This window comes from Oncorhynchus gorbuscha, unplaced genomic scaffold (genome assembly GCF_021184085.1).
Source record: "Oncorhynchus gorbuscha isolate QuinsamMale2020 ecotype Even-year unplaced genomic scaffold, OgorEven_v1.0 Un_scaffold_2:::fragment_4:::debris, whole genome shotgun sequence".
Classification (NCBI taxonomy): domain Eukaryota; kingdom Metazoa; phylum Chordata; class Actinopteri; order Salmoniformes; family Salmonidae; genus Oncorhynchus; species Oncorhynchus gorbuscha.
Window position 1 is genome coordinate 22330 of NW_025745005.1, and position 72089 is coordinate 94418.

At 43.9% G+C, this 72089-nt stretch overlaps 2 protein-coding genes across 6 annotated transcripts; one reads left to right on the forward strand and one right to left on the reverse strand.

The window, feature by feature from the left end:
- The first annotated feature begins 20656 nt into the window (after positions 1–20656).
- LOC124017359 (AMP deaminase 3-like) lies at positions 20657–40975 on the forward strand. 4 transcript variants are annotated; one of them, XM_046332614.1, is made up of 15 exons: positions 20657–20857; positions 27340–27565; positions 27791–27983; positions 28181–28346; positions 28572–28791; positions 28881–29010; positions 29161–29355; positions 29681–29812; positions 29903–30066; positions 32174–32300; positions 34345–34508; positions 36214–36334; positions 38953–39126; positions 39392–39502; positions 39782–40975. In XM_046332614.1, the coding sequence occupies exons 2-15, from the start codon at positions 27345–27347 to the stop codon at positions 39956–39958; spliced, it is 2295 nt and encodes a 764-aa protein (XP_046188570.1). In that variant the 5' UTR covers positions 20657–20857; positions 27340–27344; the 3' UTR covers positions 39959–40975. The 4 variants fall into 4 exon arrangements, with proteins under 4 accessions (XP_046188570.1, XP_046188569.1, XP_046188567.1 ...); XM_046332613.1 differs by having other exon boundaries at positions 20658–20857; positions 27343–27565; XM_046332611.1 differs by lacking the exon at positions 20657–20857 and adding an exon at positions 21761–22301.
- Positions 40976–48663: 7688 nt separating this feature from the next.
- On the reverse strand, positions 48664–58955 carry LOC124017358 (RING finger protein 141). 2 transcript variants are annotated; one of them, XM_046332609.1, is made up of 6 exons: positions 58804–58955; positions 53794–53968; positions 53249–53357; positions 52883–53046; positions 52644–52751; positions 48664–49139 (listed from the first exon to the last, which is right to left on the reverse strand). In XM_046332609.1, exons 2-6 carry the CDS (start codon positions 53928–53930, stop codon positions 48989–48991), a joined length of 669 nt encoding a protein of 222 aa, XP_046188565.1. In that variant the 5' UTR covers positions 53931–53968; positions 58804–58955; the 3' UTR covers positions 48664–48988. The 2 variants fall into 2 exon arrangements, with proteins under 2 accessions (XP_046188565.1, XP_046188566.1); XM_046332610.1 differs by lacking the exon at positions 48664–49139 and adding an exon at positions 51862–52155.
- Between the last annotated feature and the right edge of the window lie 13134 nt (positions 58956–72089).

Below are 72089 nucleotides of genomic sequence, written 5' to 3' on the forward strand. Positions count from 1 at the left end.
TGAAAGTGGAACCTATATGCATGTATTTTGGAGATACATGTTGTGTAAGGTACTCTAAAACCTAAAAACAAATTATTGGCACGTCGTCTCAGCGAATGCTTGAAATAGCTGATAAGAACCTTGATAGTGCTGCTGCAAGTGTTATATGTTTTTTAATTTTTTAATTTTAATTTAGTTTTTGTGTGCGTATGTGTGTGGGTGTATGTATATGTGCGTATGTATGTACATATGTATGTATGTATTGTATGTATGTATATATGTACCAAGGAAAATATATAGATTAAGAAAAATAAATGCTTTTATTTGACTTTATCATTCATTTTAATTGTATTTTAATTTTTTCAAATGTATTATTATTTTCTGACTTTTTATTTTTTTAAAGCCTGTCACATCTGTGAATGTGGAATGTGTTTTGTTGGTTGATTGAAAAACAAGAAAACTTAATAAAACTTTAAATTGAAAAAAAAGATGTCTGCACCTAATAACTATACTTTTGTGACACTTAACATTAGGGGTACTAAATGCCCAGTCAAGCGCAAACGCATTCTGAATGATCGAAAGCAGCATAAGGTTGATATAGCTCTTCAGGAGACACACCTGACTGACGCTGAGCATGATAAACTGAAGAGCGTGGGTGAGCCAAGTGCATTATTCATCTTTCAAATCTCGGGCATGAGGGGTGGCCATACTCATTAATAAGCATTGCCCTTTTCAGATACAATCTCAGAATAAAGACAAAGGGGGAAGGTTTGTGATCATTCAAGGTTTCATTAATACTGAGCCCTTTACCATTGTGGTTGTGTATGGTCCTAACCATGATGATCCTACATTTTACCAAGACATCTTATTGAAGTTAATGTGCCCATCATCAGAGATAATAATGGCAGGGGATTTTAACTTGGTACTGGACCCTTCCAGTGATAGATCTTCCTCTAATAGTATCAACCTCACACAGGAAGCTAAAATGTTAAAAGCAGAAATGAAACACTTTGGACTCGTAGACTTATGGAGATTTCACAACCAAAAGGTTAAAGAATACTCATTTACATTTACATTTACATTTAAGTCATTTAGCAGACGCTCTTATCCAGAGCGACTTACAAATTGGTGCATTCACCTTATGACATCCAGTAGAACAGTCACTTTACAATAGTGCATCTAAATCTTAAAGGGGGGTGAGAAGGATTACTTATCCTATCCTAGGTATTCCTTAAAGAGGTGGGGTTTCAGGTGTCTCCGGAAGGTGGTGATTGACTCCGCTGTCCTGGCGTCGTGAGGGAGTTTGTTCCACCATTGGGGAGTCAGAGCAGCGAACAGTTTTGACTGGGCTGAGCGGGAACTGTACTTCCTCAGTGGTAGGGAGGCGAGCAGGCCAGAGGTGGATGAACGCAGTGCCCTTGTTTGGGTGTAGGGCCTGATCAGAGCCTGGAGGTACTGAGGTGCCGTTCCCCTCACAGCTCCGTAGGCAAGCACCATGGTCTTGTAGCGGATGCGAGCTTCAACTGGAAGCCAGTGGAGAGAGCGGAGGAGCGGGGTGACGTGAGAGAACTTGGGAAGGTTGAACACCAGACGGGCTGCGGCGTTCTGGATGAGTTGTAGGGGTTTAATGGCACAGGCAGGGAGCCCAGCCAACAGCGAGTTGCAGTAATCCAGACGGGAGATGACAAGTGCCTGGATTAGGACCTGCGCCGCTTCCTGTGTGAGGCAGGGTCAGACTCTGCGGATGTTGTAGAGCATGAACCTACAGGAACGGGCCACCGCCTTGATGTTAGTTGAGAACGACAGGGTGTTGTCCAGGATCACGCCAAGGTTCTTAGCACTCTGGGAGGAGGACACAAGGGAGTTGTCAACCGTGATGGCGAGATCATGGAACGGGCAGTCCTTCCCTGGGAGGAAGAGCAGCTCCGTCTTGCCGAGGTTCAGCTTGAGGTGGTGATCCGTCATCCACACGGATATGTCTGCCAGACATGCAGAGATGCGATTCGCCACCTGGTCATCAGAAGGGGGAAAGGAGAAGATTAATTGTGTGTCGTCTGCATAGCAATGATAGGAGAGACCATGTGAGGTTATGACAGAGCCAAGTGACTTGGTGCATAGCGAGAATAGGAGAGGGCCTAGAACACAGCCCTGGGGGACACCAGTGGTGAGAGCGCGTGGTGAGGAGACAGATTCTCGCCACGCCACCTGGTAGGAGCGACCTGTCAGGTAGGACGCAATACAAGCGTGGGCCGCGCCGGAGATGCCCAACTCGGAGAGGGTGGAGAGGAGGATCTGATGGTTCACAGTATCGAAGGCAGCCGATAGGTCTAGAAGGATGAGAGCAGAGGAGAGAGAGTTAGCTTTAGCAGTGCGGAGCGCCTCCGTGATACAGAGAAGAGCAGTCTCAGTTGAATGACTAGTCTTGAAACCTGACTGATTTGGATCAAGAAGGTCATTCAGAGAGAGATAGCGGGAGAGCTGGCCAAGGACGGCACGTTCAAGAGTTTTGGAGAGAAAAGAAAGAAGGGCTGCTGGTCTGTAGTTGTTGACATCGGAGGGATCGAGTGTAGGTTTTTTCAGAAGGGGTGCAACTCTCGCTCTCTTGAAGACGGAAGGGACGTAGCCAGCGGTCAGGGATGAGTTTATGAGCGAGGTGAGGTAAGGGAGAAGGTCTCCGGAAATGGTCTGGAGAAGAGAGGAGGGGATAGGGTCAAGCGGGCAGGTTGTTGGGCGGCCGGCCGTCACAAGACGCGAGATTTCATCTGGAGAGAGAGGGGAGAAAGAGGTCAGAGCACAGGGTAGGGCAGTGTGAGCAGAACCAGCGGTGCCGTTTGACTTAGCAAACGAGGATCGGATGTCGTCGACCTTCTTTTCAAAATGGTTGACGAAGTCATCTGCAGAGAGGGAGGGGGGGGGGGAAGGGGAGGGGGATTCAGGAGGGAGGAGAAGGTGGCAAAGAGCTTCCTAGGGTTAGCGGCAGATGCTTGGAATTTAGAGTGGTAGAAAATGGCTTTAGCAGCAGAGACAGAGGAGGAAAATGTAGAGAGGAGGGAGTGAAAGGATGCCAGGTCCGCAGGGAGGCGGGTTTTCCTCCATTTCCGCTCGGCTGCCCTGTTCTGTGAGCTCGCAATGAGTCGTCGAGCCACGGGGCGGGAGGGGAGGACCGAGCCGGCCTGGAGGATAGGGGACATAGAGAGTCAAAGGATGCAGAAAGGGAGGAGAGGAGGGTTGAGGAGGCAGAATCAGGAGATAGGTTGGAGAAGGTTTGAGCAGAGGGAAGAGATGATAGGATGGAAGAGGAGAGAGTAGCGGGGGAGAGAGAGCGAAGGTTGGGACGGCGCGATACCATCCGAGTAGGGGCAGTGTGGGAGGTGTTGGATGAGAGCAAGAGGGAGAAGGATACAAGGTAGTGGTTGGAGACTTGGAGGGGAGTTGCAATGAGGTTAGTGGAAGAACAGCATCTAGTAAAGATGAGGTCGAGCGTATTGCCTGCCTTGTGAGTAGGGGGGGAAGGTGAGAGGGTGAGGTCAAAAGAGGAGAGGAGTGGAAAGAAGGAGGCAGAGAGGAATGAGTCAAAGGTAGACGTGGGGAGGTTAAAGTCGACCAGCACTGTGAGAGGTGAGCCGTCCTCAGGAAAGGAGCTTATCAAGGCATCAAGCTCATTGATGAACTCTCCGAGGGAACCTGGAGGGCGATAAATGATAAGGATGTTAAGCTTGAAAGGGCTGGTAACTGTGACAGCATGGAATTCAAAGGAGGCGATAGACAGATGGGTAAGGGGAGAAAGAGAGAATGACCACTTGGGAGAGATGAGGATCCCGGTGCCACCACCCCGCTGACCAGAAGCTCTCGGGGTGTGCGAGAACAAGTGGGCGGACGAAGAGAGAGCAGTAGGAGTAGCAGTGTTGTCTGTGGTGATCCATGTTTCCGTCAGTGCCAAGAAGTCGAGGGACTGGAGGGAGGCATAGGCTGAGATGAACTCTGCCTTGTTGGCCGCAGATCGGCAGTTCCAGAGGCTACCGGAGACCTGGAACTCCACGTGGGTCGTGCGTGCTGGGACCACCAGATTAGGGTGGCCGCGGCCACGCGGTGTGGAGCGTTTGTATGGTCTATGCAGAGAGGAGAGAACAGGGATAGACAGACACATAGTTGGCAGGCTACGGAAGAGGCTACGCTAATGCAAAGGAGATTGGAATGACAAGTGGACTACACGTCTCGAATGTTCAGGAAGTTAAGCTTACGTAGCAAGAATCTTATTGACTAAAATGATTAAAATGATACAGTACTGCTGAAGTAGGCTAGCTGGCAGTGGCTGCGTTGTTGACACTACACTAATCAAGTCGTTCCGTTGAGTGTAATAGTTTCTGCAGTGCTGCTATTCGGGGGCTAGCTGGCTAGCTAGCAGTGTTGTTTACGTTACGTTGCGTTAAAAGAACGACAATAGCTGGCTAGCTAACCTAGAAAATCGCTCTAGACTACACAATTATCTTTGATACAAAGACGGTTATGTAGCTAGCTATGTAGCTAGCTACGATCAAACAAATCAAACCGTTGTACTGTAATGAAATGAAATGAAAATGTGATACTACCTGTGAATGCGACCGGGTTGTTGAGTCTATTCGGTAGACGTTGGCTAGCTGTTGGCTAGCTGTTGGCTAGCTGTTGGCTAGCTAGCAGAGTCTCCTACGTTAAGGACGACAAATAGGACGACAAATAGCTGGCTAGCTAACCTCGGTAAATTAAGATACACTCTAAGACTACACACTCTAAACTACACAATTATCTTGGATACGAAGACAGCAAAGACAGCTATGTAGCTAGCTAACACTACACTAATCAAGTCGTTCAGTTGAGTGTAATAGTTACTACAGTGCTGCTAATCGGTGGGCGTTTGCTAGCTGGCTAGCTGGCTAGCTGATGGGCAAATAGCAGTGTAGACTATGTTAGGACGACGAAATACGATAATTATGCAATTATCTTTGATACAAAGACGGCTATGTAGCTAGCTAAGAAGAAATTGCTAAGATTAGACAAATCAAACCGTTGTACTATAATGAAATGTGAGCTGGCTAGCTAACATTGCTAGCTGGCTAGCTGCTGGGCAAATAGCAGTGTAGACTACGTTAGGACGACGAAATACGATAATTATGCAATTATCTTTGATACAAAGACGGCTATGTAGCTAGCTAAGAAGAAATTGCTAAGATTAGACAAATCAAACCGTTGTGCTATAATGAAATGTAATGAAAAAGTTATACTACCTGCGGAGCGAAGTGCCGATGCGACCGCTCGCTCCTACCCGGAAGTAGGAGTGAGAGACTTATAACTTATTCCTGCAGCCTGGGGAAGTTTAACTACTGGGTGTAAGTACTTACCAAGATGTATATCAGATCATTCTGCCCTGCTGGCTTCAGTACCAGTTTGTAGAGCACAGCCACCCTCAAGAAGATGGAGGTTTGCTATATACTTACTAAATAATCCCACATTTGTAACATTTCATTTTTTTAGCACCAATAACAACTCTGCCTCCTCCCTAATTTTATGAGAAGCTCTCCTTGCATATATCTGAGGGGGCAAATCATATCCTTTAGTTCAGATGCTTGTCAGATGTATAAGGCTCAAGTAGATTTGTTGGAGAATGAAATTACAGATCTGGAAAATGAACATAGTGTAACATTTGACGACTCAACTCTACAACAATTAGGCTCAAAGCGATTGGAATATAACACCCTGACGATCCATGAAGTGGAAAATACTCTCAGGAGAACAAAACAAAACCACTACGAACATGGAGATAAAGCAGGAAAGTTGCTTCCTTGGCAGATAAGAGAGGATGCTAGTAGAGTTATTAGCTCTATTAAGCTACCCAGTAACACAGTTGTTCACAGTCCTGAGGAAATTAATCTAGACTTCAGGGAGTTTTATGAAACATTGAACAAGTCTGAAGGGGATGCCCCTGCCACAATGCATGAGTTTTTGAACAAACCCAATTTACAAACTTTAACTGATGAGGATAGAGAGCACTTGGAGAAAGAGATAACATCAGAGGAAATTAGGGAATCCATTTTCAACACTGCTGGGGGAAAATCACCAGGGTTAGACGGATTCCCTATTGAATTCTATCGATCCTTTTTACCCAAACTAATTGAGCCTCTTTGCAGTATGTTTAATTATGCCATAGAGACAGAAAAGCTCACAGACACACTTGAACAGGCACTGATCACAGTTTTGTTAAAACCTGGGAAAGGTCCTATACTTTGTGTGTCGTATTGACCAATTTCTATCTCTATTGAACACTTCATATAAGATTGTTGCGAAACTCATTGCTCTTAGACTGGATAAGGTTCTACCGGACATGGTTGATATGGACCAAACAGGCTTTGTAAGAAACCGCTCATCTCCTGATAATATCAGAAGATTATTTAATATTATGCATTATGTAGAGAATGACCAAGAATCTGTAGTGGCGGCATCATTAGATGCGGAATGAGCTTTTGACCGCATAGAATGGAACTACCTGTTAGAAGTTTAAAAGAGAATGAATATTGGACCTTAGTATGTAGGTCTGATTAGATTAATGTACAAATGTCCGGTAGCTCAGATCCTGACTAATGGAAACATTTCCTCACAGTTCTCCCTGTCATGTGGCATAAGACAGGGTTGTCCCACTAGTCTGCTCCTATTTTCTTTGGCTATAGAGCCACTGGCAGAAGCTTTTAGATCTCATCCATCCATGGTGTTTGTATAGGTGGACGTGAACATCTGGTCTCGCTATATGCCGATGACATTTTGCTTTACCTCACTAAACAAGAAATTTCACTCCGAACATTAGTTGACATCCTAAACGAATATAGGACCTTTTCAGGATATAAAATAAATCGAAGAACATAATTATGCTTTTTAACAGGGCAGCTATGCAGAACCCAATCTTAGACCAACCGTTTTCTTGGAAACCACAGAAAATGACATATCTTGGATTTCAAATTCCTTCTGAAATTATTAAGACATATCAACTGAACTATAATCCACTTCTCAAAAAGTTTGGGGAGGAATTGGATAGATGGCGGGATTTACCAATTTCTCTTATTGGGCGGGTCAATTTTGTAAAGATGAATATATTACCAAAATTCTTGTACCTTTTTCAAACCTTTCCCTTTCCTTTTCCCAAAGTATTTTCCCAACTTAATAGGAAGATTTCTTCATTTCTGTGGAAAGGGAAACCCTCCAGAGTGAAACTCACAACTTTATGCAAACCATACTCAGAAGGAGGACTCACTCTACCTGACTTCCAGTTGTATCAAATCAAATCTATTTATATAGCCCTTCGCACATCAGCTGATATCTCAAAGTGCTGTACAGAAACCCAGCCTAAAACCCCAAACAGCAAGCAATGCAGGTGTAGAAGCACGGTCGCTAGGAAAAACTCCCTAGAAAGGCCAAAACCTAGGAAGAAACCTAGAGAGGAACCAGGCTATGTGGGGTGGCCAGTCCTCTTCTGGCTGTGCCGGGTGGAGATTATAACAGAACATGGCCAAGGTGTTCAAATGTTCATAAATGACCAGCATGGTCGAATAATAATAAGGCAGAACAGTTGAAACTGAAGCAGCAGCACGGCCAGGTGGACTGGGGAGAAAGAGAGAAGGAGAGAATTAGAGAACGCACACTTAGATTCACACAGGACACCGAATAGGACAGGAGAAGTACTCCAGATATAACAAACTGACCCTAGCCCCCCGACACATAAACTACTGCAGCATAAATACTGGAGGCTGAGACAGGAGGGGTCAGGAGACACTGTGGCCCCATCCGAGGACACCCCCGGACAGGGCCAAACAGGAAGGATATAACCCCACCCACTTTGCCAAAGCACAGCCCCCACACCACTAGAGGGATATCTTCAACCACCAACTTACCATGCTGAGACAAGGCGGAGTATAGCCCACAAAGATCTCCGCCATGGCACAACCCAAGGGGGGGCGCCAACCCAGACAGGATGACCACATCAGTGAATCAACCCACTCAGGTGACGCACCCCTTCCAGCGACGGCATGAGAGAGCCCCAGTAAGCCAGTGACTCAGCCCCTGTAATAGGGTTAGAGGCAGAGAATCCCAGTGGAAAGAGGGGAACCGGCCAGGCAGAGACAGCAAGGGCGGTTCGTTGCTCCAGAGCCTTTCCGTTCACCTTCCCACTCCTGGGCCAGACTACACTCAATCATATGACCCACTGAAGAGATGAGTCTTCAGTAAAGACTTAAAGGATGAGACTGAGTTTGCGTCTCTGACATGGGTAGGCAGACCGTTCCATAAAAATGGAGCTCTATAGGAGAAAGCCCTGCCTCCAGCTGTTTGCTTAGAAATTCTAGGGACAATTAGGAGGCCTGCGTCTTGTGACCGTAGCGTACGTGTAGGTATGTACGGCAGGACCAAATCAGAGAGATAGGTAGGAGCAAGCCCATGTAATGCTTTGTAGGTTAGCAGTAAAACCTTGAAATCAGCCCTTGCTTTGACAGGAAGCCAGTGTAGAGAGGCTAGCACTGGAGTAATATGATAAATTTTTTTTTATTATATTCAGGATTCTAGCAGCCGTATTTAGCACTAACTGAAGTTTATTTAGTGCTTTATCCGGGTAGCCGGAAAGTAGAGCATTGCAGTAGTCTAACCTAGAAGTGCCAAAAGCATGGACTAATTTTTCTGCATCATTTTTGGACAGAATGTTTTGCCTTGTTACATAGCTGTCCTGGAAATGGTCTTGATATGTTCTTCAAAAGAGAGATCAGGGTCCAGAGTAACGCCGAGGTCCTTCACAGTTTTATTTGAGATGACTGTACAAACATTGAGATTAATTGTCAGATTCAACAGAAGATATCTTTGTTTCTTGGGACCTAGAACAAGCATCTCTGTTTTGTCCGAGTTTAAAAGTAGAACGTTTGCAGCCATCCACTTCCTTATGTCTGAAACACATGCTTCTAGCAAGGGCAATTTTGGAGCTTCGCCACATTTCATTGAAATGTACAGCTGTGTGTCATCCGCATAGCAGTGAAAGTTAACATTATGTTTTCGAATAACATCCCCAAGAGGTAAAATATATAGTGAAAACAATAGTGGTCCTAAAACGGAACCTTGAGGAACACCAAAATTTACAGTTGATTTGTCAGAGGACAAACCATTCACAGAGACAAACTGATATCTTTCCGACAGATAAGATCTAAACCAGGCCAGAACTTGTCCGTGTAGACCAATTTGGGTTTCCAATCTCTCCAAAAGAATGTGGTGATCGATGGTATCAAAAGCAGCACTAAGGTCTAGGAGCACGAGGACAGATGCAGAGCCTCGGTACGATGCCATTAAAATGTCATTTACCACCTTCACAAGTGCCGTCTCAGTGCTATGATGGGGTCTAAAACCAGACTGAAGCATTTCGTATACATTGTTTGTCTTCAGGAAGGCAGTGAGTTGCTGCGCAACAGCCTTTTCTAAAATTTTTGAGAGGAATGTAAGATTCTATATAGGCCGATAGTTTTTTATATTTTCTGGGTCACGGTTTGGCTTTTTCAAGAGAGGCTTTATTACTGCCACTTTTAGTGAGTTTGGTACACATCCGGTGGATAGAGAGCCGTTTATTATGTTCAACATAGGAGGGCGAAGCACAGGAAGCAGCTCTTTCAGTAGTTTAGTTGGAATAGGGTCCAGTATGCAGCTTGAAGGTTTAGAGGCCATGATTATTTTCATCATTGTGTCAAGAGATATAGTACTAAAACACTTGAGCGTCTCTCTTGATCCTAGGTCCTGGCAGAGTTGTGCAGACTCAGGACAACTGAGCTTTGAAGGAATACGCAGATTTCAAGAGGAGTCCGTAATTTGATTTCTAATAATCATAATCTTTTCCTCAAAAAAGTTCATGAATTTATCACTGCTAAAGTGAAAGTTATCCTCTCTTGGGGAATGCTGCTTTTTAGTTAGCTTTGCGACAGTATCAAAAAGGAATTTTGGATTGTTCTTATATTCCTCAATTAAGTTAGAAAAATAGGATGATCGAGCAGCAGTAAGGGCTCTTCGGTACTGCACGGTACTGTCTTTCCAAGCTAGTCGGAAGACTTCCAGTTTGGTGTGGCGCCATTTCCGTTCCAATTTTCTGGAAGTTTGCTTCAGAGCTCGGTTATTTTCTGTGTACCAGGGAGCTAGTTTCTTACGAGAAATGTTTTTAGTTTTTAGGGGTGCAACTGCATCTATGGTATTGCGCAAGGTTAAATTGAGTTCCTCAGTTAGGTGGTTAACTGATTTGTATACTCTGGCGTTCTTGGGTAGACAGAGGGAATCTGGAAGGACATCAAGGAATCTTTGTGTTGTCTGTGAATTTATAGCACGACTTTTGATGTGCCTTGGTTGGGGTCTGAGCAGTTTATTTGTTGCAATTGCAAACGTAATAAAATGGTGGTCCGATAGTCCATGATTATGAGGAAAAACATTAAGATCCACAACATTTATTCCATGGGAAAAAACTAGGTCCAGAGACATGTTGGACAAAACCCACTGAGTCGATGATGGCTCCGAAAGCCTTTTGGAGTGGGTCTGTGGAATTTTCCATGTGAATATTAAAGTCACCAAAGATTCGAATATTATCTGCTATGACTACAAGGTCCGATAGGAATTCAGGGAACTCAGTGAGGAACGCTGTATATGGCCCAGGAGGCCTGTAAACAGTAGCTATAAAAAGTGATTGAGTAGGCTGCATAGATCCGTCACTCCTCAGCAGGTCAGGCTTGGTCCTGTTTGAGGGTGAGTCCCAGAAAGAGGGCCAATTATCTACAAATTCTATCTTTTGGGAGGGGCAGAAAACAATTTTCAATCAGCGATTGAGTTGTGAGACTGCTGTAGAGCTCATCACTCCCCCTAACTGGGAGGGGGCCAGAGACAATTACTCGATGCGGACACATCTTTCTAGCTGATTTACACGCAGAAGCTATGTTGCGCTTGGTGATCTTTGACTGTTTCATCCTAACATCGTTGGTGCCGACGTGGATAACAATATCTCTATACTCTCTACACTCGCCAGTTTTAGCTTTAGCCAGCACCATCTTCAGATTAGCATTAACGTCGGTAGCCCTGCCCCCTGGTAAACCGTGTATGATCGCTGGATGATTCGTTTTAAGTCTAATACTGCGGGTAATGGAGTCGCCAATGACTACAGTTTTCAATTTGTCAGAGCTAATGGTGGGAAGCTTCGGCGTCTCAGACCCCGTAACGGGAGGAGTAGAGACCAGAGAAGACTCGGCCTCTGACTCCAACTCGCTGCTTAATGGGGAAAACCGGTTGAAAGTTTCTGTCGGCTGAATGAACGACACCGGTTGAGCGTTCCTACAGCATTTCCTTCCAGAAACCGTGAGAAAGTTGTCCGGCTGCGGGGACCGTGTGAGGGGATTTATACTACTATCTGTATGGTCCTTCTGTAGCTCAGTTGGTAGAGCATGGCGCTTGTAACGCCAGGGTAGTGGGTTCGATCCCCGGGACCACCCATACGTAGAATGTATGCACACATGACTGTAAGTCGCTTTGGATAAAAGTGTCTGCTAAATGGCATATATTATTATTATTATTATTACTTACTGATGGCACAGACGCTGTTTCATCCTTTCCTACACTGAAATTACCCTTGCCTAACGATTGCGTCTGAAGCTGGGCTTGTAGCACAGCTATCCTCACCCTAAGGCGATCATTCTCCTGTATATTATGAGTACAGGGACTGCAATTAGAAAGCATCATGTTAATGTTACTACTTAGCTTCGGCTGTTGGAGGTCCTGACGAATCGTGTCCAGATAAAGCGTCCGGAGTGAAAAAGTTGAGGAAAAAAAACAAAAATATAAACGGTAATTAAAAAGTTAAAAACCGTAAAGTTGTCAGGTAGCAAAATAGGTTGGCAACAAAACGCACAGCAACTCGAAAACAAGTCTGCAAGTTGTGACTGGAAATGACATCAGAGAATGTATTACTGAGCATCTCAGTTAAACTGTGTGGATATGGCCTCCCGGGTGGCGCAGTGGTTAAGTGGTTAAGCCATCAGAGTCCCTGGGTTCGCGCCCAGGCTCTGTCGTAACCAGCCGCGACCAGGAGGTCCGTGGGGCGATGCACAATTGGCCTAGCGTCGCCCGGGTTAGGGAGGGCTTGGTCGGTAGGGGTGTCCTTGTCTCATCGCGCACCAGCGACTCCTGTGGCGGGCTGGGCGCAGTGTGCGCTAGCCAAGGTGGCCAGGTGCACGGTGTTTCCTCCGGCGCATTGGTGCGGCTGGCTTCCGGGTTGGATGCGCACTGTGTTAAGAAGCAGTGCGGCTTGGTTGGGTTGTGTATCAGAGGACGCATGACTTTCAACCTTCGTCTCTCCCGAGCCCGTACGGGAGTTGCAGCGATGAGACAAGATAGTAGCTACTACAACAATTGGATACCACGAAATTGGGGAGAAAAAGGGGTAAAATTCAACAAAAAAATATATATATATATATAAACTGTGTGGATATGGCAAGATACAACAACAAGTTCACCCTCTGAGAGACAGATAGAGGAGGAGTGTCTAACCCCTGCTACATTGGCATCTATACCTTATATTAGCCCACCTAAAGCTTTGCTAGGTCTCATAAACAACCCTTTCATTAAAAACACTTTAAATCTATGGATTGAAGTCTGTAAACAAACAGAAGAGCTTAGATCTATATATTAACAAACACCTTTCTATAATAACCACATCTTACCCAACGCCCTGAGAGATAGTATTACATTTTCTTGGTTCAACAAAGGAATTAAAACATTTGGTAATCTCTATAGAGAAGGTGAACTGCTATCCTTTCAACAACTGGCATCTCATTTTAAGTTACCTCAAACTCTTTTCTTCAAGTACCTACAGGTTAGGCATTATATTGCCACTTAGCAGGGAGGTAGGATTCAGCCCATGAGTAAACCTAAAACTGATCAACTGTGGCTGGAGAGGAAAGGGGTAAACGGTTTCATTTGCTACATGAACTTGAGGCTTTAAGCTCTGTTGGGGAATGATGAAACTCTGAAAACATGCATGAAGTGGCATGATGACCTTGGTCTCATATTTGAGAATTAGAAGTGGGGAAAGCTCTTTTTAGATGCTCAGCGTCTTTCATTTAACACAAGGCACAAGTTGATGCAATTCAAAATTTTACATAGGGTCTACTTTACACCAGAGAGACTGTACAAGATCACTTCTAAATATTTGACATTTTGCCCAAGGTGTAAAACAAATCAAATCAAATTTTATTTGTCACATACACATGGTTAGCAGATGTTAATGCGAGTGTAGCGAAATGCTTGTGCTTCTAGTTCCGACAATGCAGTGATAACCAACAAGTAATCTAACTAACAATTCCAAAACTACTGTCTTATACTCAGTGTAAGGGGATAAAGAATATGTACATAAGGATATATGAATGAGTGATGGTACAGAGCAGCATACAGTAGATGGTATCGAGTAAGTCGCTCTGGATAAGAGCGTCTGCTAAATGACTTAAATGTAATGTTAAATGAGTACAGTATATACATATGAGATGAGTATGTAGACAAAGTAAACAAAGTGGCATAGTTAAAGTGGCTAGTGATACATGTATTACATAAGGATGCAGTCGATGATGTAGAGTACAGTATAAACGTATGCATATGAGATGAATAATGTAGGGTAAGTAACAATATATAAGATAGCATTGTTTAAAGTGGCTAGTGATATATTTACATCCTTTCCCATCAATTCCCATTATTAAAGTGGCTGGAGTTGGGTCAGTGTCAATGACAGTGTGTTGGCAGCAGCCACTCAATGTTAGTGGTGGCTGTTTAACAGTCTGATGGCCTTGAGATAGAAGCTGTTTTTCAGTCTCTCGGTCCCAGCTTTGATGCACCTGTACTGACCTCGCCTTCTGGATGATAGCGGGGTGAACAGGCAGTGGCTCGGGTGGTTGATGTCCTTGATGATCTTTATGGCCTTCCTGTAACATCGGGTGGTGTAGGTGTCCTGGAGGGCAGGTAGTTTGCCCCCGGTGATGCGTTGTGCAGACCTCACTACCCTCTGGAGAGCCTTACGGTTGAGGGCGGAGCAGTTGCCGTACCAGGCGGTGATACAGCCCGCCAGGATGCTCTCGATTGTGCATCTGTAGAAGTTTGTGAGTGCTTTTGGTGACAAGCCGAATTTCTTCAGCCTCCTGAGGTTAAAGAGGCGCTGCTGCGCCTTCTTCACGACGCTGTCAGTGTGAGTGGACCAATTCAGTTTGTCTGTGATGTGTATGGGAATTTGTAGTTTGTCAATTCAGTTTGTCAGTTTGTCAATTCAGTTTGTCTGTGATGTGTATGGGATGTGTTGTGGGAATCGCACCCACAACCCTGGCGACTAAACCACACTGTGCTTCAATCAAATAGCAAAACCAAATGACCTGGTTTGAAGTTGAGATGACATGGTGCAAGTGATCAGTGCCGTTCGAGATTCTACATTGACTACATCAATTGTGAATATCTCCACAGATCTCTACAACCTATAGTATGCATGCTATCTTGAACATGCACATTTTATATGATTAACTTGACATATGAATGAATACATGTATAGTTACAGTAACCTCAAAATGTGGCCATGGATCTGTTACTTATTTTAAGGTTGAATAAATACTGTTACATTTGTTTGTAAGAGAGCCTTAACTTTAGGCTATTTACTGTATTACAAAAGTAAAATTGAATTGTGTTTGGTTGACAAAACAACCAAGTATCAACATTTTAAAGGATATATTTACTGCTTGGATAGTTCAATCTAAGACACTGGCTTAATTCCATTCTTTCACTTTCATTTTTGGTTGAGTTGGAGACGTGAAGCCAACATATAATTTATTAACTTGTTTTGTCGACAAATTAACAGGCTATTTATTGTATTTCAAAAGTGAAATTGAAATGTGTTTGGTCGACAACATTAATTTAGCCATCAGGCATGTCACTTCCCCTATTGACGGTGCTAATACCAAATGGAACCAAAATATTGTGGGTTTAAGCGTTGACTCCAAACGAATGCACGACAGGAAAACACACACAACTGCTACTATTATAGTATAGAAGTCGAAATACCTGTAGCTATGTTCCTACTTGGACATAATCATAAACATTGACAGCACAGTGATTCTCGTTCTAAGAGGATGCTCTAATAAATAGATAATTGCGATTGTCAGATTTATTTCAGTACTGGGAATTTATTGGCAGTAATAAGTTGAATATGAAACTAAAATCGTGAATGTTTTTCAAAGGCGTCTGTGTGGCTTCAGCTGTGAACGTTCCACACAGATGTTCAATGAGCGATCGAGTTCCACGTAACTCACTAGGTCTACTCTCATTTTAATACATTCAAAACCACTACTGTAATGAAAATAAAAGACAATAAACGGAATAATTACTGTCAAACGATTATTGTTATTAAATTGTTGAATTAGGCCTATTGTATATAATTTGACATTTCATGCCTATTCAAGTGGTTTTGACAAACTTTTATGATGTGGACGGCTACTATGTCATAATGTACATGATGTCATAATGAAGCATTCTTTTGTTAAATTAAGAAATTCCATAGACAGGTCATTGATGCTCTTCCTGAACTGAGGTAGGACCTAATAATCTCAAATACACTACTTTTATTTTATGATAACTTTATTTGATCAATAACTGTAAGAAAAACTGTTATGTTTTGTGATTTGTGACAAAAAAATTATTTCTTTAAAGTAGGTATTGTGGTCTTGTGTTTCTGTTTTCAATAATATTTTGTTGAAACTGTATAGTCAAATCCTACGTGTGCAAATTATCTGGAAGTCCAAATTGAAGGTAGGCCTTAGTCTGTGAATCTTTCATTTTAAAGAATTTGTGAACATTTTGGCAGGAATTGGTATGTCCTTTGAAAGTGGAGAAACACTAGTTTATAATAACAACTTTGATCAAATTCAATTGTAATATATGTAATTTATTCTATATTCTTATTCTCAAACATGTTGTTTGCTCTTCCACTGTGACTCTCACAGCCATGAAAGACAGAAGGAAGTCAATGACTAGGACACAAGAGACCAGTCAGAACAGTTCTGAGAACAGCCTGACAGACATCCTCAGTGTCCGGTGTGCCAGTGATATTGTCCTACAGCCAATGCCGCCAGGGAGAAAGAATAGCCGATCCCACTTCCACAACATGGATGTGACTAAAGAGAGGGCTGACATGGGAAGGCTTCCATTGGCCACTCCACCCATCAGGCTCCCAATGCTCACTGTGACATCTCTCAATGCCCAAAGTAACAAAAACACCCTCAAAGTGCCTCGTCTGCAGCTGGAGGGACAGATGGGTAGCAAGCGTCTGGGTCCGGTTAAAACCAAAACCGGAGGGAGCACATTGACCTCCAGCCACAAGGAGCCAGAGGTTAAATCCAGCAGACCACAGACACCAGGAAGCATCCCTAGGTGCCCCAAAATATGCTCCACTGCAGCCAAGGCAGTAGCTCCTTTATCTGGGACTCCATGCAGGCAGTCTGAGATCAGGATCCAGGCCAATCCTCTCCAGAGGTCTAACATCCAGGACCAAAGGCCCCGCTCTCCTCCTGCTCAGGCCAGACGGTCTCTGTCCGACTGCAGCCTCTTGCAGCCGCCATGTTCTCCTGTGGATGTCCTCCAGCCGGAGGTCCAGGCCAGCAGAAGCCTGGCTCGACCCAAGACCGGGATAGCTAGGATAACAAGACATACTGATGGCAGCACTCTGAGGTTCCCTAATCAGACCTTAGAGCTTATAAACTCCATGGGTAGGAGGGAGAGCACCAATTCTTTCCCTGTGCTGCCAAACATTGCAGTGTCAGCCTCACCTGCCCAGATGGCCATCCCATTGCCTACCCCAATGGTCAGCCATGTGCCTGACCTTCTGGTGCCTATTCCATCTGCTTCTCCGGTTCCTTCCAGCCGAGTGCCTGCCCCACCTGCCTCCCCAGTGCCAGCCCGGCCTGCCAATGCCAGAACACGGCGTGTGTCGAAGAGGATCCAGCTCTTACAGATCCAGTCTGCTATGCTGGACCAGCAGCTACCAGAACAACTGGGTGACAAACAAATCATATTGCCCTCTGAGCCCCTGTCCTTCAGTAGCACTGAGAGGTTGTTCCTCTGTGGTCCACCTTTAGTCTGTGGAGATGATGGCTGTCACCCCCTGACCAGACCTACGCCCAGCCACACAGGTCGCACCGACCACTCCCCTTTACTGACCAATAGGAGAGCCGTGCAGGCGGGTGAGAAGTGCCCCTTTGATACCCGCGGGCACATGCCCGCCTCCCGTGCCAAGGACAAGCGGGAGAATAGCCAACGAGGGTGCAGGAAGAGAGTGAAGCCCATTCACTGGGACGTTAACTTTAAGTCTGGGCCTTTCTTCCCAGTGTGTGTCTCTCCATCACTGTCCTCGATCTTGGAGGTGGATGAAGAGTCTCTTTCTGAAGAGATGGAGCAAAGCCAGGTGTAAGGGGTCGCACACACACACACCTTCATTTTATTTTTTACCTTTATTTAAATTGTGAAGTTAGATAAGAACAAATTCTTATTTACAATGACGACCTACACCGGCCAAACCCTAACCCGGACGACACTGGGCCAATTTTGAGCCGCCCTATGGGACCAGTGCCTTATACCGCTGCGCCAATCGGGAGCCCTATTGAGACCTCATGGCCTCCCATGGACCAGAGAGGATCAACCAGCATCATCCCAGCTTCTGCCCTGCCTGCCATCCTAGTACCTCCACTGCCCTTTCAACCCCAAACAACAAAGGGCAGGTGACAGAAATGATGCAGAGCCCACCGATCCAGGCTGTTGTGCATGAGCAGCAGCAGCTACTGTCGGAAGTACTGTTGGAACAGACTTTTCCTATGAGACCCAACAGGAGTCACAAGCTGTCAAAGTACTTTCATCCCTGGGGTGTGGAGCTTCTCGAACAGTGTTCTCTTCCTGAAGATGGACTGCTTCAATCCCTTAGGAGTATCCAGAGTATCTAGTACGCTGGTGTGATGATAGAACATGTCCCTCAGTATCAACTAGAGATTAATATTAATCCACTTGTTATTCTAGTTAGGCAAATGTTAATAAACACAGTGTTTATTAAATGCGAGAATGCTGAACAACATTTTCTGACCAATAGGCTTGTTTGTTGTAATATTTGGCCAAAGGTTTCTTCGCTTGAGTGAAGGGAAGGGAAGCAGACAGCTGCAGATGAAATATAACTGCTGGGTTCTGTGGTAACCAGGTGTCTCTTGCCAAATGAACCCACTTTTGCAAGAAAGACCTGGATAGTGCCACATAAGACAACGCCTATATAAATTATTCCTTTTATACGAATAAAAAGCATCCCTTTATCTAGAATAGATGTAGTGTTGCCTTACGTTTGTGAAATATGAATGACTTTTGCTTAGCCTTCAAACTGTGCTTCGTTTAAAATACCGTTGGTTGGACTGCGAGGCAGTGACTGTATCGTTTTTCTTTTGATCTGAAGCCTGAAACTGTACGACACGTCGTGTCTCATCCTTCGTCTTTTGAATAAAACTTCCTCATCATGATTTTATTCTAACATTATCCATGTTTTTTCAACCCTCAAAAACAAATGTTGATCCCCATGTAACGACAGGTGATATTCCACATGGGGGCACTAAAGGTCTGTTGCGAAAGGAGGTTGAACACCTTGTACCTTGACACCATCTGAACTTACACACAGCCTCAAATATTTAAATGACAGAAAATGTCATATCTGCTCTCACACAGTACATTAATAGATGATGATCCCTTGGGTTTTTCACAGTCCATCATAATAAGTACTTTTTGGCAACTTATGTGTTGTTGTCTAAGGTTCATTCCAAAATGCATTATCTCCACCAAAGCCCAAAGCTTACTAGCATTATAAAGATATCCATCAAGTTTAAGAGGTGTTACCACATTTTTGTAGAGATGTATCTGCGGGCCATTGAAAAAACTCACATTGCATTGTAAGATCAGTCATGCATCGTACCCAGTTTCTCTTTACAAACATGCATGAGAAGCTATGACTTCGCAGAGCAGTATGGCTGTATCAATTGTTCTAGAACTGGTTCAAGAAAGAAGAGTGAGAGATAGAGGCAAAGCATAGAAGGATGTTGGGTTACATATGAACACTTTCCATCATACTCTCAGGAAGGTTAGGTTAGTTAGGCTACATGTGATCGTGCGTCACCATAACTGAAACATGGCCTTCTTTCTTTCACCGTTTCACATCATGGTGCAAGTATTTGCATAAATTTGGAAACATTTGCATACATTTCAATTCCCCTGGCCGGTAGTGAAGGGGTTAATCAGCTGTGCGGTCTCAGTTTACACTCGCCAGAATCTATCACAGCGCTGAAAACCAGAGGTGTTTCCAGAGGCCAACAATACAGAGCAGGTTAGAGAAGCTTCAAACCTAACCACGCACTCACACACACACACACACACACACACACACACACACACACACACACACACACACACACACACACACACACACACACACACACACACACACACACACACACACACACACACACACACACACACACACACACTGTACGATAATGAATATCTAGATGCATTTGCAGGCACATACAGTATGAAAGAGAAAGAGCACTGTCTGAATGCCGAGGTGAGAACGCAGCCCGGGGCATTCTGTTGTTCTCTACCAGCATTTAAGAGTTAAGTACTGTTCAAGGTATGAGCATGTGCACTGGCATTCAGCAGGGTCAGTGCAATTACAAAAAACACTCATTTACACTGACAAGAGTTCATACACTAATTGTGTGCAGCACTGTAAGCATGTGTCTTATTTAATCTTATTCAATGATATTACTACATGTTAAAGAGCATTAGTGTCTTATTTAATCTTACTCAATGATATTACTACATGTTAATAAAGAGCATTAGTGTCTTATTTCATCTTATTCAATGATATTACTACATGTTAAAGAGCATGAGTGTCTCATTTAATCTTATTCAATGATATTACTACATGTTAAAGAGCATGAGAGTGTGGAGACCAATGCCAGGTTGGATGTGCTACTACTACTACATCTAAATGTAGCTTTTTTTCATCACTAGGCGAGCATTTATTATAGAGCCTGGCCTCTGTACCAACACTCCATTTGGAAGTGCATGAAGTATGTAGGTACACTTCCTCTGAAGCTGAATTGCTGTGAGTGATAAGGGAGCTGGTTGTCTCGTCTTTTATTCCTTCCTAAATGTAGGCCTCGTTGGCACAATGCTGGCACGCTGGAGCTGATTTGTCAAGTGAGCTCAAGACCGCAGAGCTCACTCCTAAATCCAGGCGAATCCCATGTTCCCATGTGTGTTTCTATGCGTCACTTTCAAAACGTGTGATTTCTTCTCGTACGAGTAAAGAGCTGGATTGCCGTATTACCAGTGTACTGAATATATTGCAAAATGTCACAGTCCTTCATATAATACAATTCCAATGCCATCATTTGTCAAGCTTTAATCTGGAGAGCGGCTGTGGTTGTGTGTGGCTCTGAGTGGGAGTGAGAGATGAGGAAGTGGTGGTTTTGGGACTGGGACAGGATAGGATAGGACTGGCACACACACAAGTTTCTTTCCGAGGCGGAGTCAGGTTTCCTCCAATTGTTTCCAATGCGAATAAAGGATCGGCCGGGGAGACGCAGCTCAGCCTTTCAGTAGATGAATAAATGGAAGTAGTCTGCTGAGAACACCACGCACTCACTCCACTCGTCTGATTCTCTAGCATCAGGAGACAACACCGAACAAATAAACAACGCACCAAGACAATATATCTACCACCTTCTCAGCTTTGTTACACTTTGGGGTAAGTAGCAGGCCTGTGTCTCTACGTACTTTCCATTCCCTGTCACTGGACCAGTGATTGTGATCATTGCACCGCACAAGTAGCTGCAGGCATTTCTCACCCTGGTGTGTCAGCCTACTACTATTGGATTACATTATGTTTGTTGTTTCTGTAAATGCTTAGGGGCACATGTGACTGTTGACACCCAGCGTATAGTAAGGGTAAAGGAGGCCACTCACTGCAAAATGGATTCAGTATTCTATGCCTGGTATCCTATGTCAAGGTCATTCAAAGCATGGGATTGGGAATGTGTGCATTTTACTACAACATTGTGTCCTTCACTGTGTTTCGTTCAGTGTGACGCAATGATTCAGGGACAGTGTTCCATAAATTACCATAAGCTCTAGTGTGCACAGCACGTCCTATTCTATCAGGTACTTGTATTCTTGGTCCTGTTATGGATTATGGAAACCTGGTAAAGATCAGTTGTCTGTTTGCCACAGTGCAGGGTGTGGTTTCTATGCTCCTGGTAGGCTGCAATGGCCCAGTTCCAGGCCTGGCTTTAAGTAGAGCCAGCTGGTGCAGACAAGCACATTTTATTTTAACCTTTGCTGTTTAGCAGAGTGTCTTGCTTGCCTCCCTCAAAGACATGACTAGAAAATCACAGGCAAAGGGGTTGCCTCATGCCAGTAATGATCTATTCAAGCAATAATGAAGTACTCTGCTCTCCTGTTCTCCTTACAACTGTTACAGTGTATGGTGGGTGGAGGGGGGATCAGGAGGACATTAGGTTCCCCCGTCACCCTATCTCTCAGTGAGTGCTGAGTCACTGCCTCGCTGAGAGCCCATTGTGACATACACGACTTGGATTAGCGGGTCGGGTCGCCATGACGCTCCCAGCCTCCTAAAATAGAGAGGGAAAGGATACTCAAGACAGAGAAACAACCAGCAGCTGCCTCATACAGAGACCAGGGCTGATAAACAACTGAGCGAATCCTGAGAAAGACACACAGAAAGAGATAAAGCAACCGTATCACACCGAAGAGACAGAGAGGCTGTCAAAACAGAGACAGAGAGAGACACCACAGGGAATCCCTCCTGTGTCACATTAGTGATCAACAGAGTGATACAAAGAGATTCACAAGAGAGACTGAGAGAGTCACCACAGGGAGCCCCTCCTGCGTCACAGTAGTGATCAACAGAGTGATACAAAGAGATTCACAAGAGAGACAGAGTCTCCACAGGGAGTCCCTCCTGCATCACAGTAGTGATCAACAGAGTGATACCGAAAGATTCACAAGAGAGACTGAGAGAGTCACCACAGGGAGCCCCTCCTGTGTCACAGCAGTGATCAACAGAGTGATACAAAGAGATTCACAAGAGAGACAGAGAGAGTCACTACTGGGGAATACAGACTCATCACTCAGAGCCAGAGAGCCAGGCATGGCCCGGATCACTGCAGAAGGTAAGAGTGAGAGAAAAAGCTGGCTACTGACCATCCCGCTGTGTTGTGATGATGACAATGGGCGTGGTGTGAATGGCAGGGGTCATTGAATTTCTATGGCTTGGGGCACTCTGAGGGTCAGGATCTACTGGATAGCGCACATCCTGTGTGTAAGAAAATACTGTGAGGAAGCACAGCAAGTTGACAATAGACAAATGCTGAAAAAGGGGCATTTTCAGAGGAGATGACAATAAGTTAGGATGAGTCGCCAGTTTGATGATGTCATGTGTTTGGATTGTGTGTGATGGTGTATAGAGGCACTGACCTTCCACACAGACACAAAGTCAACAACTAAATCCCTCAGTAAATGACTCAGTTTATTGTCCCCATATACACTGTTGTTGACTGTGTTGTATGTATATGTGTCAGGCTGCCATAGACAGCGTATGGGTCGGGTGGGGTTCCATGATCACCGATGCCGCTGAGTTTGACTCGAAGGAGGAGGTCAGAAACTTAGCAGGTCATTCAGACCCCATTGACTTCTTTTCACATTTTGTTACGTTACATCTTATTCTAAATGATATATATATTTTTTAAATCCCCTCATCAATCTACACACAATACCCCATAATGACAATGCAAAAACAGGTTTATAGAATTTTTTTGTAGATGTATAAACAAACAAAAAACAGAAATAGCTTATTTAAGCAAGCATTCAGATCCTTTGCTATGCGATTCGAAATTGAGCTCAGGTGCATCCTGTTTCCATTGATCATCCTTGAGATGTTTCTACAAGAACACAGTGGCCTCCATCATTCCTAAATGGAAGAATTTTGGAACCACCAAGACTCGGCCGCCCAGCCAAACTCAGCCAAGCTGAGCAATCAGGGAAGAAGGGCCTTGGTCAGGGAGGTGACCAAGAACCAGATGATCACTCTGACAGAGCTCCAGGGTTCCTCTGTGGAGATGGGAGAACACATCTCTGTAGCACCCCACCAATCAGGCCTTTATGGTAGAGTGGCCAGACGGAAGCTACTACTTAATAAAAGACACAAGACAGACAGCTTGGAGTTTGCCAAAAGGCACCTAAAGAAAACAAGAATCTCTGATCTGATGAAACCAAGTTTGAACTCTTTGGCCTGAATGCCAAAAGTCACGTCTGGAGGAAACCTAGCACCATCCCTACTGTGAAGCACGGTGGTGGCAGCATCAAGCTGTGGGGATTTGTTTCAGCGGCAGGGACTGGGAGACTAGTCAGGAATGAGGGAAAGATGAACGGAGCAAAGTACAGAGAGATCCTTTACGAAAACCTGCTCCAGAGTGCTCAAGACCTCAGAATAGGGCGAAGGTTCACCTTCCAACCGGACAATGACCCTAAGCACACAGCCTAGATAACGCAGGAGTGGCTTTGGGACAGGTCTCTGAATGTCCATGAGTGGCCCAGCCAGAGCCCGGACTTGATCCCGATCAAACATCTCCAGAGAGACCTGAAAATAGCTATGCAGCGATGCTCCCCATCCTACCTGACAGAGCTTGAGAGGATCTGCAGAGAAAAATGTGATAAACTCCCCAAGTACAGGTGTGCCAAGCTTGTAGAGTCATACCCAAGAAGACTCGAGACTGTAATCACTGCCAAAGGTGCTTCAACAAAGTACTGAGTAAAGGGTCTGAATACTTGTGTAAATGTGAGATTTCAGTTTTTTTATTTGTAATAAATGTGCAAACATTTCTAGAAACCTGTTTTTGCTTTGTCATTATGGTGTATTGTGTGTAGATTGATGAGGGGAAAAGCAATTGAATACATTGTATAATAAGGCTGTAATGTAACAAAATGTGGAATAAGTCAAGGGGTCTGAATACTTTCCAAATGCACCGTATCTACCTAAAGTATCTCTGCACATTGATCTGGAACTTGTACTCAGCATCGTTGGGAAAGGTTCGTAAACAAGTATTTCACTGTAAAGTCTACAAACGTTGTATTCGGTGCATGAGGTAAATAACATTTCATTTGATGAGACTGCCCAGCTGTTGATGAGACGGCCCAGCTGTTGATGAGACGGCCCAGCTGTTGATGAGACGGCCCAGCTGTTGATGAGACTGCCCAGCTGTTGATGAGACTGCCCAGCTGTTGATGAGACTGCCCAGCTGTTGATGAGACTGCCCAGCTGTTGGAACAGTACGCATGTGTTGGGAAGACTCGTCGGAAATGCGGTCTTCCTAGAGACGCTGGACGAGGAACAGGCTGGAAATGTTCCAACCAGTGGGGAAATGTTCCAAAGCATTGTAGGCCTATTTTTAGGGCACTGGAGTTGTTGAAAGATCTTAGATGGCTTGAGTTCCATGTCAACATTTGGTGAAAGAGAGTCAACAGCGAAGCAATCATTTGATAGAGTGGCTTGTTGCTCTACACTGTATCCGTGACATCTGACTGGTGAACTGGCCAACTGACCCACTCAGTCACAGATGCTACCCTAATAGTGGCACTAGAATTAATAGTCACACGTGGAGACATGGTCAATAAAATAAGAACACAGCAAACATCATAGACTGGATAGTTGGATCGCAACCAAAGGTCTGTGTCACTCCAAAATGGCGGAGCTACGTGAATCAGCAGAATCAGTTGGTTGCAAATGGAAGCCCGGTAATTGTAAGGCTTGAGGGCTACACAAATAAACATTGCAGAAAGGTCCTGGGAACCAAGAGTAATATAGTCTGCAAATAACTGAATACTAAAACAACAAACACTCTGGGTTGTCTTAGCCTTTTACAGTAGAAATGGACCTCAAGATTGTTAACCCCTCCTTATCTCTGTCCGCTTGGTTTGACTGGGAATATTCAGTCTCATTTCATGTGAATAGAGTTGGTTTTGTGCTACAACGCGGGAACAGACAATGGAACTGAAAGACGTGAACGAAACCATGTTTGTTGCATAACAGTGGTTTTGTGAAACTGCCAGGCAGAAACAAACACCACAGTAACCAGATCTACCCTGAACCAAGCCTATGGGCAATTCTGTAGAACAAGAAAGGAATCATTTATCATCATTTCAACTTTTTGTTGGGGGGGAGGAGGGGGAAGGCAGTCCCCTAATATGGTCACTCATTTTAAAAACTCATTATTATTTTTTTTTGCATCCTGTGCAAATGATCAGCCATGAGCTCATACTATCCCGTGAACGGATATTTGATTGATATGCTGATACTCAACACATTATCAAGTCCATTTTGTCTGCATCACAGTTGAAAATGCTTTACCAACAAAATGCACAGAGTCACTGAGACCGACAATTGGAGACAGAGAGGCTGGGTGGGTGAACGGTTTTCCTCTTCATGCTCAGAGACTGAGCTCTGATCCAGGAGGTCAACAGTGATGCCGTCTCTGCAACGTGCCCTTTTTGGTGAACCGTTTTGTTTACTGTAACATGATTACGACTCCGACAGCAAATGAAGGCACATAGAGGATAAGGACACTCAAGGACATGTGTACTGCAGTGATTTAAGCCGAGGTGTTGCAAACACGTGTTCCCATTACACATTACACGTGTTCCCATTACACCGAGCTCTCAGATTCAGCATGTCGTGCTTGTATTTACTGCCTCTGCCAAGAGGTTTTATTTTCCCTAACAGCAGTAGTATTTCGTCAGAGATAATGTAATAATCATACCAACAGCTTTCATTTATAAGTCATTTACAGAACCAGTCAAAAGTTTGAACACCTACTCATTCAAGGGTTTTTCTTTATTTTTTACTTTTGTAGAATAATAGTGAAGATATCAAAACTATGAAAGAACACAAACGGAATAATGTTGTAAGCAAAAAAGTGTTAAACGAATCAAAATATATTTTATATACTTCAAAATAGCCACCTTTTTCCACCAAATAGCCCCTACACAACTTGGAGGTGTGTAGGGTCATTGTCCTGTTGAAAAACAAATGGTAGTCCCACTAAGCACAAACCAGATGGGATGGAGTGTCACTGCAGAATGCTGTGGTAGCCATGCTGGTTCAGTGTACCTTCAATTCTAAATAAATCCCTGACAGTGTCACCAGCAAAGCCCCCCCCACATCATCACACCTCCTCCTCCATGCTTCACGGTGGGAACCACACATGTGGAGATCATCCGTTCACCCACTCTGCGTCTCACAAAAACATAGCGCTTGGAACAAAACATCTCAAATTTGGACTCATCAGGCCAAAGGACATATTTAAACCGGTCTAATATCCATTTCTTGGCCCAAGCAAGTCTCTTATTATTGGTGTCCTTTAGTAGTGGTTTCTTTGCAGCAATTCGACCATGAAGGCCTGATTCACGCAGTCCCCTCTGAACAGTTGATGTTGAGACGTGTCTGTTACTTGAACTCTGTGAAGCATTTATTTGGGCTGCAATTTCTGAGGTGCAGTTAACTCTAATGAACTCATAACTCTGGGTCTTCCTGTCCCGTGGCGGTCCTCATCATCATAACGCTTGCTGGTTTTTGCGACTGCAGTTGAAGATACTTCCAAAGCTCTTGATATTTTCAGGATTGCCTGACCGTCACGTCTTAAAGTAGTGATGGACTGTCGTTTCTCTTTGCATATTTGAGCTGTTCTTCCCATAATATGGACTTGGTCTTTTACCAAATAAGCTTATCTTTTGTATACCACCCTTACCTTGTCACAATACAACTGATTGACTCAAATGCATTAAGAAGGAAATAAATTCCACCAATTAACAAGGCACACCTGTTCATTGAAATGCATTCCAGGTGACTACCTCATGAATCTGGTTGAGATAAAACCAAAGAGTGTGCAAAGCTGTCATCAAGGCAAAGGGTGGCTACTTTGAAGAATCTGTTTAACACTTTTTTGGATACTACATGATTCCATAAGTGTTATTTCATAGTTTTGATGTCTTCACAATTATTCTACAATGTAGAAAATAGTTTTTTTTAAATAAAGAAACAACTCTGGAATTAGTAGGTGTGTCCAAACTTTTGACTGGTAGTGTATAAATCATTTTATCACTCAAATCTAAGGACAATTACACCATGTGTTTTAAACCCGTGTTCCTCTGTTTCAGTAGAGATGCCGCGTCAGTTCACCAAGATCTCGCTGAGCGAGGTGGATGAGTCGGTGCGTCTGCTGGCAGAGAAGGTGTACGCCTCGGTGCTGAAGGAGGAGGACACCAAGGATGCCCTGTCCATGTACACCGTGCCTGAGGACTGCCCCATCGGCCTGCACCAGGACCGGGAGATGGAGATGCTCAAGGAGATCGCCGAGCAGAACTCTGAGGAAAGCACCAAGAGGTCAGAGGGCACATATAACCTAATGGGTCTAATAGGTCAGGGACTTTGGGAGTCAATGTCAAAGTATTTCGGTTCATGTCAAGTCACTGAAATGAACTGAACTTCAAATGTAGGCACTTTCAGTGAGGATTATTTTCCCAAAGTGACTTGAATGACATTGATTTAAAATGGAGACTAGGGTCCGGAATGTCCACTTATCACCTTGTATGATGTTGATCTCTCCAGGAAGAAGAGTTTTAAGATGAAGCGTTCCCAGTTGGTATCTCAGCAGTTCCCCAGTTCCCTCAACATCAATCCAGAGTGGGCTATGTCTGTAGTCACTCCTCTGCTCTTCCCTGGCGCACCTGTCTGCCCCAGTATCCCAGAGAACTCCCCAGAGTTCCAGAGAGTCACCATCAGCGGAGATTATTGTGCAGGGGTAAGCGTCATCATAACATAATATATTTATATAATCTCATTGAATCACATCACAAATCATGTCATATCCTTCATGCAATGACCCCCCAAAAAATGATACCAAGGCAAGAGCTAGCTTGGAAACAATACTTCTAGGTGTTGCCATTTCTAATGACAGTGTATTGCCTATAATGGCCTGTCAACACGCATTCTTCCCAGATAACAGTGGAGGACTATGAGCAGGCAGCCAAGACACTGATGAAGGCCCTGTTCATCAGGGAGAAGTACTCCAGGCTGGCCTACCACCGCTTCCCCAGGACCACCGCCCAGTTCCTTCGCAGTGCTGAGAACCAGAAGTGGAACGTGGAGGATGAGATCTTGCCAGGTAGAGAATCACATGTACACATCCAGCATCAACCACATACAGTACCAGCTTTGGGGCTAAGAGTCTTAGAAACAGCTTTTCCTTGATCATTTCTGAGCTCAAGCTTTAGAAATGTAACTCCACTTCGAGACACTCGTTCTCAGCCTCTTCTTCTGTCATTTCCTTTCACCTATCATCTCTCTCCTCTCTTCCCTCTGGTCACTTATTTGATCCTGTCGTCTGCAGATATGTGCCCCTGCCCTCGTGAGGGGGAGGACCCGTACACTACGGAGGGCATCCCTGACGACCTGAACTACTCTCTACAGATGAAGGACGGCATAGTGTACGTGTACGACGATGCAGAGGCCCTGAAGCAGCAGCAGCCCCACAGTCTGCCCTACCCCGACTTGGAGACCTTCGCCATTGACCTGAGTCATGTCCTCGCCATGATCGTAGACGGGCCCACGTGAGCACCCCACCACCTCACACTGTTTCCCAATTCCCAATGACCCCCTCTATTACGGTGTTTCTCATATCATCTCATTGTCATTCCAGGAAGACCTACTGCTACAGACGACTGAACTTCGTGGCCTCCAAGTTCTATCTGCACGAGATGCTGAATGAGATGGCTGAGCTGAAGGAGCTGAAAGGTGTGCCTCACAGAGACTTCTATAACGTCAGGAAGGTTGGTGACGCATATAGTTTAAGATGGAATGCAAATACAAGGGTTGAAACTCCCATGATTACATGGTCATAAATGACATCTCACTGACTCAAGCTGAGCTTTAGAACAAGCTGACAAAATATGTCGGCTTATGCCTCCTCGCGAATACAGGTAGACACTCACATCCACGCAGCCGCTTGCATGAACCAGAAGCACCTGCTGAAGTTCATCCAGACCACCTACAAGACCGAGGCAGACCGCGTGGTGATGGAGAAGGGGGGGCAGATGATCACCTTGAAACAGGTGTTTGACACCCTGGCCATGGACCCCTATGACCTCACTGTGGACTCCCTGGACGTACACGCTGTAAGAATGTTCCAGAAACTCTTAGACACTCCAATGCTTGAAATAATATTGTTGGATAGTATTTAGGTTATTACAGTTTACATCAAGATTTTGAACACATTTAATAACCTATTCTGCATGACGATTAAACTGCTCATAAGCAGTTCATAACACCATTATAATGCATATATGAATACTCAGAAGTATGTCTTTAGACAATTGCAGTTCTGCTGTAGGTTCCATGCAACTTGCCAATAGTGTGTTTGAGGATCACAATGATAGTGGTGCTAAACTGCTGTTGTTGACAAAAAAACACGTCATGCATGATAAATGTGTATTCTCTTAGGGAAGGCAAACATTCCACCGCTTTGACAAGTTCAACTCCAAGTACAACCCGGTAGGAGCCAGCGAACTCCGAGAGATTTACCTGAAAACAGACAACTACATCAAAGGGGAATACTTTGCACGCATCATCAAGGTATAGCGTCAACTCAAGATCAAGATCACGATTCCACTATCATGGGAATCTCTAACATACTGCAATTGCTTTCCTCTTCCTCTATAACAGGAAGTGGCTCATGAGCTGGAGGAGAGTAAGTACCAGCACGCAGAGCCCCGTATGTCCATCTACGGCCGCTCCCCTGATGAGTGGGAGAGCCTGGCCTCATGGTTCATTCAGCACAAGGTTCACTCCCCCAACATGCGCTGGATCATCCAAGTGCCCAGGATCTAGTAAGTGCCACAGGGAGAAGGGAAGATCAGGGAATATTGCTCTCAATGCTGATCTCCAGGTTAGTGGTACTACAATGCTTCAACCACAATGGTCTTTGTAAAACTGCACTATTTGTAAATGTTCCATGGCAAAGAATATGAAAAAATGTAAAAAGTAAAATAAAAAAAGAAATAAAAAAAGAAACGTCCTCTCACTGTCAACTGCGTAATTTTCAGCAAACTTAACACATGTAGATATGTGTATAAACATAAGATTCAACAACTGAGACATAAACTGAAAAAGTCACAGACTAACAGAAATTGAATAATGTGTCCCTGAACAAAGGGGGGGTCAAAATCAAAAGTAACAGTCAGTATCTGGTGTGGCCACCAGCTGCATTAAGTACTGCAGTGCATCTCCTCCTCATGGACTGCACCAGATTTGCCAGTTCTTGCTGTGAAATATTACCCCACTCTTCCACACCAAGGCACCTGCAAGTTCCCAGACATTTCTGGGGGGAATGGCCCTAGCCCTCACCCTCTGATCCAACAGGTCCCAGATGTGCTCGATGGGATTGAGATCCGGGCTCTTCGCTGGCCTTGGCAGAACACTGACATTCCTGTCTTGCAGAAAATCAGGCACAGAACGAGTAGTATGGCTGTGCGTGACTTCCTGCAAGACAGGAATGTCAGTGTTCATGCTGGAGAGTCATGTCAGGATGAGCCTGCAGGAAGAGAACCACATCATTGCCTGCAATGACAACAAGCTCAGTCCGATGATGCTGTGACACACCGCCCCAGACCATGACGAACCCTCCACCTCCAAACCGATCCTGCTCAGGAGTACAGGCCTCGGTGTAACGCTCATTCCTTCTACGATAAACGCGTATTTGACCATCACCCCTGATGAAACAAAACTGCGACTTGTCAGTGAAGAGCACTTTTTACCAGTCCTGTCTGGTCCAGCGACAGTGGGTTTGTGCCCATAGGCGACGTCGTTGCCGGTGATGTCTGGTGAGGACCTGCCTTACAACAAGCCTACAAGCCCTCAGTCCAGCCTTTTTCAGCCTATTGCGGACAGTCTGAGCACTGATGGAGGGATTGTGCTTTCCTGGTATAACTCGGGCAGTTGTTGTTGCCGTCCTGTACCTGTCCCGCAGGTGTGATGTTCGGATGTACCGATCCTGTGCAGGTGTTGTTACACATGGTCTGCCACTGCGAGGATGATCAGCTGTCCTTCCTGTCTCCCTGTAGCGTCTTAGGCGTCTCACAGTACGGACATTGCAATTTATTGCCCTGGCCACATCTGCAGTCCTCATGCCTCCTTGCAGCATGCCTAAGGCACATTCACACAAATGAGCAGGGACCCATGGCATCTTTCAGAGTCGGTAGAAAGGTCTCTTTAGTGTCCTAAGTTTTCATAACTGTGACCTGAATTGCCTACCGTCTGTAAGCTGTTAGTGTCTTAACGACCGTTCCACAGATGCATGTTCATTAATTGTCAATGGTTCATTGAACAAGCACGGGAAACCGTGTTTAAACCCTTTACAATGAAGATCTGTGAAGTTATTTGGGTTTTAACTAATTATCTTTGAAAGACAGGGTCCTGAAAAAGGATTGTTTCTTTTTTCGCTGAGTTTAGGACGTTACATTGTCAACCAAGGTTATGGTCCCTTTTACTGGTTGTTATTTAACGTAGAAGCAATTGATTCCCAGAGCCTAAAAGGGTTCTTTGGCTGTCCCCATAGGAGAACCCTTTGAAGAACCATTTTCGTTTACAGGTAGAACCCATTTGGTTCCAGAACCTTTTTGGGTTCCTTGTAAAACCCTTTCCACAGAGGGTTCTACATCGAACCCAAAAGGGTTCTACCTGGAACCAAAAAGGGTGTTCTTATGGGGACAGCCGAAAAACCATTTTGGAACCATTTTTTTTCTATGAGTGTATAAGTCACACAAAGGATAGTAGGAATGGTGCTGCTATTTTAACAAAGAAAGGCTGTTGTCAGCATTATTATTTATCAACAAATAATTGAACTGAATCCGCCATCAATCAGTCTTACAGTGATCAAGCAAATTACATCGGTCTATCTAAAGATATGTTTCACAAATGTAACACTTTGTCTTGCAGTGACATTTTCAGGTCGAAGAAGATAATACCGAACTTCGCCAAGCTGCTGGAGAATATTTTCCTCCCACTGTTCGAGGCTACAGTCAATCCACAAAAGAACAAGGAGATACACGTTTTCTTAAAATACGTGAGTATTTACAAAACACCATGGAGTAGCTCAACTTTAGACTGATTTTCCAAGTCAGAAATGGTGAAATAACTACACACACACACACACACACACACACACACACACACACACACACACACACACACACACACACACACACACACACACACACACACACACACACACACACACACACACACACACACACACACACACACACACACACACAGTTGAAGTCGGAAGTTCACATACACCTTAGCCAAATAAATTTAAACTCAGGTTTTCACAATTCCTGACATTTAATCCTGGTAAAAATGCCATGTCTTTGGTCAGTTTGGATCATCACTTTATTTTAAGAATGTGAAATGTCAGAATAATAGTAGAGAATGATTTATTTCTTTCATCACATTCCCAGTGGGTCAGAAGTGTACATACACTTAATTAGTATTTGGTAGCATTGCCTTTAAATTGTTTAACTTGGGTTAAAGATTTTGGGTAGCCTTCCACAAGCTTCCCACAATAGGTTGGGTGAATTTTGGCCCATTCCTCCTGACAGAACTGGTGTAACTTCGTCAGGTTTGTAGGCCTCCTTGCTCACAAATGCTTTTTCAGTTTTGCCCACACATTTTCTATAGGATTGAGGTCAGGGCTTTGTTATGGCCACTCCAATACCTTGACTTTACTGTCCTTAAGCCATTGCCACAACTTTGGAAGTATTCTTGGGGTCATTGGCCATTTGAAAGACCCATTTGCGACCAAGCTTTAACTTCATGACTGATGTCTGAAGATGTTGCTTCAATATATCCACATAATTTTCCCCCTCATGATGCCATCTATTTTGTGAATTGCACCAGTCCCTCCTGCAGCAAAGCACCCCCACAACATAATGCTGCCACCCCCGTGCTTCACGGTTTGGATGGTGTTCTTCGGCTGATGGTGTTCTTCGGCTTGCAAGCCTCCCGCTTCTTCCTCAAAACATAACGATGGTCATTATGGCCAAACAGTTCTATTTTTGTTTCATCAGATAAAAAGTACATTTCTCTCAAAACGTGCGATCTTTGTCCCCATGTGCAGTTGCAAACCATAGTCTGGCTTTTATATGGTGGTTTTGGAGCAGTGGCTTCTTCCTTGCAGAGTGGCATTTCAGGTTATGTCGATATAGGACTCACTTTACTGTGGCAAAATATAATTTTGTGCCTGTTTCCTCCAGCATCTTCACAAGGTCATTTGCTGTTGTTCTGGGATTGATTTGTACTTTTCACACCAAAGTACGCTCATCTCTCAGAGACAGAACACATCTCCTTCCTGAGAGGTATGACGGCTGAGTGGTCCCATGGTGTTTATACTTGCGTATTATTGTATGTACGGACGAACGTGGTACCTTCAGGCATTTGGAAATTGCTCCCAATGATGAACCAGACTTGTGGAGGCCTACAATTTTTTTTCTGAGGTCTTGGCTGATTTCTTTTGATTTTCCCATGATGTCAAGCAAAGAGGCACTGAGTTGTAAGGTAGGCCTTAATATACATCCACAGGTACACCTCCAATTGACTCAAATGATGTCAATTAGACTATCAGAAGCTTCTCAAGCCATGACATCCTTTTCTGGAATTTTCCAAGCTGTTAAAAGGCACTCCAACCTAAGTGTATGTAAACTTCTGACTTCAACTGTATATACATATTTACACACACACACACACACACACACACACACACACACACACACACACACACACACACACACACACACACACACACACACACACACACACACACACACACACACACACACACACACACACACACACACACACACACACACACACACACACACACACACACACCTAATAATAAAATGTTGGTATTGGATTGCATTCATACAGTAGTACTTCCCCCTGGGTCTCAAAGCATTTTACATTGTATTAGAGTAATTCACGACTTCTACCAGCACCAACATGTAGCACACTCCTGTGTCAAGCATCATGTGTAGCAGCAATTTAGTGCCAAAATGGTTACAATGCATCAGCTATGGCACCTGCTCAGGTCACCCCTTGTCCTGTAGGTGACCGGGTTCGACAGCGTGGATGATGAGTCCAAGCACAGTGACCACATGTTCTCCTACAAGAGCCCCAAACCTGAGGAGTGGACCTCAGGCGAAAACCCCCCCTACAGTTATTACCTCTTCCACATGTACGCCAACATCATGGTCCTCAACAACCTGAGGAAGTAAGTCACTGCTCATGACCAGGGTGTCATGAAAACATGTACTGTACTAATGTTATTCCTATGTGTAGCCTACTGCTATGATTAAAGGTAGACTCGCAATGTACAATACATACAGTGGCAAGAAAAAGTATGTTAACCTTTTGGAATCTCTAAAAGCCTTGATGTTCATCAGTCCACGGTAAGACAAATTGTCAATAAATGGACAAGGTTCAGCACTGTTGCTACTCTCCCTAGGAGTGTCCGTCCTGCAAAGAACACAGCGCAGAATGCTTAATGAGATTAATATCAGGAATCAAGGTAAGACCCAGATGCAGACTGTCGAAGTAACAATGTCTATTGTAGCAAAGGCAGGTCAAGGCAGGTAGGGGTCGAAGATCCACGGTAAGGCAAATGCACGGGATGGCAGGTGGACTCAGGGTCAAGGACAGGCAGAGTTCAGTAATCCAGAGGTGAAGCAACGGTACAGGATGGCAGCCCGGCTCAGGGTCAGGCAGAGAGGTCAGGTGGGTGGGTACAGGGTCAGGACATGCAAAGGTCAAAAAACCAGGAGGACAAGGAAAGAGAGGCTGGGAAACATAGGCGCTGACAGGAAAAACGCTGGATAGCTTGAAATAACAAGATGAACTGGCAACAAACAGTCAGAGAACACAGATATAAATACACAGTGGATAATTGGGAAGAATGGTGAAGGGGGGTGGAGACAAGCACAAGGACAGGTGAAACAGATCAGGGCGTGACAGTTAAGAAGAATCCTAGTGTCAGCTAAGGACTTGCAGAAATCTCAGGAACATGCTAACATGTTCCTGACGAGTCTATGATACGTAAAACACTAAACAAGAATTGTGGTCATGGGAGGACACCACAAAAGGACACTTCTGTCCAAAAAAAACAACATTGCTGCACGTCTGAAGTTGCACCTGGATGTTCCATAGCACTACTGGCAAAATATTCTGTAGACAAATGAAACCAAAGTTGAGTTGTTTGGAAGGAACACACAACACTATGAGTGGAGAAAAAAAGGCACAGTACATCAACATCAAAACCTCATCCCAACTATAAAGTATGGTGAAGGGAGCATCATGGTTCGGGTCTGCTTTTCTGCCTCAGGGCCTAGACAGCTTGCAATCATTGATGGAAATATTATTCCCCAAGTCAATCAAGACATTTTTCAGGAGAATGTAAGGCTATCTGTCCGCCAATTGAAGCTCAACAGAAGTTGGGAGATACAACAGGACAGCGACCCAAAACACAGTAGTAAATCAACAACAGAATGGCTTCAACAGAAGAAAATACGCCTTCTGGAGTGGCCCAGTCAGAGTCGTGACCTCAACCCGATTGAGATGCTGTGGTATGACCTCAAGAGAGCGGTTCACACCAGACATCCCAAGAATATTGCTGCACTGAAACAGTTTTGGAAAGAGGAATGTGCAGGTCTGATCCGCAAGGGATCATACTTTTTCCACCCTCCATTTTGACTGTTTACACAGTGTGTCCAATAAAGACATGAAAATGTATAATTGTTTGTGTTATTCGTTTAAGCAGACTGTGTTATTGTTGTGACTTAGGCTAAAATCAAATTAAATGTTTTGACCAATTTGTGCAATTTGTTCACATACTTTTTCTTGCCACTGTACTTTATTTGGCCAACCGTTACAGAAATTTGTCTCCTTCTTTATGTAATGCGTCATTCTTTGTTTTCCCTCAGGGAACGAGGCCTCAACACCTTCCAGTTCAGGCCCCACTGTGGCGAGGCCGGCTCTATCACCCACCTGGTCTCTGCCTTCCTCACGGCCGACAACATCTCCCACGGTCTCAACCTGAAGAAGGTCCGAAACCTCAACTGACCCCTAATCATTACCTATGACATGCCCAAGGTTGGGTAGTAAAGGATTACATGTAACAGGAATTATAATATTTTAAAGCTGTGCTGAGCCACACAGCTCATAAATCACCTTTCAGTGGGAATGGAAGCTTTTCCCTTCTGTCTAATCTACACGACCAAAAGTCTGCTCATCAAATATCTCATTCCAAAATCATGGGCATTAATATGGAGTTGGACCCCTTTCGCTGCGATAACACCCTTCACTGTTCTGGGGAGGCTTTCCACTAGATGTTGGAACTTTGCTGCAGGAACTTGCTTCCATTCATCCACAAGAGCGTTAGTGAGGTCGAGCACTGATTTTGGGTGATTAGGCCTGGCTCGCAGTCGGCTTTCCAATTCACCCCAAAGGTGTCCGATGGGGTTGAGGTCAAGGCTCTGTGCAGGCCAGTCAAATTCTTCCATGCCGATCTTGACAAACCATTTCTGTATGGACTTCACTTTGTGCACGGGGTTATTGTCATGCTGAAACAGGAAAGAGCCTTCCTCAAACTGTTGCCACAAAGTTGGAAGCAAAGAATCGTCTAAATGTCACTGTATGCTGTATCGTTAAGATTTCCCTTCACTGGAACTAAGGGGCCTAGCCCGAATAATGAAAGACAGCCCCAGACCATTATTCCTCCTCCACCAAACTTTACAGTTGGCACTATGCATTGGGGTAGGTAGCATTCTCCTGGCATCCGCCAAACCCAGATTCGTCTGTGGGACTGTCAGATGGTAAAGAGTGATTCAACACTCCAGAGAACTACTTTCCACTGCTCCGGAATCCAATGGCGGCGAGCTTTACACTACTCCAGCCGACGCTTGGCATTGTGCATGGTAATCTTGGGCTTGTGTTCGGCTGTTTGGGCATAGAAACCCATTTCATGAAGCTCCCGGCATACAGTTTAAAAATATTTTAAATTTTCTCCCTTTTTTCTCCCCAATTTTGTGGTATCCAATTGTTTTTAGGAGCTACTATCTTGTCTCATCGCTACAACTCCCGTACTGGCTCGGGAGAGACGAAGGTTGAAAGTCATGTGTCCTCCGATACACAACCCAACCAAGCCGCACTGCTTCTTAACACAGCGCGCATCCAACCCGGAAGTCGGTCGCACCAATGTGTCGGAGGAAACACCATGCACTTGGCAACCTTGGTTAGCGCGCACTGCACCCGGACCGCCACTGGAGTCGCTGGTGCGCGATGAGACAGAGCCTGGGCGCGAACCCAGAGTCTCTGATGGCACAGCTGGCGCTGCAGTACAACGCCCTTAACCACTGCGCCACCCGGGAGGCCGCCCGGCATACAGTTATTGTGCTGACGTTGCTTCCAGAGGCAGTTTGGAACTCGGTAGTAAGTGTTGCAACTGAAGACAGATGATTTTACGAGTACACACTTCAGCTGTCTGATTCTGAGAGCTTGTGTGGCATACCACTTTGTGTCTGAGCCGTTGTTGCTCCTAGACGTTTCCAATTGAAAATAACAGCACTTATAGTTGACCGGGGCAGCTCTAGCAGGGCAGAAATTTGACAAAATGACATTGTTGGAAAGGTGGCATCCTATGACGGTGCCAAGTTGAATGTCACAGAGCTCTTCAGTAAGGCCATTCTACTCCCATTGTTTGTCTATGGAGATTGCATGGCTGTGTGCTCGACTTTATACACCTGTCAGCAACGGGTGTGGCTGAAATAGCCGAATCCACAAATTTGAAGGGGTGTCCACATACTTTTGTGTATATATAGTGTATTTGAAATCTCCAAAACTGCTAAATTTCCTCTCCTTGGCTGCTTTCCACAGAAACCTTTTTCCTTTTCTTTTTTACCAAAAAAGTCAAGAGCGCCCACTTACTGAGAACTGAATCACTCCACATTTCATCAGCTTCTTTGTGTCAAAAGGACACTTTTCATTTGCACAGCACAGCTCCACCATGTTCACTTCACAAGCATTGGGATGACATACATGACCAATCAGCAGCTTATTTTAGCTAAGTGAAAACGAATACAGTAAAAAACACCTGTCTACCTTTGTAAACAGATCTTAGTGTTTTTGTTAACTTTGAATAGACTACATTGAGTATTTGACACAATTGATTATCTAACTCATGAAATAATCGGATTGAACTTGGACATGTTACATCTATTGAGGTCTTTATCACACTATGTTAAGGGTGGATCAGGCAAATAAAGACCTAGAATTGCACAATCAAAGAATGAAGATTGGGAAAGCTTCCCTGGAACTTGGTGTTACATTTTTTTGTGTATACCATCATGAGAAACAGCAGTAGAATATACAATGGCACAGTTTGGTACATTTTCTAAGGTTGCAAATGGTACAATTTAAACATGGCAATCTGTGAAAAATGTAGAAAGTTGTAGAAGACCATAAGAACCTCTTTGTCTCCCTCCTCCCATGATCCCAGGTCCCCATACAGCTGGCCCTCCCATCCCAACCATCCTTTCCCCAGATCCCACCTGAGTCCCCTCCTAGCTGTCACACCCGCCCAAACAACCCCACCCTTCCCCCTACCCATGGCTCAAAGTCAAGACAAAGAGAGTGTTGACATCTTTCCATCTCTCCCTTCTCAGAGTCCTGTGCTGCAGTACCTGTACTACCTGGCCCAGGTCCCCATCGCCATGTCTCCTCTAAGCAACAACAGCCTGTTCCTGGAGTACTCCAAGAACCCTCTCAAGGAGTTCCTCCAGAAGGGCCTGTGTGTGTCCCTGTCCACCGACGACCCCTTGCAGTTCCACTACACCAAGGTCAGAGCCACTGGGCACTTCTGTTGATATGAAATGATTGGATTGGTGTAAGCAATGTGGCAGAAATGTGCTACTAGCCTACCAGAAGGCAAGACGAACCTCATCGTCGTAATAATTATATCTACACAACCCAGCTGCACACCTACCAGAGAGTAACAATTGTAAAATCAATGTTTGACGGTTAGTCTTCTGTGCGTGAAATAAAGTAGCGTGTTAGCAAAGGAGCTTTTGGGGAAACTCCCCCGTCTGTTTGTCCATGCTGCAGGAGGCCTTGATGGAGGAATATGCCATCGCGGCCCAGCTGTGGAAGCTAAGCACCTGTGACACATGTGAAATCGCCAGGAACAGTGTGCTGCAGAGTGGTCTGTCTCATCAGGTACAGTAATTCAATACCTGGTAAATAGAACTGCTGGGTAAATTTGTAGCGTTGCGGCAAAAATGAGTAGTGTCTGCTGACAGTGACAGATGCTTTCACCCTCTATAAGCTCATGCCGACAGCTTCGGAGAACTCACCGGGGCGTCACACTCACAAGTGATTTCAGTAGCCATCCCCGACCACCTCCTCATGGAACTCCTGAGTGTGTCCCAGTGTTGTGTCACCGAAGTGACACGCATTTAGTGACACGTATCCTGTATCCCCCTTTTCTCCTGCAAGGAAAAGAAGCACTTCCTGGGGACCAACTACCTGCAGGACGGGCCCGACGGGAATGACATTAGACGGACCAATGTGGCTCAGATCCGCATGGCCTACCGCCACGAGACCCTGTGCAATGAGCTCAGCTTCCTGGTGGAGGCTGTGAAGACCGAGGCCGGCGGCACACAGGTCGAGTGACCACAGCACAGAGAGACCCTTTTCACACTACCGAGCCGGGCGGAGCTGTACTGCGCTTGCCTGGTTACAAATTTACCACACAGTAGCTGCTGGGACAGTGTTGGAAAGGTCAATGTTAAAAGTATCTGTGGCAGCACAGTATGGTTTGGGTCGTGACAGTAGTGTTGAAAAGGGTTAGAGTGACCTCTGGTCTCTCTTCACTACAGCTCTAGACCACAGCCAAATCCTGTACTGCTACTGCGCTACGGTAATACTGAGAGAATAAGACACCGAGCTTGTACCGTGTAAGCCACACCAAATCAAGCCAAGCCAACAGCACCGCACTAGGCAAATCAACATTACCCTATTGATTCTTGTTTTCATTGGTCTGCATGCCTTTTCCCCGATATGGTGTTTGATAAAGTAGAACTTCATCTCTACCACGAAAAACCTGTTTGTAGTTGAACATAGGATCCAGGGGACACTGCTTATGCACGACCATAGTTCTCGTGTCCTGTTCAAGAAATACTACCAACTGTGCCAACACAGGAGCTCTCGACGCCAGATTAAAAGCCAAATCCGAGAGCACACCGGTCGTTGTGTAATTGTGGCCTTTCTATTTGAAATACAGTACATAGTGGTAGGAGGGATATTACTATGTCAGGTAAAAAGGACTCGCATGTAAAGGATAGCCATACATTTTGATGCATTGTTTTCGAGGTCTGTGTCCCTGTTGTAACTGTGTCTGAGGGTGGTGGTGTTTTTTATTATTATACAAGTTTGGGAAGAGAGCTTTTCTACGGAGCCCCTTCCACCATTTTGAATGCTCCCCCGAGGTGCTCATTATATCACTGCTGTAGAGATGGTCCACAAAAATCACTTCAAAAAGGTTAACTCGTATCATGTGCCGAATATTACAAATTTGGGAGACTTTCACCCTTGTCTCAATGCAGCATAAAATGTCACTCAACTGTATTGTACATGATGCGATAGAGGGAATGTATGTTTTTATATGACAATAAAGAGTTACTTACAATATTTAACACAAACAGAATCAAAACTGTTACACATGCACCTGAAACACAGTTGGTCAAATATGAGACAGGCAATCACAAGAAGTTGTCAAAACTCTTTTAATATAATAGAAGACAAAATACATATATGTGCAAAATATGAACTTCTTTATTAGCCAATGGTATTAGTTTATTTAATCAGTGGTGTAAAGTGCTTAAGTAAAAATACTGTAAAGTACTACTTAAGTCCTTTTTGGGGGGGGTATCTGTACTTTACTATAGATATTTGACTATTTTTACTCCACTACATTCCTAAATTAAATAATGTACTTTTCACTCCATACATTTTCCCTGACCTCCAAAAGTTACATTTTGGTCCGATTCACACACTTAAGAGAACATCCCTGGTCATCCCTACTGCCTCTGATCTGGCAGGGTCACTAAACACAAATGCTTAATGTGAATTATGTCTGAGTGTGCCCTTGGCAATACGTACATAAAAAAATAATAATAATAATTGTGCAGTCTGGCTTGCTTAATATAAGGAATACAAACATGGTCTCTTTTTTGTTTTCTTGAGTAAGGCAGCTCCAAAATGGAGGTGTTTCAGCCTAGCCAAATGCTTTCTGTGGTGGTGGGGCAAGCCAGCAGAAAATACGGAGCGTTGCGCTGTGATTGGCTCAGTGCGGAGAGCTAGAAAATTCAAGCCCCTTGGGTGCTGCCATATAGTTACATTAGAAGTGCCCATCCAAGAAGTCTCAAGGTCATTGGCCACAGATAAAATTACATCAAATCACATATCTACAGTAGCTTTGATTGGACTGATCATGTCAACATCATACTTTCAAAATCTTAGCTAGCAGTCAACATCATGAATTAAGTCGACAATCTACTGGCAAATCCTTTTTAATCCTTGTCATATGAAGAGAAATTATAGATAAAACGTACCGGTACTCAATGGTCATTGGACATAAAATTACACAACAAGTTGGAAATCACAAATTCAGTGAATGGAAGGAATCAGTGGCTAACTGCAAGCATAGCAAAGCAATCGCTAGCCTGCTATTCAGTGGAGTGGCTGTGTGGTCCCAAGTCTGGGTTTAAGGGTCTCTTTTCCAAGCTTTAAATGAAAAACATTCAACATTGGTCATGCTGTCAAAGAGGGATGATTTGACCCACGCTCAAAACAACTTAACTCTGAACTGGGAATTCTGACAACTGGGAACTCGGGGGGGAGAAAACTAGCTCCGACTGGGAAAATATGTTTTGAATGCTCATCCATCTCGGGAATTGTAAGTCGGGAACTCAGGCCTCTTTCTAGAGCTACTTGTGGCTTGTGAAGATCACAGATGTCATCATGATTCAACCTCCCCCTCAAGAGTTCTCAGTTGTCTTGATAGCACCATAAATCCAGAGAATGCCAGACTTTGATGACAAAATTTGCCCACGAAGGACCGCCGCGCCACCTTCCTGTTCAAGTGAGCACAACAAGGCGAGTCCAAATATGCTGCATAATGATGTAATATGCCATTTCTCCTTCGCCAAGATAACCCATCCACCTGACAGGTGTGGCATATCAAGAAGCTGATTAAACTGCATCCTCAATACTCAAGTGCTGGGGACAATAAAAAATGAAAAGCAGCCAACAAGTACTCAGCATACGTTAGAACTCCTTCAAGACTGCTAGAAAAGCATTCCAGATTAAGATGGTTAAGAGAATATGTAATTTCATAGTGTTGATGCCTTCACTACTGTTCCTACAATGTAGAAAATAGTAAAAATAAAGAAAAACCCTGGAATGAGTAGGTGTCCAAACTTTTGACAGGTACTGTATATGAACATGAAACAGAGTTTATGCCTTTATAGATAATGGACATTAAAGCTTTAAAATAGCCAACATTAAAATTTATGTTTTATATATATAAAAAACAGTTTGACAACCATGTGTGTAAACTTTAAAATTATATCAAACTCAACCGTTTATCTTTTTCAGTGATGAAGACAGATGTCTCATGGTAGGGTGGGGTATGCAAAATGGGTCAACTTTGAGCACCTTTATCTCCTTAATATTTTGGCATTCAGGTCCGAAAGGTCACTTTCTGACCCCTTCTTCCGTGGGTGAACATGTATGGAAGGTGTTGTTCAAATCAAAAGGGGTGCAGTCAGAAAGTGATCAAAATCATATGGAACAACCCTTTACTCAAAAATGCACTAATAATCACAGTAAACTACAAAAATATTCAAAAGTGCAATTGGTCAACATTAAACACTCAATAATTTGGTCAGATTTGATTTACATATTTTCTGTGGACTAATTTTAAAACATGAATTAAAATGTTGTTCAAGTACACTGTTACAATTCATATAGGGAAATCAGTCAAAGTCAATACATTAATTGGGCCCTCATCGATGGGTTTCACATGACTGGGAATAAAGATATGCTATGCTTCTGTTGGATCAGAAAACCAGTCAGTATCAGGTGTGACCACCATTTGACTCATGCAGCGCAACACATCTTCTTCACATAAACTTGATCAGGCTGTTGCTTGTGGAATGTTGTTCCACTCCTTTTCAATGGCTGCATATTGGTGGGAACTGGAATACACTGTCGTACACGTCAATCCAGAGCATCCCAAACATGCTCAGTGGGTTACAAAATGTTCTCTCTAATTTTGGGGGGCACTGAGCACATTTTTGCTCGTGACCAGAAACTTTAACATAGTGAGAATTTTGTGCAACCTCCGGCATTTGTTTACAGTGAACACTGAGGCCGTACCCTTACAGTTTGACAGTAGCCAATAGGCCATTGTGGTTTTGAGCATAATGTAGGCCTCCCAACAAAACCAATGGAACGAATCCCATAACATTTTCACACGGAATAAGCTTTTAATTTATAGGATCTAGCCTATATGTGGTGTTCAGTGCAGGCCTATATTGCATGAGACATTTAAAAACGTTTTTTACATTACGTTTCTTACTTGGTCTGTAACACCATGGGCCAAATATCTGACTGTAAATTGCATTCATTGAACAATGCAAGAAGTGGCTTTACAAAATAAAATATATTATCACCATGCAGAAATTTGACAATGTATGCTACCCCTCTGCCCATTGCCGTATTTGCATATTCAAGCCTGTCTCAAAATACAACACTGCTCCTTTAATTAAGACATGCTTTTTGCCTGACCGGCTTTTCAAAGACAGCTTAAAATGTAGCCTACACGTTTTGTGCTCTTGTATGAAGCAGCAACTCCCCATTGCTGACCTATACGCGTATCTATAACTGGGATAATAACTCGATAACTAGCAAAGAATAGCTACAAATCTGCGCTCTGATCTGACAAGCGCATTACCTCGCGAGTGATTGAAAGAGCGCAAGTGGGCTACCCACGCCAATAGAATTCTACTCCGTTGCGCTCTGGCTCTGCCTACAACAAAATCAAAGACACAAACTTGCAAAGTTAGATTTGTTTTGGTTGGTTGCATTGAAAAGTCGTTTATGTTGATTCGATCACAGAAAAAACGTTGATCTATATAGTGCAAATGAATGGTGCGAACTCAATGAAGTTCAATCGTTTGCGTCTCTGTGCAGCATGACATTTCTTTCGCGCGGCAGTCCTGAAGGAAAGGTGAGGTCGCGGTACGTTGGTGACATGTCTGGTGAGTATGCAGGCCATGGAGGAACTGGGACATTTTCAGCTTCCAGGAATTGTGCACATATCCTTGCTACATGGGGCTGTGCAGAATCATGCTGAAACATTGGGTGATGGCGGCAGACAATGGGCTTTGAGATCTCATCTCGGAAGTCTGTGCTTTTAAATTGCCATCGATAAAATGCAATTGTGTTCGTTGTCCTTAGCTTATGCCGGCACTTTCGCAAACCCACAGTTTCATCAGCTGTCCTGGTGGCTGGTCTCAGACAATCCTGCATGTGAATAAGCCGGATGTGGAGGTTCTGGGCGTGGTTACAGGTGATCTGTGGTTGTACTGCCATATTATCAAAAAGGACTGAGACAGTTTATGGTAGAGAATTGAACATTAAATTCTCTGGCGGACATTCCTGCAGTCAGCATGCAAATTGCATGCACCCTCAAAACTTGAGAAAAACTGCACGTTTTTAGAGTAGCCTTTTGTCCCCAGCACAAGGTGCACCTGTGTACAGATCATGGTTTAATCAGCTTCTTGATATATCTCACCGGTCAGGTGGATGAATTTTCTTGGCAAAGGAGAAATGCTCACTAGAGGGATGTAAACAAATGTGTGCACAAAATAAGATAATTAAGTTTTTTGTGCATATGGACAATTTCTGGAATCTTTTATTTAAACTGATGAAACCAACCATTTGCTTCACATGTTGCGTTTAAATTTTTGTTCAGTATAGTACCAGCCAGTCATGAGTAAAGTACATACAGCTCAAATCTTCAGTTCCCTAATGGGAATAACACATTCCAAATATATTATGTAGTACTATTTTAACATTCACTCAGCCTCACACGTAATAAAAAGTTCAATATTGAAAACATCCAATGCACTGGCCTTGCTTAAGTACTCATGATATAGAAATTATTTTGATAAACGATGACATTTTTGTTTTGCTGATTCATATTTAAACTAAAAGCTACATTTTTGGGGAGACATCACCTCATCTAACTAACATTGAGGAGAAAATATAAAGATTATCGTGGCTGAAGCATCCATGAGATTATTGTACTTACATTTTCACATTTCATCAAATACCAAACCATTCAGAGTGTTATAGGATTTCAAAATTTAAAAAAATAAATAAATAAAAGTACAGAAGTTGTGTGATTAGTGATTTATGGACATTTCCACAGCAGTTCGAGGTGCCTATAAAAACATTACTATTCAAAGTGCAATTATAAGAGTAGGTATAACGAAACGGAAACAATGTGCTTGGTTTATATATTATTGTGGAGAGATTGTGTACACACACACACCCCCCAGTCAGAAGTTGACACAACTACTCATTCCAGGGTCTTTCACACTCTTGGCATTCTCTCAACCAGCTTCATGAGGTAGTCACCTGGAATGCAAGTTCATTTGTGGAATTTCTTTCCTTATTAATGTGTTTGAGCCAATCAGTTGTGTTGTGACAAGGTAGGGGTGGTATACAGAAGATTGCCCTATTTGGTAAAAGACAAAGTCCATGTTATGGCAACAACAGCTCAAATAAGCAAAGAGAAAATGACAGTCCATCATTACTTAAGCCATGAAGGTCAGTCAATTTGGAAAATGTAAAGAACTTGGAACGTTTCTTCAAGTGCAGTCGCAAAAACCATCACTCACCATGATGAAACCGTCTCTCATGAGGACCGCCACAGGGAATGAAGACAGAGTTACCTCTGCTGCAGAGGATAAGTTCATTAGCGTTAAGTGCACCTCAGAAATTGCAGCCCAAATAAATGCTTCACAGAGTAACAGTAACATCAACTGTTCAGAGGAAACTGCAGGAATCAGGCCTTCATGTTCGAATTGCTGCAAAGAAACCACTGCTAAAGGACACCAATATGAAGAAGAGACTTGCTTGGACCAAGAAACACAAGCAATGGACATGAGACCAGTGGAAATCTGTAAACAGATGATCTCCACATGTGGTTCCCACCGTAAAGCATGGAGGAGGTGGTGTGATGGTGCTTTGCTGGTGACACTGATTGATTTTGAATTCAAGGAACACTTAATCTGCATGGCTACCACAGCATTCTGCAGTGATACGCCATCCCATCTGGTTTACGCCTAGTGGGACTATCATTTGTTTTTCAACAGGACAATGACCCAACACACCTCCAGGTTGTGTAAGGGCTATTTGACCAAGAAGGAGAGTGATGGAATGCTGCATCAGATGACCTGGCCTCCACCCAATTGAGATGGTTTGGGATGAGTTGGACCACAGAGTGAAGGAAAAGCAGCCAACAAGTGCTCAGTATATGTGGGAACTCATTCAAGACTGTTTGAAAAGCATTCCAGGTGAAGCTGGTTGAGAGAACACCAAGAGTGTGCAAAGCTGTCAAGGCAAAGGGTGGCTACTTTGAAGAATCTAAAATCTATTTTGATTTCTTTTTTGGTTACTACATGAATCCATGTGTTGTCATAGTTGAAAGTTTAAAAAAAAATAGTAAAAAACAAAGGAAAACCCTTGAATGAGTAGGTGTGTCTAAACTTGACTGGTACTGTATATAGTGCCTTCAGAAAGTACTCAGACATTTCACATTTTGTTAGGTTACAGCTTTATTCTAAAACTGATTACATTGTTCTGTGTGCCTTTCCAAATCATAACCCATAAACAACAAAGCAAAAACAGTTGACATTTTTGCTAATTCCTAAAAATAATGAAATGTCACATTTACATAAGTTGTCAGATCCTTTACTCAGTACTTTGTTGAAGCACCTTTGGCAGCAATTACATCCCTGAGTCTTATTGGGTATGAAGCGACAAGCTAGGCACACCTGTATTTGGGGAGATTCTCCCATTCTTCTCTGCAGATTCTCTCAAGCTCTTTCAGGTTGGATGGGGAGCATTGCTGCACAATTATTTCCAGCTCTCGCCAGAGATTTCCAATCGGGTTCAAGTCCGGGCTCTGGCTGGGCCACTTAAGGACATTGGGACTCCGGCATTGTCTTGCTGTGCGTTTAGAGTCATTGTCCTGTTGGAAGGTGAACCTTCTCTCCAGTCTGAGGTCCTGAGCAGGTTTTCATATGGATCTTTACATTTTGCTCCATTCAGCTTTCCCTCGATCTGGTCTAGTTTCCCAGTCCCTGCCACTGAAAAACATCCCCACAGCATGATGCTGCCACCACAATAAGGATGGTGCCAGCTTTCCTCCAGACATGACGATTGGCATTCAGGCCAAAGAGTTCAATCTTGTTTTTCATGGTCTGGAGTCTTTCAGGTGTCATTTGGCAAACTCCAAGTGGGCTGTCATATGCCTTCTGAGTAGTGGCTTCGTCTGGCCCCTGTACCATAAAGGCCTGATTGGTAGAGTGCTGAAGAGATGTTTGTCCTTCTGGAAGGTTCTCCCATCTCCACAGAGGAACTCTAGAGCAGAGTCAGTGACCATCGAGTTCTTGGTCACCTCCCTGACCAAGGCCATTCTCCCCCGTTTGGCCAGCTCTAGGAGTTTTGGTGGTTCAAAACTTCTTCCATTTAAGAAGGATGGGGGCCAATGTGTTGTTGGGGACCTTCAATACTGCATAAATGTCTTGGTACCCTTCCCCAGATCTGTGCCTCGACACAATCCTGTCTCGGAGCTCTACAGGCAATTCCTTCAACCTCATGGCTTGGTTTTGCTCTGACATGCATATAGACAGATGTGAGCCTTTCCAAATCATGTCCAATCAATTTAATCTATCACAGGTTGGACTCCAATCAAGTTGTAGAAACATTAAGGATGATCAATGGAAACAAGATGCACCTGAGCTCAATTTCGAGTCTTATACTTATGTAAATGTGATATTTCAGTTTTTTTTTTTATTATAGGCACCTCAAATTTATAAACCTGTTTTCATTAGAGTTGTGTACAGATCGGTGAGGACATAATTTTTAAATATATATACATACATACACACACATATAATCAATAATATAATCAATTTTAGAATAAGGCTGTAACGTAACAAAAATGTGGGAAAAGTCAAGGGGGCTGAATACCTTTCGAAGGCACTGTATACACACACACACACACACACACACACACACACACACACACACACACACACACACACACACACACACACACACACACACACACACACACACACACACACACACACACACACACACACACACACACACACACACACACACACACACACACATGTTTAAGAGCAATCATGTAAAAGTAATCTTGAAATATGGAAAAGAGCAAAAAGAAATAATCACAACCGGCAAATTCCTATAAAGCAACCCATCTTCTCTACATACCCCCAAAACCTGGCGGAAAACTCCAAACCCTTCCCAGAACTATTCTTGATGTCAGTTTGGTTGTCAGTGGTTAATCAAAGTGTCTTAGTGTTGAGTAGCTTAAGGTATGTGCGGATGGCCTGCCTCGTCAGCCAGGTTGAGGATATAGCCAGCTACGTCGTCCTCTGTAGGGGCATCAGGCATCACCCACGACTCATTGGCAGCGGTCACTTGCAAGCGGCATATCGGACAATTCCTGCTCTGCCCACTCCTATGAAAACAAACCAGATAATTGGGTACATTTACATGGACACTGATTAATGTAGGTTGATTAAAACCTCTGTATGCTTTGCAAGAACAATTTCCCTAATAATTCTGTTTAAAAAGGACATCAGGCCTAAATTAGGCTACCCGAAGGGACTTTAGTGAATCCCGAAAATAACCAATCAAAATAAATGTGCTATCAAGTCTAGCATTTCATTAAAACAATATAATACAAAGACGATACAAAGGGCCGCTCCTATCAGTGGGTCTTCTGGGCAGTGGATGCGCTGAACCCCCACCCGATTGCCCCTGGCCCAATGGGATTTTCCAAGGGTGGGAAGAACCAAGCCCCACCCGATTGCCCCTGGCCCAATGGGATTTTCCAAGGGTGGGAAGAACCAAGCCCCACCTGATTGCCCAGGCGGGCATGGAAGTGAGCGTACCCATAACCACCAGACCAGCGCACATACCGCCCACAGCGTGAAACAAAAAAAAACATACATGACTAAACACAAAACATACAATCACAGCCCCACACTCACCCCTGATTGAAGGATCTCAAACCTTTATAAAAAATGTGCAAGTGTGCATGTATCTATTCCAACCTTCAAACAGCCACAGATCAACCCATTTCTCCCGGTAAATCATTATTGTACCATTTCCTCTGGCAATACATACCTCCAATCTACCATGGTGTCTCACTAGGGACTTGGACCTCCCCATCTGCAACCAAAAATGCTCCAAAATCAAGCCACAGATGGAGAGAACCAAAAGAGATGCTCTATTGATTCGGTTTCCTTGTGGCAGCCTGCACCGGTCTGACTGTTCAATGCCCCATATACTGAGCATTCTTTTGTAGTGAGAATTTGATATAACAGCTTAAATCTAAGTTTTGTATATCAGTTCATAAAACCAATGTCATGGTATTGGGACTTAGAAAATTTGTTCCCAACTATCTTGAATTTTATGAAGCATAGTTGTCAAACCTCTTGACCGTAAGTGAAAATTATATATTTTACAATTTATATTGGTCATTTTACGTCATTGATACTGTACTTTTTAATTGGTGGCAGACAAACTAACTAATTAATTCCTCTCTTTCAAGTAATTGCTTCTTCCATTTGTGGCAGAGCTGTGATAAGTTGGTTATTTAAGCAATAAGGCTCGAGGGGGTGTAGTATATGGCCAATATACCACGGCTCGGGCTGTTCTTATGCAAGACGCAACGTGGAGTGCCTGTATACAGCCCTTAGCGGTGGTTTATTGGCCATATACCCTAAACCCCCGAGGTGCCATAATGCCATTATAAACTGGTTACCAACTTAGAGCAGTAAAAATATATGTTGTCATACCCATGGTATAAGGTCTGATATACCACGGCTGTCTGCCAAATCAGCATTCAAGGCTCGAACCACCCAGTTTATAATTCTTTTATGCCATGACATTGTTGAATACTTGTTTCTGATTGGCTTGAAGGGCATTTAAGAGCGTACATTATTTCCCTATAAACACAGTATATTTGCACAGTAGAATTCAATGGCTATAATAATGGCTGTTGATTGTCTTGAATGACCGTTCCTATTCAAAATTTCCAGCTAAAACAATACATTTAATAAAATTGTTGTATAAATATCCTAAAGCAAAATGATACAATATCTGATTAAATCGCTTTAGAAAGGGGCACAAGACAGGAAGGCTAAGGGCGCTGCAGTACAGCGCCCTTAACACTGCGCCACCCGAGAGGCCAATCTGCTATAATTAACACAATCTAATGATTAACTATTTAAATAGCATGGCCTACTGAATTTTTTTAAAGACCAAGTGGCAAACAATAATGCAGGCACTAGGGATGGGAGTGTGAGCAGGCGGGTCTGGGCAGATGAGATATGACTACAAGTTATCATTCGGATGTATAAAAGTTTGTTTTTGTTTTTTTGGGAAAAAAAGAAAAAAAGGAAGAAAAAAATATTTAAAAAATCTTTCAATGGCATATAGTTCATTCTTACATGTTCTAGGTTTGAGCTGCTTTTGAAAGCAAAAGCAGGAATTGAAAACACTGGCATTGTTGAATTAGATTTTATAATAGCAAGGTAGGACTAATGGTTTGATTAGCTAAACTAGCACATCTGTTCGGTTACCAAGGCAACTACGGTCACCATCTGGTAAACTTGCTAGCTACTTCAGTGGATGTCGAACACATTTCTACCGGCAAATGTTTTAAATTATAGCCATTGGTAACTTGGTGCTCTATGCTTTCTCTGGCAAATAATGCAACTCCATGGAAGGTCAGTTCAACTCCCCTAGCACGTCATGGAACACACCTTCCACGTCGTTCATTATTTCCCAAAGAACGCATAGCCCCTCATTGTGTATTCATCTCCATTCACCTTGATTAATTGCTTGCGTGACAATTTTACCATCGTTGTTTACAAATGTCATGATACATTCTCTCCAAGAAAATTGGTTTATCCATATATATATATATGCCATCTCTTCTGGAGGATGGAATTGTAGCCAACTCTGTACCACTTCATTTAAGAAGGAGCGTTAAGAGCAAAGAGACCCATTTTAAATATTTGATGCGCTTCTCTTAGTAGCCTACTGGAAAACCAGTTTGGATTTAGATACAGTTTCAGTATAATGGAAGCTTTTTTTGTGATAAAGTTTGTTTTATTGTGAAATAATACCAAAATTAAATGACAACCCCCCTCCCCTATCCCAATCCGAGGATCTAAGGGATCAAATTAAATAAACATACATGAAAAAAATGACAGAAAGAAACTAAAGCGACACATCAAAGTGTTTCAGCGGAAAGAAGGATTCGGTTCAAAGAAGGGGTTGGAACAGAAACTACTTTCCAATCGTTTCATTCTGAGCAGAAGCAGAATTTCTCATTCCGTTCCACTGTTCAGACCAGCAAAAATAAAGTATAAAAGCTACCAGGTTCATTAAGAGGGAACAATATACAGGAAGCGTCATTCAAAATGTTGATATGAAACAGCTGACGAGGAGTCACATAGGTCCTGTGTAAAAATGACAATGGATGTTGGTGATCAGGATTCAGAGAAGCGTGTTGAATATTAGACTGCACACGATCCCAGCTAAAACACTTATCCTGGAAGAAATCTTATCCACAAAGAGGTTTATAAGAAATGTACACTAGAAACAATTACCCTTTTGTTTTGCTCCTTAAACTCAAAATCTTATGCATAGGATGTGGCATCAAATCTGACTGCCATGGTACCCAAGTTCAGACAGAAGGTTTGTATATGAAAACTATTTCTAATATTCACAATTAGGTTTTACACGCTCACGTCACTCGCACATAAGGCTCCTGCAAGCACATGCGCAGACACAGCTGGCACTCCGATTAAGGTGTTTACATGTCCTAACTATCTGATCAAATTGCAGAGAAACATAGGCGTTAGAATCGAACATGCTCAATGACAACAGACCTCGTGACAACAGATTTATCAGTGGGACCACTGTGGAAAGTGTCGGTGTCTCTTACCACTTGTCAATGCACTTTTGACAGAAGCTGTGAGCACAGGGCAGAATGAGGTCAGATTTACCATCCATGCAGATGCAGCACTCCTCCTCATCAGTTAACTGCTTCACCCTGTAGGGGAATACACACAATGGCAGCCAGTCGTAGACTTGCCTCCAGTTCCAGACTTCCTCACATTACGGAACAAGACTTGGAAGGATGGCAATGCAAGACTTCCCACAGACGCACACTGAACTACTAACCTGCCCATCCACATGCTGGCCTGGCAGGAGTCCCCTGACGGGAGGCTGGCGCCCTCTGCTGACAGCACCTCCACTGCCTGACTGGTGATGTCATGGTACAGCTGGATGAACTGATACAGGTTCATGATGCGAGACGCCTCCACCATCCCATTCTCTTTGTTGATCTGCCAGAGCACAGCGAAACAACACAAACATGTTTCAATCTCAAAAACACACATGCCATGAATACAAATGTGCCAACAACACACACATTACTGGTTGAAAAACACACATTTCCCCTAAAAAAAAATAAAAAAATAGCGAGAGTGGAGACTGATTCACAATGACATGTCACCCTCAAGAGACCAACTTTTGTCCCTTTCTCACCTTGGTACAAACTATCCTCACAGCCACTTTCCACAGAGCAGAGGTGTCCGAGCCAGTCTGAACTTCAAAGATCAGGTGTTTTTGCTGTCCAGCTGCTAGCTTAGCCGTCCTGTCCAGTTGACAGTCATGGAGAAACATTTTTACTCAACAAATGATCCAATGACAACTTAACACTGCCCCCTAACCCTCCTCAGTTTATATCACTCACTGCCTGTGAAAGCCACATTCACACCAGCAAGGCCTACTGATTGGGGAAGGACTAGGTTAAATCCTAACAGGGAGAGAGTGCTCTAAGCTCTTGATTAAGGTTCATAACCTGAATTATGTCAGTTAATAAGTAGCGTTATAAGTGGATAATGTTCAAGAAGTGCCAGCGGAGGAGCTGGATGTTACTTGGGGGAATTAGTTCCCCATCTGTAAATGAACTGGGAAATATTGTTATTCTCTTTGTAGAGTTGGATATTATCATCGTCATCTATTTGTTTAAAGACTAAGTACAAAGCAAACAAGGACTACATTGACGGTCACGACATGGCCGGCCTTACACGTCATTGAGCTCTGCCACCCTGGCCAGGAACTCCTCGTAGTTGAGATAGCCGCTGTCGCGTACCAGCCCAGCATGCTTCACCAGCTTCTCAGGTAGACGGGTCATCACCGCCTGGCCTGAGATCTGCTGGCCCATCCCAACCGCGCTCAAAGAACAGCACTATGCAGTGTGGCCTGACCGAGGGAAACAAAAGCAAAGTCACCAAGTAATTTACCTACGGTCTTTAGAGCAAGGATCTCCCAAACTTTTTTGGCCCACGACCCCATTTTGATATTTTTAAAAAGTTAATGACCCAACCCTGTTAAAAAAAATGTGATGTAATCAACTGCCAATGTTTACCAATGTTACTTGGGGCTGTGACAGTCTATTACAAATCAGTCTGAAATACTATCAAAAGTGCTGTCAATCTGAAGAAAGTATGGTTTGACGTGACAGAAATGCATCAGAACATTGTTAAATTCATCAGGTAATAATTTTGTATGATCTTCTGTGTAGAAAAGATCACCATTGATTAGGTTATTCCCCCCAGTCTGATTTAGTGCCTGGTCTTGTCCAGTCTGTTCTAATGAGACTTGTGGGCATTGTAGAGGGAAACAGAAAGTCTTATCTTTCTGTGATGGGGTCATAATCTTTTGTACCTTAAACTGTTCAAAAGATAGCGCCACATTTTTAGGAAGAAAACAGAAACCACTGTTTATTACAACCACACCTAGTTTCTCTCGCAACTCCATTTTCAAATCAAGCAACCCCACATGGGGTCACATCCCCTAGATTGGGAAGCGCTGCTTAAGAGGGAACTCAGTGAAGGACTTATCCCAGCGTTGTAGCCTACTATCTGAGTGTTTTCAGACTTCTACCAGCCAAAGGGTATTATTTAGATAATAAATAACCGCCCCCCTCCCTTTTCGTGATTACAATCTTGCCTCATCCCGGCAACTCAGGCTCGGGAGAGGTGAAGGTCAATTCACACATCCTCCAAAACATGACCCACCAAAACGCTTCTTAACCTGGAAGCCACCAATGTGTCAGAGGAAACACGATCGAAGTCAGCCTGCAGGCGCCCGACACCACAAGGAGCCACTAGAGCGCGATGAGCCAAGTAAAGCCCCCCTGGCCAAACCATCCCTTAACCCGGACGACTCTGGGCCAATTGCACGCCACCCTATGGGACTCCCGGTCACAGCTGGTAATGACACAGCCTCGGATCGAACCCTAGGCTGTAGTGACGTCGCAATACTGCGACGCAGCGCCACTCGGGAGGCCCATTTGTGAACATTTGTAATGGGTTGGACCCAAATAAATTGAGGCAGGTAGTGTTTCACAAAATAGCCAAATATACCTGGCTAGCTAGGATTTAGCCCTTCATCGTCACTCAGTTCCATTACATTACACATAAGAGTAATTGGAGCGACGCTCAAGTCTGAACATTAACAGCGTTTGCGTTACAGTTTTGGAAGCATGAGGACCTTATCTTTCATATCAGTGAGAAATAATAAATAAAACTAAAAAAGTTTGAATTCATACACACCTATCTAGGGTTACAGCGCTTGTTTACGGAAAATAGACGGATTGGCTGCGTTGGCCTAGGTCTACTACACACCTTGACAGATCCTCAGCATTACGCCTTCTGATCTCCTCTGATCCTGGCAAGCTTAACCTCTCTCTCACATTGGGCACTTCTATGTCGAGCTATCTTCACTGATTTAACAGTACCCAACTTCTTTTCTACCCAGTCTGATACCATCTATGGGTCCACCAAACGGCAGGGAGCCTCATTCTCAACAAAAAAAAAAATGTCACTCCCACTGGGCCAGATTCATCCTTTGCATGAACAAGGAGAGGCAACCGCAGATAATTCATCCTCACTCTCGTCAGGTTAAATTTTTGCCCTGACAGCAGAGTGCGGTTTGTACTTGGCGCCATTCTTCCTCAGCACACATATTCCCTCTGCACTCGGCTCTTCTCCCTCACTGTCCATAACCACGTCTATCCATTCAACACGCTCTTACCATGCCTTCATCCGTTATATTCAGGGCCGGCTCTAAGGCATAGAAAAGCCGTAGAAAAGCACCCCCCCACAGATGAAATTTGGATCCCAGGGCGGGGTCAAAGTTACATTTTACTCACAAAAAAAAGTTGTTCACTTTTGCAGACAGCAAGCTTTACTAAGTTTTGGTCGTGGCGCACTGAATAATTATAGCTAGTTGCAAGCTTTAATCAGCATGGATATCCGAAAATGACTGGGCACTGCCAAGAGCAAAAATAATTGAGGACCATCATGTAGAGACAGATGCCGAGCTCACCAAGCAACTTGCTAGCCCGGCCACTGAGGTTGACGAGCCGATCAGCAAAATGTAATACCCACCCATCTCCCACCACTGCCTGCTGACCAACAAGATCGAGAAGAGCCCGGGCCTAGCGCCAGCAGCAAGAGGGCAACATTACAACAAGCACCTGCACCGCCGTTACCCCAGTCACTAGCGCCTGACGACCTCAGTGATGAGGAGCCAGCACAGGTTTGTCTTGACACTTTCCCCGAGTCGCATTTTCAGTGGGAGAAAGCAGTCATTTGTAGCACCTGTTTCAAGGTCTGCATTTGGTTGTGGCGCATGCTATGCCGTCTGAGGCGATATAGGAAGTTTCAATGTGTGTAGCTGCCTGAGCAATTTATTCAGGAAAGCCACAGTGGCTGCACAGTACACTGGGGGAAAAAACAGGAAAAAAACAAACGTATTGATCAGAGGGGAACTGGCCACCTCGCCACGGTGTCAGTCACTATGAAACTCAGTGACATCAAATCTACTAAACTCAAATTGGCACAGATGTGACACTTGAGGTCACAGGCTTATTGAAAGCACTGGCAGATCCAAGCTTTACATTTATAAAACTCAAAATCCTGGTCATCGAGTGGTGTAGTTGTCCTGGAGGGCAGGTAGTTTGCCCCCGGTGATGCGTTGTGCAGACCTCACTACCCTCTGGAGAGGCTTACGGTTGTGGGCGGAGCAGTTACCGATGTGTACGCCGAGGACCTTAACTTTCCACCTTCTCCACTGCTGTCCCGTCGATATGGATGGGGGTGCTCCCTCTGCCGTTTCCTAAAGTCCACGATCATCTCCTTTGTTTTGTTGGATAGTGTGAGGTCATCGCGCGGTAGCCTTCTGTCCATGGTACTGAATCATTGTTACGGCATGTGCTGTTTTAATAAGCGCTCTTGGGCCACCAGTCCTCATGTGGATTTATTTAGGTTCTAAAGCAATTCAAGTTGTGCCCGCCCCCGATGGATTTAAAAAGCCCCCTCCGGCATGTCATCCTGGAGCCGAACCTGACTGTAATGCTTGAGGAGCATGCACTGATGACATTTCTCCAAAATCCAACTTCCTCCTTAGCCCAATTTACAAGTCTGGCTATCTCAGGCCTCTCCATGCTTGCCAATACTGGTGCTCCTTCTCAGTGCTCCTCTCATGTGGAATGTATTTTCTAACCAACTATTTACATTGATTACAGCCGAAAGTTTAAATGTCACTTAATTCAGTCATCCTGAACTTGCTGCCGTAAGGAAAATGATATTTTCTTAAGCAAAGCGAGATGTTGTAAATGCAAATATTTCTGTGAGTGGAGAGTGGACTATCTGTGCTAATTAGCTATATAAGCGTCTCCGAACACCTGTGTACACCACAAACGTGTTGTCACTGACAACGTTTACATTGTGCACAGTATTCCAGCTAGTAGCTCATATCCCACTTAAGGTCTTATTCGGGATAATCTATTTTCATGCACCTTTGATATCCCGCTCATTAATATCCCAGTATTCATGAATAAACAGAATATTCCTAATTTAAGATCATATGGGTTAAATTGAATAGTAATTTAAATATGGACACAGGAGAAGTTATTTATTATTTCAGCATCTCTTGAGAAAATGTGAATGCCTGTATAATGTGTTATCTTTTACACTTATGGAACCAGACAGTATTTCAACCACATAAAATATGCACCCTAGACACACTTAAACGTGTGTCGTTCTCTTTTCATTTCCTTAAAACCTTTCAAACTGATGACTAACATTTTGCACAGGACCAATCTTGCTGTATTCCGTTTTCTTCCCGTCCCTAAAACGAAACAGACAACTTTACAGGTGTTAACTAGATTACTAATGCATTCATTCTATAGATGGAAGACATGATTATGGTGAGCACTACTATATTTAGTCTTCTGGGTCAACAAGTTATGACAAAAGAGTATCCAGAATAATAACGGGATATTGGTGTGCATGTAAACGTGGTCATTGAAAAATACTGTCGGCTGCAAAAGTGTACAGTGACGTGTGTATTTTGCATTTGTGAAATGAAAGTCAAGGGATTTATGTTTCTAGAATCAATTGAGAATCAATTCACGTTTAGATGGCGTATTTGTCTGTTTATTTGTTTCCAGAGCCTAATGCCGTTCAAACCGTACATAAGGTCGTTGGACTATCGACTGTGCCGCACAAGCACCCGGCAGAGTCAATATCCGCGGTTATAAACCCAGGGTCGTTAAGGTACTTAAGTTCATTATGTGGCTAGTCAGGACTGTTCCCTATCACGGCATTGATATGATTATCCATCAAACGTTAGCTTACGCCAATGTCGAAGTTCCCAGAAAAATCGCATCAACAATGTGAACGCTAACCAACGTTACACGCTGTTACGAATACGATACTAGTGGTAGAAATGTTATGTAATCAACTCTGCGAGCTAGCCAGCTAAGTTAGCTTGCCTTGACATGGAAAACTGTAACTGTTTGTTAGTCACATGAAAGGCTTGCCTATAGTTGTTGCAATTTATCTTTGGCATTTTACGGAATCTGGCACATAGCTACATAAACTTATGACTAACTAGCTAACGAACGTCAGTGTATTTCTTAGGTTCGGATGCTAACGTTAGCCAACAGAGGAAAACACGCACTTTTTTCAAAGCCCAAGCCCACATAAGATCATCGATCTACATTTGGTGATATAGGTTCAGCTTACCTGGTATGGCTACGTGTCAACATCGATTTTTTACGATCCACATACAATCAGCAACGTTTAATTTGTTTGGGAGTTTATGTTGTGGTTTTTAATAGCGCTAGTAGAGATGTCGCAGAATGATGACGAGAGAAAGTAGTGACCCGCAAACGTCGCAATGTCCTAACCTAACCATTTTAAATGTACACTTCAATGGGGTAGGGTCGTCCCAAAGATTCCGGATAGCAAGAACGATTTTAACGCAGATTACTGCTGGCGATCAAAATAAGCCTAATGAATTGATCAATTCAAATATGTATCAATGTTCTTAAATAAGGAAAGACAGAACTGGAAATTATGATCAAGGGGTGATAACATGGAAAAGGAAACATGTTAAACAATGTTGTGTTTTGGAAGTAAAAGCTAATTCAGGTAGGCTATTCTCGCATTATGTTGGCTAGACCCCGTTTGGCTCCTTGAGTTTGTGACAGGTTGGGGGCGCGTCAAAAGCCGCGAGCGAAATTACGATTAGTGATGTCACTGTTGCTTTGTTTACACAGCTACGCTAAAACCCAAATCATTTTTTTTCTCCACATCCAATCTTTCCACACTCAATTTGACATATGACCCACATCAGATTTGTGCATTTACACTGGGAAGATCTCAGTTGCACACTCCTCGCGTCATCGTCTCCTGCTTTGGTATCATGGCGCCACTTGCTCTGCGGTAGTGTGTGCTCAATCACGTTACTGGTTTCTATACAAAACTAAAATAGGAAAACAATTATAATTTGCACTATCAACTAACTACACCTATATACCACAATTTCATGAAATCTTTTTTTTTTAAACACCCCATTCAACTACTTTTACCCTACTGGGCTGGGACGATGTTATTTCAAAGTTATATTTCTGTGGTACTGTTGATAACCATGGTATGCTTAAGACGACCATACTGAAGCACAATTTATATCACTCTGTATTGGCCTAATAGTCACCATTGACCCATCATCCTCTACTCAAATGTCAATTTAAGGGCCCATGCCAATAAACATATGTTTACATTCCCAAAGCAAGTGAAATAGATTTATCCATAAATACTTGGTGAAATAAACAAACACATGTACAGTAATCATTACACGTTCAAAAGTTCCAAAAATAATAAAGACATTTCAAATGGCATATGTCTATATACAGTGTTGTAATGATGTGCAAATAGTTGTATTGGCAAGGGAAAATAAGGGAAAATAAATAAATGTATATATTGGTTGTATTTACAGTGGTATTTGTTCTTCACTGGTTGCACTGGTGGCAACAGGTCACACATCTTGCTGCAGTGATGGCACACTGTGGTATTTCACGCAATAGGTATGGGAGTTTATCAAAATTGGATTTGTTTTCAAATTCTTTGTGGGTCTGTGTAATCTGAGGGAAATGTGTGTTTCTAATATGGTCATACATTTGGCAGGAGGTTAGGAAGTGCAGCTCAGTTTCCACCTCATTTTGTGGGCGGTGTGCACATAATCTGTCTTCTCTTGAGAGCCAGGTCTATAGCAAGGCTTTACAAACTGATTCTGTACATAGACAAATATTTCCTTAATTTTGCCTTAATTTTTCCTTAATTTTGGTCAGTCACAGTGGTCAGGTATGCTGCCACTGTGTACTCTCTGTTTAGGGCCAAATAGCATTCTAGTTTGCTCAGTCTTTTTGTAAATTCATTCCAATGTGTCAAGAAATAATCTCTTTGTTTTCTCATGATTTGGTTGGGTCTAATTGTGTTGCTGTCATTGGGGCTCAGTGGGGTCTGTTTGTGTTTGTGAACAGAGCCCCAGGACCAGCTTGCTTAGGGGGCTCTTCTCAAAGTTTATTTATCTGTCGGTGATGGCTTTGTTATGGTAGGTTTGGGAATTGCTTCCTTTTAGGTGATTGTAGAATTTAACAACTCTTTTCTGGATTTTGATAATTAGCGGGTATCTCAGATCGTTCACAGCTTTGTGGAAGTTACTTGTGGCGCTGATGTTTTGGCTGAGGTATGTATAGTATTTTATGTGCCTTTTCAATGCAAGCCTATGGGATATACAAAAACAATTGCTCTCAGATTGCAGTTCCTATGGCTTCCACTAGATGTCAACAGTCTTTAGACAGGGTTTCAGGCTTGTTTCTTGAAAAACGAACAAGTAGTTGTAGTTTATCCAAGGTGTTCTCATCAGGAATGGTACGCTTTTGGTTCGGGTGAATGAGGGAGCGCTCTTTGTTATTTTCCTTTCCTTTTGAACACCGTTCTTTCCATCTGAAATGTTATAGTTTATTTACATATTAGGGTACCTGAGGATTGATTAGGAACATTGTTTGACTTTAGACAGAGGAAGATCTTCAAAGGTAAGGGATTTATTCAACAATATTACAATTTTGTCATTTGAATTTGGTGCGCTCCAACTTCACCTGATGTTGTCGATTTTGATCCCGCTAGCGGGAGACGAGCTCCTTAAAAAAATGAAGTATTTGAGACTATAGCTAATGACGTTTTACTCAATATACTCGTTAAACTAATTTCCTGTATCCCCTTCTCCCTCATAGAGCTCATCCTCTCTCTTTCCCTCTGATACTGCCCACACTGTTGCAATACAGTACATGCTCCACGGTCTGTTTCCTGGCAATAATTACACTTTCCTATCATATTTAAGGTCTTATTCAACTGGCTGTGCCCCACCCGTAATCTTGTAAATATAGTCTCCTCTCTTCTGTCCCTTCCTGCCCCCCCCCCCCCCCCCCGACTTTCCTCTGTCCTTTAAATAAATGCCTTCCCTTAGCATCTCTATTCCACTGCTCCTGCCATCTCTGTCCATATCAGGCTTTTTGCCTCCTAAAACTGATCCCATTTTGCCCTTCCAAACACCACCTGCCTACCTCCCACTCACAGATTCCTGCCATCGCACTAGATACCATAGTGAGGTCCAAGGCAGACTCCCTGTGACTACATCAATCCTGGTACCTCAGCCATCATTCAGCTACACCAGATTTTCCATCACTTGGCCATTTCCATCCGGTTTGAGTTATGTAACCTGCATACAAATCACATCAGGCTTAGCTGGCATATCCACAATGAACTTCTTGAACTCCTGCCCATTAGCCAACAGGCTTCAAGCATTCCATTGTAGTACTACTACCATAACTAAGATCCAGTAATACATGACTCCACCCTCGGCTGATTGAGGTTGATCTCCAACCTCTTCCCATGTCAACCCTGTCATACTCAGCTCCTTACCTTCAGCTACCTTGATCCTGTATCTCTCTGGGCCTGGACCACCCTCGCTGCCTCAGCATATGACACCCTTCTCTCCACTCTCACTTGTTGCACCTCCACTGCCAGCTTCATTGCATCACACCCCCTATATGCCACACTAGGGGGCACCCCCACAGCTGCAGCACTTTGGTTCTGCTATTAGATGAAGTACACTGAACTCCTAATTATTTAGGCTTTAGTTCTGGATTAGCCCTCTGTACTGTCGACTCCAATTCACACTCCACATTTGATGGAATGTGAACTGACATAAATACCGTGGCTCAGTTTCAATCCGATTATGCGGTTTCAATCCGATTATGCGGTTAAATCAACTCAATGCTAACCCAGCATCGGACGCTGGCGGGCCTCCTTTCTTCCACTCCTACTAACAAGTGACAGTGCCTCCCCAGAACACAGGGACCCACGCTACCTCGGCATAGCCCCACGCTACACCCTTCACCCCGCATCAATGGGGCCCATTCAGTGAGGTGACGCACCCAATGCACTGAATCAACCTAAATATTGTTTTATGAGCAGCAAATAGGTGGCACCACATAAAGAAAGCTCCCATCTCGGAGTGCTGGAATTTCCACACTTCTTAAAGCGGTTAACAAAACAGAACAAGTAGGAGAAGCTGTGACAATGGCACGTCTTGTGTCCCTTCACCGAGGAACAAAACAGGGTAGGGAACAACAAGGAGGTAGTCTAAAAGAACTGCATTTTCAGGGTATTGCTCAACTTCAAATACATTTAGCAGCGATACGTTTCCCAGATTTGAGTGCACAATGGCCTCTCAGAATGGCAAAGCGTTAGGCCAGTTGATGAGGTATGTGTGTGGATGTCTGTGCTGCGGTGGGGAATCCGTGGTTATGTGGGACTGGGGTTACAGGAGAATCCTGAGAGTCAGAGAGCTCATGAGAAGCCATTTTGGAGTATCCCACAAAGTGTGTTTCATTCATGGCTTTTGAGTTGAGACCTTTTTGTGAAGTTTGCATTCGTTTCTTAAGTGAAATGTGTGTTGCTGAAGTTAGTATGAAGCTTTTACCAACTTGAAGTTTGAATATATACAGTTGGCATAACCTGGATGTGATAACAACTGGCATCTTTCTCTGAATACTTAGAGCAATCTCGCGTGTTCACGAGGAGTAGCTCATGACAGAACCGAATGCCTGTAAAGCAGTGATGAAATTGAGCCAGAGTTACCCGGAGCCGGAATCAGGCACATTGGGTGAAAGGGAGAGCCAGGTGGAGCCAAGCTCGAGCACCTTACAAGTCCAAAGAGGAGTGGGATAAGAAAAAAGTAGGAAAGAAGTACACGAAACCAAGGTTAGGTTTAGGGTTTATAAGAATGGGTTAAGAACCTAGCCCTAACCCTAGCTTCATGTCAACATCCCAGTTCAACCCTAACCCTAATATTCACCACAACACTAACCCTAGCTTCATGTTCACGTCTCGGTTCAACCCTAATCTCGGTTAACCCAGAACTAAAGTCTTGCGTAATTGGTCAGATGCTTGATTAAGTTCTGGGTCCATACCTGTTAAGAGAGAGAATGAGGATCGGAACCTTAATAAAGAGCTCCACCCTCTCTCTTTGCAAGTTATGGGCAAGTCTATGGGTCCAAAGGTCCCCCTCTCCCCTTCTGAAATTTGAAAGATGCTAAAACTTGCAAAATCCTGACTTGTCCAAAGCACCAGAACTAATGCTACTCATTATCTCACACATCCGGTGGTATCATGACATATCTACGGTACCATTTACAGTGCCTTCGGACAGTATTCAGACCCTTGACTAAAAAAATATAATTCCCTTATCAATCTACACACATTACCCCATAATGACAAAGCAAATACAGGTATCTTTTTTGTTTTTTCCCCTAATTTATATATATATAAACAACTGAAATATCGCATTTCCGTAAGTATTCAGGCCCTTTTACTCAGTACTTTGTTGAAGCACATTTGGCAGTGGTTACAGCCTCGAGTCTTCATGGATATGACGCTACAAGCTTGGCACACTGGTATTTGGAGATCCTCTCAAGCTCTGTCAGGTTGGATGGGAAGCGTTGCTGCCCAGCTATTGTCAGGTCTCTCCAGAGATGTTCAATCGGGTTTAAGTCCGGTCTCTGTCTGGGCCACTCATGGACATTCAGAGACTTGTCCAGAAGCCACTCCTGCGTTGTCTTGGCTGGGGGCTTAGGGTCGTTGTCCTGTTGGAAGGTGAACCTTCGCCCCAGTCTGCAGTCCCACTCGATCTGGAGTGGGTTTTTATCAAGGATCGCTCTATACTTTTCTCTGTTCATCTTTCCCTCGATCCTGACTAGTCTCCAAGTCCCTGCTGCTTAAAAACATCCCCACAGTATGATTCTGCCACCCCCATGCTTACATTTACATTTAAGTCATTTAGCAGACGCTCTTATCCAGAGCGACTTACAAATTGGTGCATTCACCTTATGACATCCAGTGATGTTAGTTGAGAACGACAGGGTGTTGTCCAGGATCACGCCAAGGTTCTTAGCACTCTGGGAGGAGGACACAATGGAGTTGTCAACCGTGATGGCGAGATCATGGAACGGGCAGTCCTTCCCCGGGAGGAAGAGCAGCTCCGTCTTGCCGAAGTTCAGCTTGAGGTGGTGATCCGTCATCCACACTGATATGTCTGCCAGACATGCAGAGATGCGATTCGCCACCTGGTCATCAGAAGGGGGAAAGGAGAAGATTAATTGTGTGTCGTCTGCATAGCAATGATAGGAGAGACCATGTGAGGTTATGACAGAGCCAAGTGATTTGGTGTATAGCGAGAATAGGAGAGGGCCTAGAACAGAGCCCTGGGGGACACCAGTGGTGAGAGCGCGTGGTGAGGAGACAGATTCTCGCCACGCCACCTGGTAGGAGCGACCTGTCAGGTAGGACGCAATCCAAGCGTGGGCCGCGCCGGAGATGCCCAACTCGGAGAGGGTGGAGAGGAGGATCTGATGGTTCACAGTATTGAAGGCAGCCGATAGGTCTAGAAGGATGAGAGCAGAGGAGAGAGAGTTAGCTTTAGCGGTGCGGAGCTTCACAGTAGGGATGTTGCCAGGTTTCTTCCAGACGTGATGCTTAGCCAAAGAGTTCAATCTTGCTTTCATCAGACAAGAGAATCTTGTTTCTCATGGTCTGAGAGTCTTTAGGTGCCTTTTGGCCAACTCCAAACAGGCTGTCATGTGCTTTTTACTGAGGAGGTGCTTCCGTCTGGCCACTCTACCATAAAGGCCTGATTGGTGGAGTGCTTCAGAGATGCTTGTCCTTCTGGAAGTTTCTCCTATCTCCACATAGGAACTCTAGAGCTCTGTCAGAGTGACCATCTGGTTCTTGGTCACCTCCCTAACCAAGGCCTTTCTCCCCAGATTGCTCAGTTTGGCCGGGTAGCCAGCTCTAGGAAGAGTCTTGGTGGTTCCAAACATGTTCAATTTAAGAATGATGGCCTCTGTGTTCTTGGGGAACTTCAGTGTTGCAGAAATGTTTTGGTACCCTTCCCAAGATCTGTGCCTCAACATAATCCTGTCTCTGACCTCTACGGACAATTCTTTCCACCTCATGGCTTGTTTTTTGCTCTGACATGCACTATCAACTGTGGGACCTTATATAGACCGGTGTGTGCCTTTCCGAATCATGTCCAATCAATCTAATTTACCAGAAGTGAACTCCAATCAACTTGTAAATACAGCTCAAGGATGACCAATGGAAACAGGATGCACCTGAGCTCAATTTCGAGTCTCATAGCAAAGGATCTGAATACTTAGGCTTTTCATTTTATAAGAAAAATTCAAGGGGTCTGAATACTTTCCGAAAGCACTATGTTTACGTAGTCTGTCCACCAGAGATTAGTTCAGCCCTAACACTAACTTCAAACCCAACCCAAACTTTAGATCCAGCCCTAACTTTAACCCTAACCTAACGTAGCAGGCGTAAAATAAACGCCTGAAACTAGATCCCCTACGTACTGATTTTAACGAGAATAAAAAACAACTGCCAGGGGAGGAGCTCCTCTGCACTGTTCAACCAATCCAGTACATTTGGAGGAGGAGTTAAGGTGGAGTGTCACCTTGTTAACATCCAAACGTGCAAGTTGTGTCACGGGCTCTCTTTCTCGGCTACTCTAACCCTCTTCAGCTCTGACCCTGACTTCAGTATTCTGTTTCCTTTCTCGATTCTATCAGCAGAGGGCGTGCTTAACATTGTTGCTTGAGTGTTTGGACCTTGAAATTACAATAATCAGCATTTTCATGAGACTAGGGTAAATACTTAGGTTGAAAATAAAAAGTAAAACAAAAATAGTATTTATGGAGTGAATACTGATATTGGATAGACCTCTAATTACCTTAGACCATTAGTCTACTAATAACACGAAGATAATTGACGGAGAAAAATAATACAGTAAGAGTCAACGCAGCAGTCGGAGTTCAGCTCTCCCATTGGCCACATTTTGTTTGACTTTTATTTAACTCAGAAAGTCAGCTAAGAACAAATTCTTATTTTCAATGACAGCTTAGGAACAGTGGGTTAACTGCCTTGTTCAGTGGCAGAACGACAGATTTTTACCTTTGTCAGCTTGGAGATTTGAGCTTGCAACCTTACGGTTACTAGTCCAGCGCTCTAACCACTAGGCTACCTGCCACCCCCAAAACATAGTAGGAAGCTGACAGTATGTACTGAGCCTTGGATCTGGGTCTTTTGACCAGCCAGTCACTAATTTCATGCTCATGAAAGGGAAATGCTGTGGTATTATTCTTGTCAGTGGTAAGTAATTGTACTGAGCAGTAGGAAACAAGCTGTTGTTGGGTTTGTGTCAGTTGCTCATGTTGATTCATTGCCGTGCCTTGATCACTGGACCAGGTGGATGGTGAGTTTATCTGCATGGTGTCATACATTAATGTGTTATCCGCAAAGACACATTTAGAAATACGCTAAAACTCATCTTTGATTTTCTGAGAACAAACATGTTTCAATTCAGATAGCATCCACTCACTAGTTTTTTAAAATGCCAGAATCAGACATTTTACATACAAAAAGAACACTTGTTGAAATGAACAGACATAGCAACTTGTACACATTTAATAAAAACATGTAAGAAAATAAATGCACTCACTAATATAAACACATACAAGCATTTCTTCCTGTCGTACACTTCCCTTACAAAGAACCCACATGAAAAACCACACGTGTAAAGAAACATTGAAAAATGTTGAGTGTAAAAAAAAAATACAGACACGTGGTGTTTCGGACATACAATGCCAGTCAAAAGTTTGGCCACATCTATTCATTCAAGGGTTATTTTTTAAATATTTTAAATATAATAATACTGAAGACATCAAACCTATGAAATAACACATATGGAATCATGTAGTAACCAAAACAATGGTTAACAAATCAAAATATATTTTATATTTGAGATTCTTCAAAGTAGCCACCCTTTGCCTTGATGACATCTTTGTACACTCATGGCATTCTCTTAACCAGCTTCACTGGAATGCTTTTCCGACAGTGTTGAAGGAATTCCCACATATGCTGAGCACTTGTTAGCTGCTTTTCCTTCACTCTGTGGTCCAACTCATCTCAACCCAATTGAGATGATTTGGGGTCGGGTAATTGTGGAGGCCAGGTCATCTGATGCAGCCCACAATCACTCTCCTTGGTCAAATAGCCCTTACACAGCCTGGATGTGTGTTGAGTCATTGTCCTGTTGAAAAACAAATGATAGTGGGACTAAGTGCAAACCAGATGGGATGGTGTATTGCTCCAGAATGCTGTGGTAGCCATGCTGGTTAAGTGTTCTTTGAATTCTATATAAATAACTGACATTGTCACCAGCAAAGCACACCATCACACCTCCTCCTCCTCCATGCTTCATGTTGGGAACCACACATGCGGAGATCATCCGTTCACCTATTCTGCGTCTCACAAAGACACAGCGGTTGGAACCAAAAATCTCAAATTTGGACTCATCAGACCAAAGGACAGATTTCCACCATTCTAATGTCTATTGCTCATGTTTCTTAGCCCAAGCAAGACTCTTATTATTATTGGTGTCCTTTAGTGGTGGTTTCTTTGCAGCAATTCTATCAATAAAGCCTGATTCACGCAGTCTCCTCTGAACAGTTGATGTTGAGATATGTCTGTTACTTGAACTCTGTGAAGCATTTATTTGGGCTGCCATTTCTGAAGTGAACTTATCCTCTGCAGCAGAGGTAACTCTGGGTCTTCCTTTCCTGTGGTGGTCCTCAGGAGAGCCAGTTCCATCATAGCTCTTGATGGTTTTTGTGACTGCATTTGAAGAAACTTTCAAAGTTCTTCAAATTTTGCAGATTGACTGACCTTCAGGTCTTAAAGTAATGATGGACTGTTGTTTCTCTTTGCTTATTTGAGCTGTTCTTGAAATAATATGGACTTGGTCTTTTACCAAATAGGGCTATCTTCTGTATACCACCCCTACCTTGTCACAACACAACTGATTGGCTCAAACGCATTAAAGAAGGAAATAAATTCCACAAATTAATGTCAAACAAGGCACGCCTGTTAATTGAAATGCATTCCAGGTGACTACCTCATGAAGCTGTTTGAGAGAATGCCAAGAGAATGCCAACGGTCACAGCTGTCATCAAGGCAAAGGGTGGCTACTTTGAAGAATCTCACATATAATATATATTTTGACACTTTTTTGGTTACTACATGACTCCATATGTGTTATTTCATAGTTTTGATGTCTTCACTATTATTCTACAATGTAGAAAATAGTAAAGATAAAGAAAAACCCTGGAATGAGTAGGTGTGTCCAAACTTTTGACTGGTATTGTATGTGTGACATTTCATATGTAAACAGACATGTGAGTCAGACACGTGGTTATGGGACACGTTTGAAGTGTCAAATGGATTTCTCACATGACATTTCACGCGTGTTTTTGTAACTGACGGAATTAGAACCGAGGTCCCCATGGGAGAAGCCAACGGTTTGACCATTCAACAGAGAGGGCCAACACCAACTTTGATATCGTAGGCGGGGCTACCTCATCACATGACCATGAGCAACCATAACCGCCTCATGTCCGCTACACTTTCACATGTGCATTTTCACATTTTAATATCAACTAGGGCTGTCAAACCATTCAAAAATGTAATTGAGTTTATCGCAGGATTTGCTGTGATTAATCACAATGAATTGCGAATTCATAATTTGCCCAAATTGAGCTGTAATTTAAGATTTTTCATACAAAAAAGCATTACAGAAATATTGACGTCTTGATTTTGTCCAAAGTAACGGCAAAATCAGATAAGTTGATAAACACACTCTGACCCCAAAGTCAACTTGTTTCAACGTCGGATTGTTTTTCAGCTTTAAATGACACATTTTAACACGTTAAACAGGATAAATAAGGAGACAAGGTTCAGCTTCTCTGTTCTTTTCACTGGGTTTCTTCCAACGGTCACATATCAATGAGTGAAGAAGAGAGGTGTGTGCCTGCATGATTAACACTCCAACTGGATGGCTCAGAAATCATTATTTTGAACACACTTTAATTATTATACTCAGGTAGGCTAAGTTACCTTTTTACAGAATGACATTACATCATTTGCAATTCCACATGTGGAAACATTACTACTGCAACCCGTTAACACCACCTTTTTACATGTGAGGATAATAAACACTATTTCACCACCGTGTGAATTTCCACATGTGAATGTTTCTTACATGTGAAACTGTAAAATAGATTTTCACATGTGAATGGTTTTCACATGAACTTGCAATTCCACATGTGCACGTGATAATATTCAAATGTGGAGTTTTCTTACATGTGAAACTGCAAATGGGATTTTCACATGTGATTTGTATTTACATGTGAAAATGCAATTCCATATGTGTACGTGAGATTTTCACACGTGGCGTTTTCTTACATGTGAAACGGCAAATTAGATTTTCACATGAGATTGATTTTCAAATGTGAGCTTGCAATTCCACGTGAACGTGAGATTTCCACATGTGCAACTGCAATTCGTGTGACGTGAAAACAACATATTTTATTTTCACATGTGGAAAGCTGGTATTTACATGTGAACTCTAAATGTAATAGATGTGAAAATACGGTTTCACATGTGAAATTTAAGCTCGACATGTGAAATCAGCAATTTAACATGAAAAATTGCGATTTCACATGTTAAACTGCAAATTTGACCTGTTTTTTTTAAATGTAAGAGTTAGCTAACATGGGGCTTTGGCTAAGGTAAACTTTCAGAAATTGCAATTAATATGAATCAAAGCAGAACAGTACAGTAATGCTTTGAGCAAACTGATTAGTCTATAGCTCATCCTGAAGGGAGAATCAACAGGTACCACTACTGTTGTTGGCTTAATTAATATGTAGAATGAATATGCTCCTCTCCAGTTGGCTGCTTCCTCTGTCTAAAGCAACTGCAGGAGTCTCCATTTCCTCTCCAATGGTATGGTCTTTAGTCTAATTAAAGCGTCCCATTGGGATGGCACAGAAAAACGATTATAATTGAGGGATAGTGGCAGGACAAGTTCAGACTGTTGATGCTACAATTGAATTAAAAACAGTTCTGCTTCTGTTGAGATGCCTTGTCTTCTGTGCACACTGGCTGCTGTGCACACTGGCTGCTGTGCACACTGGCTGTGGTGCACACTGGCTGCTGTGCACACTGACAGTGGTGCACACTGGCTGCTGTGCACACTGGCTGTGGTGCACACTGGCTGTGCTGCACACTGGCTGCTGTGCAAACTGGCTGTGGTGCACACTAGCTGTGGTGCACACTGGCTGCTGTGCACACTGGTTGTGGTGCACACTGGCTGCTGTGCACACTGGCTGTGGTGCACACTGGCTGTGGTGCACACTGGCTGTGCTGCACACTGGCTGCTGTGCAAACTGGCTGTGGTGCACACTAGCTGTGGTGCACACTGGCTGCTGTGCACACTGGCTGTGGTGCACACTGGCTGCGGTGCACACTGGCTGCTGTGCACACTGGTTGTGGTGCACACTGGCTGCTGTGCACACTGGCTGTGGTGCACACTGGCTGCTGTGCACACTAGCTGTGGTGCACACTGGCTGCTGTGCACACTGGTTGTGGTGCACACTGGCTGCTGTGCACACTGGCTGTGGTGCACACGGGCTGTGGTGCACACTGGCTGTGGTGCACACTGGTTGTGGTGCACACTGGTTGTGGTGCACACTGGCTGCGGTGCACACTGGCTGTGGTGCACACTGGCTGCTGTGCACACTGGCTGCTGTGCACACTGGCTGCTGTGCACACTGGCTGTGGTGCACACTGGCTGCTGTGCACACTGGCTGCTGTGCACACTGGCTGTGGTGCACACTGGCTGTGGTGCACACTGGCTGCTGTGCACACTGGCTGCTGTGCACACTGGCTGCAGTGCACACTGGCTGTGGTGCACACTGGCTGCTGTGCACACTGGCTGCTGTGCACACTGGCTGCGGTGCACACTGGCTGCTGTGCACACTGGCTGCGGTGCACACTGGCTGTTGTGCACACTGGCTGTTGTGCACACTGGCTGCTGTGCACACTGGCTGCTGTGCACACTGGCTGCGGTGCACACTGGCTGCGGTGCACACTGGCTGCGGTGCACACTGGCTGCTGTGCACACTGGCTGCTGTGCACACTGGCTGCTGTGCACACTGGCTGCTGTGCACACTGGCTGTGGTGCACACTGGCTGTGGTGCACACTGGCTGCGGTGCACACTGGCTGCGGTGCACACTGGCTGCGGTGCACACTGGCTGCGGTGCACACTGGCTGAGGTGCACACTGGCTGCTGTGCACACTGGCTGCGGTGCACACTGGCTGCTGTGCACACTGGCTGTGGTGCACACTGGCTGTGGTGCACACTGGCTGTGGTGCACACTGGCTGCTGTGCACACTGGCTGTGGTGCACACTGGCTGTGGTGCACACTGGCTGCTGTGCACACTGGCTGTGGTGCACACTGGCTGCTGTGCACACTGGCTGTGGTGCACACTGGCTGTGGTG

What these genes read in the sequence shown, in the direction of transcription:
- LOC124017359 (XM_046332611.1), top strand. Translation starts at nt 22,280, where the DNA reads ATGGCCCGGATCACTGCAGAAG. An exon ending in TCTGAGGAAAGCACCAAGAG is followed by an intron (nt 27,566 to 27,790) that starts GTCAGAGGGCAC and finishes TGATCTCTCCAG; the next exon opens with GAAGAAGAGTTTTAAGATGA. An exon ending in GCGGAGATTATTGTGCAGGG is followed by an intron (nt 27,984 to 28,180) that starts GTAAGCGTCATC and finishes CATTCTTCCCAG; the next exon opens with ATAACAGTGGAGGACTATGA.
- LOC124017358 (XM_046332609.1), bottom strand. Translation starts at nt 53,930, where the DNA reads ATGGGCCAGCAGATCTCAGGCCAGGCGGTGATGACCCGTCTACCTGAG. An exon ending in GTGGCAGAGCTCAATGACGT is followed by an intron (nt 53,358 to 53,793) that starts GTAAGGCCGGCC and finishes TCAACTGGACAG; the next exon opens with GACGGCTAAGCTAGCAGCTG. An exon ending in CAAAAGTGCATTGACAAGTG is followed by an intron (nt 49,140 to 52,643) that starts GTAAGAGACACC and finishes TTGTTTTCATAG; the next exon opens with GAGTGGGCAGAGCAGGAATT.